This window comes from Megascapheus bottae, chromosome 14, assembly GCF_031878675.1.
Source record: "Megascapheus bottae isolate mThoBot1 chromosome 14, mThoBot2.hap1, whole genome shotgun sequence".
NCBI lineage: Eukaryota > Metazoa > Chordata > Mammalia > Rodentia > Geomyidae > Megascapheus > Megascapheus bottae.
This window is the reverse complement of record NC_143522.1, coordinates 32,783,948-32,856,036: the sequence shown is the minus strand read 5'-3', so window position 1 is coordinate 32,856,036 and position 72,089 is coordinate 32,783,948. Positions and strand designations below refer to the sequence as shown.

At 45.4% G+C, this 72,089-nt stretch overlaps 4 pseudogenes; all 4 read left to right on the top strand.

Moving 5' to 3' along the window:
* Window positions 1–15,210: 15,210 nt before the first annotated feature.
* On the top strand, window positions 15,211–15,791 carry LOC150055011 (immunoglobulin heavy variable 3-72 pseudogene; annotated as a pseudogene).
* A 10,308-nt stretch (window positions 15,792–26,099) lies between these two features.
* LOC150055010 (immunoglobulin heavy variable 3-74 pseudogene) lies at window positions 26,100–26,674 on the top strand (annotated as a pseudogene).
* Window positions 26,675–47,065: 20,391 nt separating this feature from the next.
* On the top strand, window positions 47,066–47,601 carry LOC150055009 (immunoglobulin heavy variable 3-66 pseudogene; annotated as a pseudogene).
* Window positions 47,602–54,317: 6,716 nt separating this feature from the next.
* On the top strand, window positions 54,318–54,868 carry LOC150055008 (immunoglobulin heavy variable 3-23 pseudogene; annotated as a pseudogene).
* Window positions 54,869–72,089: the final 17,221 nt, after the last annotated feature.

The following is a 72,089-nucleotide window of genomic DNA, read 5'->3' as shown; positions in this document are numbered from 1 at the left end:
GTGTCAGGTGTGGCTGCAGAGTCAGGATCAGGCAGGTGAACCCCTAGAAGATCCTGTTGGTCACATGCATGGGCTCTGGAGCTCCATCAGAACCAGGGAAGCCTCTGGCCTTGGCTTCACTGCCCCCCGAGAAGGGACTGCACTGGGCAGGAGGCTCGGGTTACCCTGAAGCCACAAAGTTCAGCCCAGACTTCAACATGGCAGCTCAGAGAGACAGCAAAGGCCCAGTTCTCCACTCAGCAGGGCTCTGAGACAGCAGAAGGCACTGAGCCATTGTCCATGTGGGGACACCTGGACTTCAGGACATCTGCAGGGCCCTGGCCAGCAGCAGGTGGCACAGGGGATGCACTGAGCTCAGGGCAGGGCCTGCTGCAGATGCCCAGGGCAGCCACGTGGCTTCCTGGACACATAACCAACCATCTCTCTAGGAAACACCTGTGAATTCTTTGTCCCTTCTAGCCTCTGACAACTGAGAGGACACGACGGTTTATGCCTTGTGTTTCCAGAGGGTGCCTGCCTGTCCCCAGAGCTGAAACCACCTGAGGAGCAGAAGATCCTCCTGTAGGTATGGGATGAGAGGGATTGGCGGAGACATTTGCAGTCAGGAAGGAGACCGGGTGGCTTCCCCGTGGGGACAGTGTATAGGATGAAGATTAGAGCCAGAAAGCAGTGCAGGACAGGTTTCCACAGACCTCCCCCTCACACCATGTTACCCCGCAGAACCTTTCTGTCCAGAAAATGTACATGCTTTGAAAACTCACTCACACAATCTGTGTGAGATGCCTCGTAGAAGAGCCAGGGGCCAGTGCAATATGACTGCAGCCCGAGGGCTCAGGAAGCTGAGGTGTGAGCACTGCAGTTTGAACCTAGATCAGGAAGGACAGCAATGAGAATCTTATCTAGATAATAACCAGAAGTCAGAAAGGAAGCATTTTCTCAGTAACAGAGCACTAGAGGTTAGCACCAAAGCTCAAGGACAGACCCCAGAACCTGGGTTAAACCCCAAGGGCTGTCAAGAGAAAAAGAAAGAAAACTTCATATGCATGAATTAAAATAGACTGAATTGACCCATTAGTGGGGTGGGGGTGAAGATAACAAGGAATGATAGATGAGTATGATGACGCATACTAGAGGATTATATGAAATTATTGTGACAAAACCTCCGTATAGCATAACTACTCACTAATGCACATCAATATCCCGAATCCCAAGCATCCCTCGAGGACAGACACCACATCTGGTAAATTAGCTACATGGTCCAATTACTACTGAAAAAAAATAATATATCCCTACAACTTTCTTCTCTTCTACTTCGTGATCAATGTTATTTTGAGGACACCAGCGGCTCAGGGGAAGCCATGATGCAGTCCTGGTCTTTGGAAAGGGGAAGAGCTTTCTCCCTCTCTATCACCCACCACCTCCTGCTGGGCTCTGCTCACTGCACATGCCTCAATTCCATCATGGCGCCTCTCAGGACACCAACCTCAGTGGACACACATGAGAGGGGGCTGAGGAGGGCTCCCATCCTCATCCAGGATTAAAATGATCCTGATTAACCTGAAGGGCCTCTCAGATCTCTTCCTGGCATGGACAGCACAGAGTCCTGTGAAGCACAGAGTGGACATTGCTAGCCAAGCGGAAATGGTGGATGCTCAGGCTGGAAATGACCTTCCTCATGCTGACCCTCAGGCTCTCACCTTCTCCTCCCATGACAGGTGGAAGGTCCTCTGTGGAGGCCCAGCTGTGCTGTGATTTGGGGCTGACCTGATCCAACCATCCGGGCTCATAGAGCTGGCATCGGTCAGGACACAGCGAACCCCTGAGAACACCTGGACCCTCTGTGCACGAGAGAAGGACACTTGTCATTCTGTGGGGATGAGATCTGGTGCATGACCCTAAAGCACCAGGACTTCCATGACTAGATGAGCCCAGCAGGGGGTTAAGGCAGAGCCATATGCAAATCTCCAGGGCCCACAGAGGAGAAAGCTGGGGCTCCTCTGACATATACAGCAAGGGCCTCTGCCATCTCTCTTACAGGGCCACCCAGTCCAAACGCCCCACACCATGGAGTGGACATGGAGGCTCCTTTTCCTGCTGGCAGCTGCCCCAGGTAAGGACCCTGAGGCAAGGGCTGCAGTGGACACTGAGGCCGCTTCTTGTCCTCTAACTTCCCCTCGTCCTCTCCACAGGTGCCCACGCTCAGATGCAGCTGGTGCAATCTGGAGCTGAAGAAGCCTGGAGAGGCTGTGAAGGTCTCCTGCCAGGGGTCTGGATACACCTTCACTAGCTATGCTATAAACTGGATCAAACAGGAGCCAAGAAGTGGCCTGCAGTGGATGGGATGGATCAACACTAACACTGGAAATCCAACATACGCTGAGGCCTTCAAAGGCCGATTTGTCTTCTCCCTGGAGGCCTCGGTCAGCACAGCGAATCTGCAGATCAGCAGCCTGAAGGCCGAGGACACGGCTGTGTATTACTGTGCAAGGCACAGTGTGGAAACCATGCCCAGAAGGTGATAAAAACCCTGAGGGAGAAGCCGGCTCTGCTGCCCTAGACAGGGAACTAGCTGCAGACAACAAGCTGTGCCTGTGGACTGCGAATGTAGTGTTGGGAAAGGGATGAAAGGGAGTTTTGCTCGTCTTCATAATATTTTCACAGTTGCTCTCCTAACAGACCACAGCTTATAGACATCTGGCTCCACGGCTACAGACCAAGAGGACCGCCGGCAGCTTGGTCTAAGGGCTTCGGCTCCACACAGAGTACAGGAAGGAGGAGAAAACACAGTGCTGGGAAATATCCCACCCAGAACCAACACTGGAGATGCCCGTCCCCCCTGCCCATGTGTGAAGGTGAATGAGCACACGTGTGATCCTGTGAACGCTTGTGTCTCTGTGTGAGCATCCATGCCTCACAACAGCACTGAATGTTGGCAGAAACACTCAAGGAAACGTCATCAGAAAAACTAGTTTTAATAAAATAAAATATAAGAAGAGCACCAGAGCATAGGAAATTCTAAACATGACTCTTTGGCACAAATCAATAGTTGATAAACGTTCCTATGTCTGACATTTCTCTCTGGGGCCCCAGATCAACAGGACCCACAGCCAGCCACACCTTCTCCTTGAGGATGTTTCCCGTTGTGATACTCAAGAGTCACTGTCTTCTATTTGGGTTGTTTTCCAGGTGAGGTAAATGCTGCCAGAAAATAGAAGCATCTTTCTATATGTTCATTTACGGTTTTGCTTTTGGCTTTCACACTTTGTCCTGATACAGTAGCACTGATGAGGAGAAGGAAGAATATGATTCTGATTTCCCCACATTTGTCTCTGGGCTGGGTACTTGGTGGGGGATTGGCAGGAGTCACAGGCAAGGGCTGTGCACAGACCAGGAAACTGATAGGACACAGATAGCCAGGAAATGATAGCATGAACTGAAAAACTGGAGAATATCAAAGTAACATCTGCCCAGGGAAGAGACAGACTTGACAATCTTTCTTAGTCATTCATCCAACAAGGGACGATTATCCAGAATGGTTAGAGAGATAATCTATTAAACACAAGAAATCCAATCAGCAAATTATCCAAGACTGTTAAGAGGCACATTTTAGTGAAGAAATATGAATGGATAAGGAATGTATGAGAATAATCCTCAATGTCTTAATGCTTAAAATTATGCAATTCAAAGCACTCTTACTACTTCCGTACCTTTATACTGATGTTTTGAAAGGTAGCATTCACTGCAACAGTGACAGAATCAGGATGCATTCATGGTGGAGAACTATCGAGCTATAAAGGAGAATGCAGCCATATCATTGTCAGGAAATCAAATGGAAATGGAGATCCCCATCATGGCAAGGAAACTATGACAGTGTCTGCATCAAAAGTGACTGGTTTCTTTCCCGTGTAGGACTCTGATGGGTCACATCTTTGCCAGCCTCCACACAAAGACCTGGAGTGGATGAGGAGCACGTGGTATCCAGGAGGCACTCAGCTCTGCAGACCTCTCGAAGCTGAGACTCCATTTCCATAGCTGTGCTAGCCAGGCCTCCAGCAGCTGAGTCCCAAGGACAGGGAGGACACAGATGCCTCCAGGGAGGAAACCACAGTGAGAGCCCACCCAGACCTTCGTGGAGAGACATTCAGCACCAGCAGGGGGCGATGCGGACACACGGAGTGCAGGGAAGTCCTGGGCACATGCAGAGGGAGGCAGGACAGTCTCCTTTCAGGAAGGAGACAGGAGTGCCCAGTCTCTGTTCTTCTACAAGTGATGCAATTCATAGCCAAAGCAATAAGGCAAGAGAACGACAACAAGAAGTACATTTAGCACAGATGATGTTTAAATGCCTTCATCATTGAAGACATTGCACTACAGAAAGACCATGAAGATCCCTCCTAAAATAGTTGCATGTGATAACTAATTTCAACAAAACTCTGCAGAGAAAATCCGCTTAGAAAATAACTCCTTCTCATGGACATATTACATACTGAGAGAGGGATCAGGAAAATAGCCATTGCCAAGATCCTCAGAAAATAAATATAATATCAGGGAAGAAAGATAACCACAGGGGTAAAGCCCTCCACAATGATAACTGTAAACACTGAGGAGAGGGATTAAAGAAGACACTCATATCAATCAAGGAAATGGAAGGACCGTCATTACGGGGATTGACAGAACAGACCGTGCGGAAATGGCTGTGTCACAAAAAGTGGTCGAAAGACACTTTAATCCTTATGAAAAGTCCAATGGCATTCTTTCCAGAATGTGGACGTAAAAGTGACAGAAGAATTCATATGGAAGCAGTGCCCGACAGTAGGAAAAAGCTCTGCAAAAATTAATTTCAGCAAAGTTGCCTGGTTAGAAAGCTTTGTTTTAAAACGTGGTTCTCACCTTCAAAAATAAGATTGGCAAAACTCTCTTGACATTAAAACTTCTGGAAAATGATAGGCCAATATTAATTTTGCGTGCTTTAAGATCTTTGAGTGTAAATGTGTTTGTGAATGGGTGTGAGTGAACATGTTCACGGTTAAATTGTCAGCATGCTCTGTAAAACAATGGATGAATTTATACTTGAAACACAAAGACAATTGGGTAAATGTAAGTCTAAATTTCAAGAAAATGATTAGGTTTGAATGGTTTCAATATCTGACAGGAAATCTGCATTTAAACTTTGTAAATATTTTATCCTGTTTAGCCCAGAGGCATTAGGGAATTTGGAATTTATTTCCTTGAATTAAAGCTTGGCGACAAGTGTCAGAAATTTAAATGTGAATTTGTTTAAGTAAGCTACATTGTTGTAGCCAAAGAAAAGGTTTGTGCACCTGTTAAATGTGTTATATGATCTCCAGGTTGGAGTAAAATTTCACTCATGATATGTAATCCTGGCAACCCCTTGGTAAAATAGGCTAAGCTTTGTAGGGTCCCTAGCTAAGTAGAGGCATTACCCCTGAGTCAGCTTGAAGAAGTTAAGGAAGATGGATCTTTGCCTGTCAACCCCCTTAAAATGAAGGGACTAGAGTCATTTTTGGAAAGACATATAGGATAAATTAGAGACATGGGAGACAGTAGTAACAGATGTGCAAGAGCAGAGACTGCACTTGTGGAGAATGATTACAGTTCAAGTCTTCTATGCCTGCCTAGAATATCCTAGCCTCATTTACTTTCAGATCCCCAGAGAAATGGAATTTGGCATCATACAAATTTATCTATAGATTTGTATTCAGCTTCATAGACAAATCATTGGATTTAAACAGGTGCCATGACTTGACGTTGGGATAATCCAGACCTCCAAAAAGCTGTTTGAACAGTCTCAGCACTATGTTCCTTCCTTTAACAATTTAAAAGGCTTGCTGATGACCTCTGTTGGTTCGGGAATTTGCCTACCTTGTGTGGTGGAGATCTTGCAAAACTCGTGACTAAACCTTGCAGATCAACTCCACAAAATCAGGCTCCAGATAAATGAGTTTCACCTCAGAGGAATCGCAGCCAGGGACAAGTACAGGGAATGCTGCTCTGACCAAGGTAAGACAGGGCCTTCAGCTTGATCTGAAGAAGTTCCCCATGACGGGCAAGGCAGAGTGAGCGATCCACCCAACCTAAGACAGGCAGATTTGCTTCTTTGAAAATAAAGATAGGGAAGATGTTGGGAGCCAAATGCAGGGTCAGACTGGCCCGTGAATCTGCATCACTGAGTAAGATAACCACACAAAGAAATGAGCTGTCATGAATGAACGAAATGCCTAACTTTGAGCTAAATTGTCGATATTGTGAATCAATTTTTGCTGAGACTTGATAACCATTGGGTACGAATGTGTTATTGCTTTATCACTCTTTGGTGAGACCTATAGTGAGAGTAAACAGGTGGACCTCCCCCAACTACCCACCTTTGTGCTGATAAGCTCCTGTACCCTATATTAGCTGAATGGACTTCCTCAATAAACGAGTTCCTGCCTGGACAGGTATTCCTGACACTTTGATGGTATTCCAGTGAGGGAGGACTGGGTGCAGGTGGTCAGTCGGCCCTCTCCTTTCTAGACTAGTCTGCTTGGAGCGTGGTCTCTATATCCTTCCTACAGGTCCGGAGAGAAAACAGCACTTAAAACCTGACATGGCAGATGTGGAGAAAGTTTTATAATTTTAATACAAAAAATTTGCTCATTTACAAGGAGATACCATTCATCTTGTACTTCATGTTTATTTTTAATGCAAAAATGTTGAGCAGAATGCTCACCAGGCACAATGGCAAAGTGATAGGACATGTTTATCCCCTCTGCACCCACACAAGTCTCAGAGTGAGATCCAGCCTCAGGCTCCTATGCAGATGCAGCTACAGTGAGAACCACAGCACAAGGTCAATGTGTCATTATCTACTAAAGGTGACCATTGTCAGCAAACTCCTGTGAAAGGCAGATTCACCATCTCCAGAGATGATTCCAAAAGCATTGCTTACCTGCAGATGAACAGCCTGAAAGTGGAGGACACAGCTGTGTATTACTGTGCAAGGCACCCGGTGAGGGAACTTCAGTGGGAGCCCAGACCACACGTCCCCTGCAGGGGCTCAGGATCCCAGGAGTCGTGGGCACACAGGAAGCCCAGGGCAGCCCAGGGCAGCAGGAAGCCCAGGGCAGCCCAGGGCAGCAGGCAGGGGTCAAGGCCGGGCCCCCTGTGTCGGGGCTGCATCTCTGCACAACAGTGCTTACCAGGTCACTAACCAGACTGACGATTCAGGCTTATCTGGGATGTTCCAGATGTTACAAGTCCCTGCATTCATCTGGTTTACTGTATAGTAGCTATGTAAAGGAGTTTCACCAGGGTAGTTCAGCTAGCATGTATCACACTTTACCAAGATCAATACCCCCATTATTCTCTTCCGTATTCTCCTTAGCCCCCTGTTCTCTGCAGCATTTGGGGAGCTGTCCTATGCCATCTTCAAACAAATATGCAACATATGTTCATATTATTTGCTCTTCAGTGTACTTTACCCACTCCTTCAACCCGGAATCCCTCAAATCATTGTAGTTTGGGAATGTGTCCAGTCAGAGGGAAGAGGCAAATGAAGAGGGCAGTGGTGTTCAATTTGGTCCCAATATTGGATACACAAGAGTAAACACAGAAAGATGAAACCTGCTGGGATTGTTTGAAGGAGGCCACAGGAATGAGTCAGAGGACAGAGGAGCTGCATTTGGTCAGGGGACATGGGATGCCATGCGTGGGAAATTATAATTTAGCGAACTCCAACAACCAATATATGTTAATCAAACAAAATATAAAAGTTCTGTTTTCGGTCATGGATTTTAACTTATAACAACCCTTGTCCCATGAGTAAAACCTATGCTCTCATTTGTTTTGACGGGGATGACTAACTTTGTTAGCAGAATCTCATCTGGAGGAAAGTAGAGTCCATGCTGATGTGTCCCCAAAACCCTAAGGCAGACATGCAGTGAACTTCCCTGATTATGACAGAGCTTGAAATCCATGTTGTGATCAAGATTAAAGTGCTGTCCCTGACCCATGGGTCAGAACTGGTCTCAACTTCCCGTCCCACCCCACTACAACTGCATCCATCATGGCCAGTATCTGACCCATGTGTATTTTTTAAACTAATGTAGTGTCTTACAACATGGCACTCCTTCCCACATGTCCCCTTTCTCTTTTCCAACTAGAAAACACAAACTGTGCCCCAGGGAGGGAAATCCAGGCCTCACGCTCGTGTCAGGCGCTCAGATGTGGTTCAGGCAGTGGTTCCTCGGGATCCTGGAGTAGACCGGAGGGAATCCTCAGTCCCTGTTTCTCAGAATCTTCTGCTGTCTGTGGAAGAACTGCAGAGAAGGGCAGCTGGCTGCAGGAATCTGGGGTAACACAGACCCTGTGACCTGGGGTGCAGAGATAGAACCCAGCCCCTACACACCAGCTGTCGTGGAGTCGCCTCTGACGCCTGTGACTCCCAGGACCCCTAGCGTTGGGTGGACTCTGATCACTCGTGCAGGTGGTGGACCCCCACCCGCCGAGAGTTGTGGGGGTAACAGGGTGACACGGACGTGTGTGGTTGGCACTGCACATCCTAACTCTGACATGTGCAGACATTATTCAAAATTTCTACAAAATTGAGAATAATGGTTTCAGTGATTTACTGAGGCAAAATGATTGTACATGGACCATATAACTATGCATATAATATATATTTCACAATAAATAAAGTTACATATATTACATATAATATAATGCGCATAGTATAATGCATATATATAATATGTATGTACAGTTTTCCATCGTGTCCTCAATCCTGGGCAATACTCTAAGGCAGAGTTTTCCTGCTGCAGGTAGAGACCAAAGTGGGCCTTGCTGAGACCTGAGAATTAGGAGTCTGTGGCTCAGGAAATGTGGGCAGTACCTTCTGTTCTCTCACTGCCCCTCCTGCGGGCTGGGACCACTCATTGCAAGGAGCTGTATCAGGGTCTTATTTCCCATTACTTCCCCCAGCTAAAGCTTCTTCCCTGGAGAGGCTACACAGAGAATCAACGCCCTCAGCACCTGAGGACAGGGTCAGGGTGACAGTACAAAGGGCCTGACCAGTGGATGAAAACATTTAAGAGGAGCTGCAAACCTGGTTAGAATGGAAATCTATTCCACATAGGCAAAGCCAGAAAATTGTGTATACATATTCACATTTTTTTCAGTGCTAGTTAATTATCAAGACTTCTGAAATCTGTCCTCTAAAGCTGTGAAGAATGCCGTGTCCTATCAGCCATCCAACACTGTGCCAGACCTGGCAAAAACACTAGCCCTGCAGTGCTTACATGGGGAGCAAGCTCAGTACCACAGGCCAAGACCTCAGCAACCGATCTGAGGACAGAGTTCCCTGGAACCATAGTCACAGAGCCACGCCCAGAGTACAAATTGTCGTGAATGCCATGCAAAGGCAGAGCCGTGACCAGTACTGGATATGGATGCTGTGTCAATGGTGTGTGTGCCTTCACACAAACTCATGAAGAGAACAGGGAACGGCTGTCACCCCACCACCGTTGTGTCTGTGGGAGCAGAAGACAGATTCCCATGGAGGCAACATTCCTGCCACAATCAATATGGTGCAGGCAAAGACAGAGTCGTGACCAAAGTTCCGGGTGAGTGTCGTGTGTGATGACCTCATGCAGGAACATGAAGAGACAAGGAACATTTTGTAGTTTCCATTCTTGCAAGAACAAAAACAATACAATTGAGCTACAACAGAGAACTGAAGTGGAGGAGCCGGGAGACAGGAGGCAGGGCAGGAACATGGCAAGCGGGTATGGTGCGTGAGCTGGTCTGGACCTAAATAGGGTCAAGTCAGGGGCCAGGGTCACAGGACCAGTAGATTTGGTAACTTGTTTCCCAAGCCCACACCCCTGCCCCCAGGGCTACTGACAGGTGTGGCAGCTGGGAGGCAAGATCAGACCTGAGATGGTGCAGGCCAGACCCCACCCCCACTCCATTAGAGTGGAAACAAGTGTGTCATAGGAAACACAACCAAAGACAAACCTAGAGCCCAATCAAATAATGGTCAAAAGGCCTACCCGTATTGGCAGGTCCTGAGAAGATGCTCCGTATCACTCAAATCCAACCACAGTGAAGCACCAGCTCATCTAAGCTGGGGTGACTGACCTCCAAAACCCTGAAGAATGCGAATGCTGGGGCCATGTGCAGTGGGCGCGGCTTCTCTTGGAGACAACTCACACCCTGAAGACTTGAGCTGCTTTGCGGGCATTTTCTGTAGCATTATTCTCATTGGGAAGGGCCTGGAATTAAGGCAAAGGTTAAACAAGAGAATTATAAATGAAGAAAGAGTGATAGGTGTGGACAATGAAATTGTATCCACACCCAGAAAGGAAGAAAGACTGCCATTTGTGATGGACCTGCAGGAAGTTAGGATACAGGAAATGATAACAGAAAGACAGCGTCACATTACTCAAATAGAGTCTAAAAGAAAGAGACTGCAGAGAAGAGAAAACGAAGCAGTAGTTTCTAGAGAACGAGGAAGGATGGAAGAAAGACAGAACAGAGAGAGAGTTGGAAGTTGGGCACAAAATTGTGAGCAGAAAAGGAATCAGTTCCTGTGTTCCACTGCACAGGAGGGCTGTAATTAAGAACAATGTGTCACCATGTCAATATTACTCAGCATGGTATTTAATTCTCTCATCCAATGAAATATGCTTTATGAGATGGTGGGTAGGTCATCATTCAGCCATGTCTCTCTTACACGCGCACACTGAATCTTCTCATTTACTGCACTGACAGACATAATCAGGATGTGTGAGTACAGTGTCGAGTTATCATCATGGTAATGGCACAGGGTTCTAACTCAATGAGATGAAGGGGAGGCTGTTCAAATTCTGAAGTTTCTATGTCACATTGATCTCAGGACACACCCTGGCTTGCTCTCAAAAATTGCATCCCCACAAGGAAATGAATGAAAACCTGAAAGGCCCCTTTTTACTTAATTATTAGAAGAGTTACAGTTATATTTGCCAGATAGAAGGTGCATTACTTCACAAACATTTATACCCCTTCTCATGGTTCTGTCCTCATTTCCCTCCCCACCCCCTTTTTTTTCAATTTCTCAGTCTTGGATTTCTCATCATGAATTCAAGTTCCAAGCAGTTAACTGGAGGTAATAGTCTCAAGGACTTTCCTGCCTGGGTAGCTCTTCACCATTCATCACCTGCCCTCACCTGTGATGGCTGTCATCTTGACCTATGATCATTAAAATGACACAAAGTATCACTTTGGAAGCAAACATGTCTCTGCAGTGATGACCAGTGTTGGATCCTGAAGACATCAGGGGACCTGGTGGTTCCATGAGACTCAGGGCAAAGATTCCAGGATCCACAGAGCTGGATTCATTCTCTAATCAGGAGGGAGAAGTCCTGGCATGGTGACTCGAGTCTGGAACCCTAGCTAACTCTGGAGACCTGACTGGACAAAACATTAATGAGATCCCCAGCTCAGTCAATACTGTGGACGTGGTGACCATTCCCTGAGACTCCAGCTCTGTAGGAGACAAGTGTGCAATCAGTGTGTGCAACCTGTCCAGGGAAAATGACAAGACACTACTAGAAAAATACCTAACACCTCTACCCATGGCCTGTAGAACACTGCATCGTGAGCTTTGCTTGACCTAACAGAATTATTCCCAGCAATTCATTCTCTCAGTGATTCTTGATATTACATCCTCTTTCTCTCTTTTTGCAACAACCAACTATAATTTGGGTTCCCAAATCTATAACAAAAGAGGGTCAGCCATTCACCTAGATCTCAACCTACAGAAACCTGGGAAAAGTTGGTGGGACTCCGAAGTCCCCACTGACCAGGACGTTTTGCTGTTGTCCTGGGGAAATGGAAATGGACACAAGAAGTCTGGGTCAGGACTGGTCTGACAAACTACCCTGTGCTTGTGGAACTGGACTTGCTGTGCTCGTCTGTCCTGGGGTTACTTCTAGCAGTGACAGACATGGGATTCCTGAGGACTGAGCCTCTGGGCTTGGTGACCAGGTCCCTGTGCTCATTCATGGACACTGTCACTGTGCAAGGGAATCGTGGGGCAGGAGGGGCTGTCCCAGAGGACCCTCAAGCCATGCAGCTGTCCTCCTAGATCCTGATCCCTCCCATGATACCAAACAATCCTGTTCATTTCTCCATGAAGTCCTGATCAGAAAAGACCTCGTCTCATGTTCTGAACAAGAACTTGTTGTGAACTGTACAGATTTTAGGAAGATGACTTCCAGAATTTGAGATTTCCCCATAGGCAATTTTTGTGAATATGGAGTCAAATCATTCCTCTCACGAGGACAATACATTCCTGTGTCCATGCAGAGACAGATATGAATGAGAAATCTCCAGGTCAGGAGGCTCTGGATCCCATAGCACAAGCTGAGCACTGGAGATGAGACTTCTGTGTTAATCATTGTAAAATAATGAAGAAAAAAATGGAAGGTTTTTACAAAAAAGGGAATCACTAATATCTTAGAATATAAGCCTAATTATACTCGTAAATATTTACCAATGAATACTTGTCCCCAATAGGGTAGATTACTCTGCTGGCATGTATCTGTGGTGATGAGCAAGTGTATTAGGTAACTGGTAACTGAATAAATGAGGGGACATGCACTGAACCTTGTGTGAGGCTCTATGACTTCTACCGACCAGCAGGTCAGGTGTGTTTACTCCACAGAGTCCAGGGATGGCCCCCAATCTGCACCATGGTTATGTGGACAGGGGAGGATCTTCTCAGGACAAGCGTGCACACTTCTATGTTGTGATAATTTGGAGTCCTGAGAAGATTTTCCAAAATGTCTTCACAATGGGGCATTTTTTCCACATCTACGGATGCAAACTCCATTACTAAATGTACATGCATTTAGGTTGGCAGCATTTCAAAAGTATTTGTTATTATTATAAATGTCTCGCACAGAGGACTTACAAGTGCATGAGTTAGATGAAGACTACATTTGTTTTTGGACTATGTGAACCCTTCCCTGGCTCTCTCCCAGTTTCTCCCTCCCGACCCCACCCATAAGTGGCACATGTCATTGTCAACACCATGTCCAGTGAGGACACTGCGGCATGGCTTCCCCTCTGCCGTCCACTTCTGTACAGCACCATGCTTCACTGTGTGCAGTCACTGTGAACCATTGTCTAGTGAAGCTAATTCTCAGAATGCACCTCACAGGCAGCCACCATGCTGGTGGAGAGATGGCATTTCTGGGGTCCTGGCGCTGTGCTGGTGGACAGGGGAGGATGTTTTCTGAGGTTTGAGACTGGAACAGCGCCAAGCTGTGGAAGAAGTGACATCGATTGTGGCTTCTGAATATCTGAGCCTTGTCTTGAGGCTGCTGTAGGATCAGTCATGGAGGACGGGCCCTGTGCTGAGGAGAAGATGTTTCTGTAGCCATGGATGACATGATCTGTCAGCAGTGTGTTCACACACAGTGAGATCAAAGGAGGAATTCTCAGGAAAGGAACCCAAAGTCACAAGGAGCATGTGCTCTATCATATAAAATAGTGTTTATCAAATGACCTCCAGGAACTGGAAATGAAAGGTTGTCCCCTCGTTGTTATTTCTTTTCATTTCTTCTTGTTGTACTTCTTTGTTTCACAGCCCCTGAATGTATAATGGGGAAATAGAAATGGATGGTGAAATAGTAAACAAACAGCAAAGTTTTCACTATGTTGAAAATTAATTATTGTTCTGTGGGGGACAGGTAAGGAAAATGGGAGAGAGCTATGCAAGGGGTGACATTGTCTAAAAAGAAAAGGACTCGTCACCTGACTTGTGCCATTCTCACCCCTCTGAACATACATTTTGTAATAACAATTTGAAGAGTGTTACAGAAACCTGTTGGATGATAGCAAAATATTAAAAGTAGAGCAAGTGATAAGCCGCCTGTCTCCACATTGAGCTCACATTCCAAGCCAAAGGGAGACTGGAGTTGGACTTGGAGACAGAGAAATTCACAGGTTCACGGTCAGCCAGAGTACAGAGAGGCTTTGTGCGATTGCCTTGTTCAGAATTTTTCAGTCTAGAAACCATTTTTCATAGTTTGTTGTCAGGTACTTTGGGGTGTTTTCTCAAAGTGATTATAAAGGGTCAAAAATAAAGTAGAACACACCAAGTGAGTATAATTAGGAATACACATACACATGTGATCTTGTAGTTCTGTGTCCACAAATTTCACCAGGTGACTTGTTTCCCAATCATCTGCTAACTGAAGCTCAAGAGCTCTGTGGAGGGAGGACAGGAAGAGGTAAAAGCAGAAGACAGATTACAGACCCTGAAGGAAACAGGTCAGGAAGAAATGTGTTCACTGCTTGGCTGTGCTGGGGGAGGGGAAGCTTTCCTATGTGTTCACACATACCAAGTTAACACCAAATGATGAAGACTTTATGTACATGTTGACACTCAGACTAGTGATTACAAATACACAGTACAGATGCTAATGCTAGAGATATTAAAAATATGTAAATGAGAAAAAATAAGAACGACCCCTAAAGCTTGATAAATGCTGTGATCAACCAAAATCACCTGCTTGACCCATGAGTCTCCTAGAGTCTTGTCAGAATGAAGTCGAGTGCAACACAGCCTCTCATGGTCTCAGCACAGGAAGGAGGCTCTGCATCCTCTCCAGATGACCACCATTCTCCTGGAACCACACCAGGACCTCAACTTGATGTGTGCAGGACCAGGATCAGGGCAGAATTTAACACCATGGGAAATCCAGCTGGTGTGGAGAAGCTTTCATAATTGTATTACATTTTTCTACATGTACAAGGAGATAGCTATAACGTTATATTTCAAGTGTTGTATAAATTCATAAATGTTGAGCAGAATGCTCACTAGGCACAATGGCACAGTGAGAGGACATGTTTATCCCCTCTGCACCCACACAAGTCTCAAAGTTCTCCACTCCTGCCTCAGGCTCCCATGGAGATGCAGCTACAGTGAGAACCACAGCACAAGGTCAAGGTGTCATGATTGACTGAAGGTGACCATGGTCACCAAACTCCCCCAGCACAGTCACCTCTGCTCTGGAGCTCCATCTCTGAGACTCCTGCCCCACAGCTGGCTTTATAGCAGAGGCCATGCAAATGGGACGTCCCTCTGCTCATGAAAACCAGCCAGCCCTGCCCTGAAGCTCTGTGAGCTGGAGTCCATCCAGTGACTGACACACACCACTCACCATGGAGCTGGGCCTGCGCTGGGTTTTCCTGGTGGCTGTGTTCAAAGGTGACTGATGGGGAAGCAGAGACCCTGAGTGTGTGAGTGGAGCTGGTGGAGGAAGAGTGGTGAGTGTGAGCATGCCTGACCAGGATTGTCTGTGTTTGCAGGTGTCCAGTGTGAGGTGCAGCTGGTGGAGTCTGGGGGAGGCTTGGTGCAGCCTGGGGGGTCCCTGAGACTCTCCTGTGCAGCCTCCGGATTCACCTTCAGTGGTTACTACATGAACTGGATCCGCCAGGCTCCAGAGAAAGGCCTGGAGTGGGTGGGAGTCATTAGAAACAAAGCTAATGATAACACAGCAGAATATGCTGCCTCCGTGAAGGGCCGCTTCACCATCTCTAGAGACGACGGCAAGAGCACACTTTACCTGCAGATGAGCAGCCTGAGAGTGGAGGACACAGCCATCTATTACTGTGCTACAGACACAGTGCAGGAAGTGCAGTGCAGGCCCAGACACAAACCTCCCTGCAGGGGCGCTTGGGACCAGCAGGGGGCGCTCAGCACAGCTTGTAGCCAGGTCAGCCTGGGAGCAGAGCAGAGCTGAGCCAGGCCTGGGCTCCTGGTGTCTGTGCTGCCTCTGGGCCCAGCAGTGGTCTCAGGATTCCTCCTTCATTTATCACCTGCATCTCCTGTGATGGCTCTCATCTTTAATTATGACTATTAAAAATGACAGAGAGGGGCCATGAGTTTGGCCTAGTGGTAGAGTGCTTGCCTAGCATGCAGTAAGACCTAGGTTCGATTCCTTGGTACCACATACATAGCAAAAACCAGAAGTGGTGCTCAGGCTCAAGTGTTAGAGATCTAACCTTGAGAAAGTCCAAGGACAGTGCTCAAACCCTGAGCTTAAGCCCGGACTGGCAAAAAAAAAAAAATGGCAGAGAGTATCACTTTACAAGCAACATGTCTCTGCAGTGGTCACCAGTGTTGAATCTTGAAGAAATCAGGGGACCTGTTGATTCCATGAGACTCAAGGCAAAGATTCCAGGATTCACAGAATTGGAGTTCATTCTATGAACAACAGGGAAAAGTCCTGGCCTGGTGACTCAAGCCTGTGATCAAGATACCTGTGGAGGCACAATCTTAATGAGAGCCCCATCTCAGTCAACAATCTGGATGTGGTGACCACTTTTTTGTGAAAACTGGTGAATAGGTAGCAAGTGTAAAATCACTCTATGGATCCTGTCCTGGGCAAAAACACAACATACTTCTGGAAAAGTAAGTGAAATCAGAAACAGTGACAGAAAGGCTCCAGTGGCAGGTGTGGGTCTAACAAATTGGATCCTGAGGATGAAAAAGTACAGAGAGAGAGAGAGAGAAGAGGAGAGGAGAGGAGAGAGAGGAGAGAGAGTGCAGATCACTCACCTTCATGTTGGCTCTTCCATGTGCTGTAGCTCTGAGCACAGAGATTTAGAATTTACCTAACGGGATTTCTGTCACAAAGTCATTCTCTTACTTAATGACTCTTATTAACACAACCTGATTTTACTTTGCCTATGAACCAAATGTAAGTTGGGATTCTCAAGTTATGAAACACAGGGCTCAGCCATAGACTAACAGCTCAGCCTACTGCGTCCTGTGAGATGTCGTGTCTAGGCCACATGGAGTGTACATAGACCTGGCCTTGCTGTGCTCGTCTATCCAGAAGTTTCCTCCACCACTGACAGATGTGGGAGTCCTGTGGACGGAGCCTCTGGGCATGGTGACCAGGTCCCTGTGCTTATTCATGGACACTGTCACTGTGAAAGGGAATCGAGGGTCAGGACGGGCTGTCCCAGGGGACCCTCAAGCCATCCAGCTGTCCTCCTAGGTCCATACCCCTCCCATGATACCAAACAATCCTGTTCATTTCTCCATGAAATTCGGATCAGAAAAGACTTCATTTCATGTCCTGAACAAGAACTTGTGTGTGAACTGTACAGACTTCAGGAAGGTGACTTCCAGACTGTAAGGAGTTTCCTATGGACAAGTTTTCTGGGTAATGGCACAAATCATTCACTCATCAGGAGATAACTGTTCCTGTGTCCATGTGGATAAAGATCATAAAGGACGATTTGTATCATAAATGTGTTGGGAGCCAGAGTGGAATCAAACTGTACCTTGATTTGCATCAGACAATTGCTTTATTGTCTTATTGTTTTCTGGCCTTATTCTGTTTAAATGACCTGAGATTTACCATATGAATGTAACACCTGGAAGTTCCCTGGTTTCAAGAAGGGATATAAGCCTTGAGTTGAAAATAAACGCTGCTGCAGTCTTCACCTGGGCTGCAGACCTCCCGGACCCCATGTGTTTGTCTCTCTTTTATTTTTTCCAGTCCCTGCCCCCTATTTCAGGAACCCCGGCATAAATGTACAAATCATAAAGGGCAATCCGGATCTCTGGAATGATGTCCTTGCCTCCAAACCATTGTGAACTATGAGTATGCTGCATAACATCAGGTCTGTTATACAGAGTAAATGAAGGATTAATAAATGTGTATATAACTGTGTCACAGTTAGAAGACTTTCCCTGTCCACCATCACATTCTATGATCTTGAGAGGATCTGGTTCTCAGGAGCAGTGGGGTCACTGCTTGCTTGCTATTTTATGGTGATGACTGCACAGCTGTGTATGAATTTAAATACCAACCTAGGGTCACAGCGAAACAGATGAAGAAATATATGGTTCAATGTTGGGGTACTTCTCAGATGTCTAGGCGGGGGATAAGATGGCGACAGAGTCCACGTATAATCCTGGGGACACAGACTCCAGAGACCAGACTCTCGGTTCAGGTCTAACCTTATTTTACAAAACGTGCTCACTAAATACAGATCGAGCGGTGGCTGCCACGTCACCAAATAGGGACATCCCTGAATGTGACCTTCAGCCAATGGTGCCCTGTGACACACCCCACTTGCATCAACCAGGAGGGTCCAGGCACCCTCTGGCTCTAGACTGCTTGCATCACTGAGTCTGTACAAGCTGAAGCACAGGTGGCAAGCAGCAGGGTTCCTGCAGGTACCCCACAGTTCCCCCTTTTTCTTTATTTATGGACACTCATAATGGAATGTAGGATGGGCCCTAAATGGTGGGCAAAGACATCAGCTAGACTCAACCAACTTAGCTAAGGAAAACATGGGTCCTGCTGCTGTGGAAATGAGCTTGGTGGGCCAAAGAGGACTAGGGCTAGGTGGGTTCCAGATGGGATTGGGGTAAACGGGAATCACAGCCCCCATATCCTCCCCAGCATGCTTGGAGGAAAGATAATTGTTCATCTAGCAGAGTAGTCATCCAGGGCGTTTTTTTCTGGATAGGTCGGTGTCCTGGGATGTACAGGTGAGGTCAGGAATGTGGAGGCAGGATTCAGGTCAGCTGGCTGTGGCTGGCGGTGGTGTTGCTGAGAGGCCATTTCATGGTGACAGGCACTTGTAGATTGCCTACTCCTGAAACTTGAGAGTTAGCAGTTATGCAAAGAAGGGGAATCATGTGCTGTCCAAGACAGTGGAAGGGTTTGGGGCCTATCACAGAGGTGGCCAGGTGGGGGGGCCTGGTGCTCTCTGGCTCCTGACTGCTTGCAGCCACGTACACACACTGAGTATGTACATGATTAAGGGCAGATGGCAAAGAGCAGGGTTCCCCCACAGACTGGAGGGAATGCTTAGTCTCTGTATCTCAGAATCTTCTGTTGTCTGTGGAACTGCAGAGAAGGGCAGCTGGCCGCAGGAGCTGGGGTAACACAGACCCTGTGACCTGGAGTGCAGAGATAGAACCCAGCCCCTCCACACCAGGTATCATGGAGCTGTCGCTGACGCCTGTGACTCCCAGGACCCCTAGCGTTGGGTGGGCTGTGATCACTTGTGCAGGTGGTGGAGCCCCACCTGCCGAGAATTGTGTGGATAACGGGATGATGCAGGTGCATGTGGTTGGCACTGCACATCCTTACGCTGACATTTCCAGACACTATTCAATATTTCTACAAAATCCAGAATAATTGTTTCAGTGATTTACTGAGACAAAATGATTGTACATGCAGCATATAACTAAGCATATAATGTATATTTCCCAATATATAAATTTACATATATTGAAAGTGTGAAATCTGTCCTCTAAAGCTGTGAAGAATGCCGTCTCCAGTCAGCCATCCAACACTGCACCAGACCTGGCAAAGCACCAGCCCCGCAGCGCTTACGCATGGAGGGAGCTCAGTACCACAGGCCAAGACCTCAGCAACCGATCTGAGGACAGAGTTCCCTGGAACCATAGTCACAGAGCCAGTCTCAGAGTACAAATTGTCGTGAATGCCATGCAAAGGCAGAGCCGTGACCAGTACTGGATATGGATGCTGTGTCAATGGTGTGTGTGCCTTCACACAAACTCATGAAGAGAACAGGGACCGGCTGTCGTCCCCACCACCATTGTGTCTGTGGGAGCAGAAGACAGATTCCCATGGAGGCAACATTCCTGCCACAATCAATATGGTGCAGGCAAAGGCAGAGACGTGACCAAAGTTCCGGGTGAGTGTTGTGTGTGATGACCTCATGCAGGAACATGAAGAGACGAGGAACATTTTGTAGTTTCCATTCTTGCAAGAACAAAAACAATACAATTGAGCTACAACAGAGAACTGAAGTGGAGGAGCCGGGAGACAGGAGGCAGGGCAGGAACATGGCAAGCAGGTATGGTGCGTGAGCTGGTCTGGACCTAAATAGGGTCAAGTCAGGGGCCAGGGTCATAAGGACCGGCAGATTGGTAACTTGTTTCCCAAGCCCACACCCCTGCCCCCAGGGCTTCTGACAAGTGTGGCAGCTGGGAGGCAGGGACTTGCCCTCACCCTGTCATGGGGACAAGGTGCCAGACCCAAGATGGAGCCAGCCAGACCCCACCCCCACTCCATTAGAGTGGAAACAAGTGTCTCATAGGAAACACAACCAAAGACAAACCTAGAGCCCAATCAAATAATGGTCAAAAGGCCTACCCGTATTGGCAGATCCTGAGAAGATGCTCCGTATCACACAAATCCAACCACAGTGAAGCACCAGGTCACCTAAGCTGGGGTGACTGACCTCTAAAACCCTGAAGAATGCGAATGCTGGGGCCATGTGCAGTGGGCGCGGCTTCTCTTGGAGACAACTCACACCCTGAAGACTTGAGCTGCTTTGCGGGCATTTTCTGTAGCATTATTCTCGTTGGGAAGGGCCTGGAATTAAGGTAAAGGTTAAACAAGAGAATTATAAATGAAGAAAGAGTGATAGGTGTGGACAATGAAATTGTATCCACACACAGAAAGGAAGAAAGACTGCCATTTATGATGGACCTGCAGGAAGTTAGGATACAGGAAATGATAACAGAAAGACAGCGTCACGTTACTCAAATACAGAGTCTAAAAGAAAGAGACTGCAGAGAAGAGAAAACGAAGCAGTAGTTTCTAGAGAATGAGGAAGGATGGAAGAAGACAGAACAGAGAGAGAGAGTTGGAAGTTGGGCACAAAATTGTGAGCAGAAAAGGAATCAGTTCCTGGGTTCCACTACACAAGAGAGCTGTAATTAAGAACAATGTGTCACCATTTCAATATTGCACAGCATGGTATTTAATTCTCTCATCCAATGAAATATGCGTTATGAGATGGTGGGTAGGTCATCGCTCAGCCATGTCTCTCTTACACACGCACAGTGAATCTTCTCATTTACTGCACTGACAGACATAATCAGGATGTGTGAGTACAGTGTCGAGTTATCATCATGGTAATGGCACAGGGTTCTAACTCAATGAGATGAAGGGGATGCTGTTCAAATTCTGAAGTTACTACGTCACACTGATCTCAGGACACACCCTGGCTTGCTCTCAAAAATTGCATCCCCACAAGGAAATGAATGAAAAACCTGAAAGGCCCCTTTTTACTGTTAGACTCCCGACTCAGCGGGATGTCTTCCAGACGGAGCCCCCTTCCCAAGGAACAGCGAGACCACGCAGTCGGATGCAATCAGCAAGAGGTTTATTCAGGAACACGAGTACCCGGGGCAACAAGGTCTCCTAGGAGACTTGCGCACCTAGGCTGGGGAGAGGGGGATATTTATGGGTGGCTGAAGCAGGTTACAGAAGCAGAAGCATAGTTACAGGGTAATGATTGATTAATGATTGATTATAATCACATTAGGTAAGACTCAGCTAGGGGTTTATTGAATTTTCACTTGGTTAAACAGGCAGTTGACTGCATGTCTTGTTTCTGGCCATATTATTGTTTTATTCCTGGAATTTCCTCCTCTTATTCAGGTTCATAAGGTATACAGTTTCACTGACTCGAACCAACTCAAACTGCACATCCTGTTGGCTGTTTTTCAGCCCATTGTATAAACTGCAGCTACTTGCACTATTCCAAAGGCCATTCTTCTATTCTCTTAAGATTTTGGATTTCTTAAGTAAAATGTTTGTGTTGTGTGGTTACTATTGGTTACTATTACATTATGGAGAGATTTCATATTTCTCAACATTATGGGGAAATTTCATATTTCTCATTACTTAATTATTAGAAGAGTTACAATTATATTTGCCAGATAGAAGGTGCATTACTTCACAAACATTTATACCCCTTCTCATGTTTTTGTCCTCATTTCCCTCCCCACCCCCTTTTTTTCAATTTCTCAGTCTTGGATTTCTCATCATGAATTCAAGATCCAAGCAGTTAACTGGAGGTAATAGTCTCAAGGACTTTCCTGCCTGGGTAGCTCTTCACCATTCATCACCTGCCCTCACCTGTGATGGCTGTCATCTTGACCTATGATCATTAAAATGACACAAAGTATCATTTTGGAAGCAATCATGTCTCTGCAGTGATGACCAGTGTTGGATCCTGAAGACATCAGGGCACCTGGTGATTCCATGAGACTCAGGGCAAAGATTCCAGGATCCACAGAGCTGGATTCATTCTCTGATCAGGAGGGAGAAGTCCTGGCATGGTGACTCGAGTCTGGAATCCTAGCTAACTCTGGAGACCTGACTGGACAAAACCTTAATGAGATCCCCATCTCAGTCAATACTGTGGACGTGGTGACCATACCCTGAGACTCCAGCTCTGTAGGAGACAAGTGTGCAATCAGTTTGTGGAACCTGTCTAGGAAAAATGACAACACACTACTGGAAAAATACCTAACAGGGGGTGTGGGGGGGAGGGTAATGGGTACCAAGACATGTGAAAGGTATCAATGTATGTGAATTAATGCACCTTTATCATGTAACCCTTTTACTAATTACAATAAAAAAAAAGAAAATAATACCTAACACCTCTACCCATGGCCTGTAGAACACTGCATCGTGATCTTTGTTTGACCTAACAGAATTATTCCCAGCAATTCATTCTCTCAGTGATTCTTGATATTACATCCTCTTTCTCTCTTTTTGCAACAACCAACTATAATTTGGGTTCCCAAATCTATAACAAAAGTGGGTCAGCCATTCACCTAGATCTCAACCTACAGAAACCTGGGAAAAGTTGGTGGGACTCCGAAGTCCCCACTGACCAGGACGTTTTGCTGTTGTCCAGGGGGAAATGGAAATGGACACAAGAAGTCTGGGTCAGGACTGGTCTGACAAACTACCCTGTGCTTGTGGAACTGGACTTGCTGTGCTCGTCTGTCCTGGGGTTACTTCTAGCAGTGACAGACATGGGATTCCTGAGGATGGAGCCTCTGGGCTTGGTGACCAGATCCCTGTGCTCATTCATGGACACTGTCACTGTGCAAGGGAATCGTGGGGCAGGAGGGGCTGTCCCAGAGGACCCTCAAGCCATGCAGCTGTCCTCCTAGATCCTGATCCCTCCCATGATACCAAACAATCCTGTTCATTTCTCCATGAAGTCCTGATCAGAAAAGACCTCGTCTCATGTTCTGAACAAGAACTTGTTGTGAACTGTACAGATTTTAAGAAGATGACTTCCAGAATTTGAGATTTCCCCATAGGCAATTTTTGTGAATATGGAGTCAAATCATTCGTCTCATGAGGACAATCCATTCCTGTGTCCATGCAGAGACAGATATGAATGAGAAATCTCCAGGTCAGGAGGCTCTGGATCCCATAGCACAAGCTGAGCACTGGAGATGAGACTTCTGTGTTAATCATTGTAAAACAATGAAGAAAAGAATGGAAGGTTTTCACAAAAAAGGGAATCATTAATATCTCAGAATATAAGCCTAATTATACTTGTAAATATTTACCAATGAATACTTGTCCACAATAGGGTAGATTACTCTGCTGGCATGTATCTGTGGTGATGAGCAAGTGTATTAGTTAACTGGTAGCTGAATAAATTAAGGAACATGCACTGAACCTTGTGTAGGGCTCTGCTGACTTCTACCGACCAGCAGGTCAGGTGTGTTTACTCCACAGAGTCCAGGGATGGCCCCAATCTGCACCATGGTTATGAGAACAGGGGAGGATCTTCTCAGGACAAGTGTAAACACTTCTGATGTTGTGATAGTTTGGAGTCTTGACAAGATTTTTCCAAAATTTCTTCAGAATGGGGCATTTTTTCCACATCTACGGATGCAAACTTCATTAATAAATGTACATGTATTTAGATTGGCAGCATTTCAAAAGTATTTGTTACTATTTTAAATGTCTCGCACAGAGGACTTATAAGTGCATGAGTTAGATGAAGAATACATTTGTTTTGACAATATGAACCCTTCCCTGGCTCTCTCCCAGTTTCTCCCTCCCATCCCCACCCATAAGTGGCACATGTCATTGTCAACACTGTGTCCAGTGAGGACACTGCAGCATGGCTTCCCCTCTGCCGTCCACTTCTGTACAGCACCATGCTTCACTGTGTGCAGTCACTGTGAAACATTGTCTAATGAAGCTAATTCTCACAGTGCACCTCACAGGCACCCGCCATGCTGGTGGAGAGATGGTGTTTCTGGGGTTCTGAGACTTGGACAGCGCTGTGCTGGTGGACAGGGGAGGACGTTTTCTGAACTTTTGAGAGTGGGACAGCGCCATGCTGTGGAAGAAGTGACATCGATTGTGGGTTCTGAATGTCTGAGCCTTGTCTTGAGGCTGCTGTAGGATCAGTCATGGAGGACGGGCCCTGTGCTGAGGAGAAGATGTGTTCTGTAGCCATGGATGACATGATCTGCCAGCAGTGTGTTCACACACAGTGAGACCAAAGGAGGAATTCTCAGGAAAGGAACCAAAGTCACAAGGAGCATGTGCTCTATTATATAAAATAGTGTTTATCAAATGACCTCCAGGAAATGCAAAAGAAAGGTTGTCCCCTCGTTGTTATTTCTTTTCTTTTCTTCTTCTTGTACTTCTTTGTTTAACAGCCCCTGAATATGTAATGGGGAAACAGATATGGATGGTGAAAGGGTAAACAAACACAGCAAAGTTTTCACTATGTTGAAAAATTAACTATTGTTCTGTGGGGGACAGGTAAGGAAAGTGGGACAGAGCTATGCAAGGGGTGACATTGTCTAAAAAGAAAAGTACTGGTGACCTGACTTGTGCCATTCTCACCCCTCTGAACATACATTTTAAGTAACAATTAGAAGAGTATTACAGAAACCTGTTGAATGATAGCAAAATATTAAATGTAGAGCAAGTGATAAGCTGCCTGTCTCCACATTGAGTTCACACTCCAAGCCAAAGGGAGACTGGAGTTGGACTTGGAGAAAGAGAAATTCACAGGTTCATGGTCAGCCAGAGTACCGAAAGGCTTTGTGCCATTGCCTTGTTCAGAATTTTTCAGTCTAGAAACCATTTTTCATAGTTTGTTGTCAGGTACTTTGGGGTGTTTTCTCAAAGCAATTATAACGGGTCAAAAATAAAGTAAGATCACATACACATGTGATCTTGTAGTTCTGTGTCCACAAATTTCACCAGGTGACTTGTTTCCCAGTCATCTGCTAACTGAAGCTCAAGAGCTCTGTGGAGGGAGGACAGGAAGAGGTAAAAGCAGAAGACAGATAACAGAGCCTGACAGGAAACAGGTCAGGAAGAAATGTGTTCACTGCTTGGCTGTGCTGGGGGAGGGGAAGCTTTCCTGTGTGTTCACACATACCAAGTTAACACCAAATTATGAAGACTTTATGTACATGTTGACACTCAGACTAGTGGTTACAAATACACAGTATAGAAGTTATTGCTAGAGATATTAAAAATATATAAATGAGAAAAAATAAGGACGCGACCTATAGCTTGATAAAAGCTGTAATCCACCAAAATCACCTGCTTGACCCATGTGTCTCTTGGTGTCTTGTCAGATTGAAGTCAAGTGCAGCAGAGCCTCACATGGTCTCAGCACAGGAAGGAGGCTCTGCATCCTCTCCAGATGACCACCATTCTCCTGGATCCACACCAGGACCTCAACTTGATGTGTGCAGGACCAGAATCAGGGCAGAATTTAACAGCCTGGGAAATCAAGCAGATGTGGAGAAGCTTTCATAACTGTTATATATTTTGCTCATTTACTAGCAGATACCATTCATCTTGTCCTACATTTTTTTTTCAGTTCATAAATGTTAAGCAGAATGCTCACCAGGCTCAATGGCACAGTGAGAGGACATGTTTATCCCCTCTGTACCCACACAAGTCTCAAAGTTCTCCACTCCTGCCTCAGGCTCCCATGGAGATGCAGCTACAGTGAAAACCACAGCACAAGGTCAAGGTGTCATGATTGACTGAAGGTGACCATGGTCACCAAACTCCCCCAGCACAGTCACCTCTGCTCTGGAGCTCCATCTCTGAGACTCCTGCCCCACAGCTGGCTTTATAGCAGAGGCCATGCAAATGGGACGTCCCTCTGCTCATGAAAACCAGCCAGCCCTGCCCTGAAGCTCTGTGAGCTGGAGTCCATCCAGTGACTGACACACACCACTCACCATGGAGCTGGGCCTGCACTGGGTTTTCCTGGTGGCTGTGTTCAAAGGTGATTGATGGGGAAGCAGAGACCCTGAGTGTGTGAGTGGAGCTGGTGGAGGAAGAGTGGTGAGTGTGAGCATGCCTGACCAGGATTGTCTGTGTTTGCAGGTGTCCAGTGTGAGGTGCAGCTGGTGGAGTCTGGGGGAGGCTTGGTGCAGCCTGGGGGGTCCCTGAAACTCTCCTGTGCAGCCTCCGGATTCACCTTTAGTGGTTATACTATGCACTGGCTCCGCCAGGCTCCAGGAAAGAGACCTGAATGGCTCTCATACATCAGTGGTGATAGTCGTAGCACAAACTACGCAGACTCCGTGAAGGGCCGCTTCACCACCTCCAGGGACAACGGCAAGAGCACACTTTACCTGCAGATGAGCAGCCTGAGAGTGGAGGACACAGCCATCTATTTCTGTGCTAGAGACACAGTGCAGGAAGTGCAGTGCAGGCCCAGACACAAACCTCCCTGCAGGGGCGCTCGGGACCAGCAGGGGGCGCTCGGCACAGCTTGTAGCCAGGTCAGCCTGGGAGCAGAGCAGAGCTGAGCCAGGCCTGGGCTCCTGGTGTCTGTGCTGCCTCTGGGCCCAGCAGTGGTCACAGGATTCCTCCCTCACTTATCACCTGCATCTCCTGTGATGGCTCTCATCTTGACTGGTGACTATTAAAAATGACACAGTGTCACTTGGGAAGCAATCATGTCTCTGCAGTGGTCAGCAGTGTTGGATCCTGAGGACATCAGGGGACCTGGTGATTCCATGAGACTCAGGGCAAAGATTCCAGGATTCACAGACCTGGAGTTCTTTTCCATAACAAGAGGGAAAAGTCCTGGCCTGGTGATCAAGGTGCTTTTGGAGGCATAATCTTTTGAGAGTCCCATCTCACTCAATAATGTGGATGTGCTGACCACTGCCTGTGATTTCAGCTGCATAAAAAGTAAGTTTAAAACAATTTGGTACTTGCTCAGGGGAAAACAAACAAAAATCAGAAAAATACCCACATCAGAAAACATGAAGGAATGACTAAAATGACAAGTGTATACCAGAACAAATGAGACCAGGCCATCCTGAATAAAACATGAACAGAGAGAAAGAGGGGAGAGAGAGAGAGAGAGAGAGAGAGAGAGAGAGAGAGAGAGAGAGAGAGAGAGAGAGAGAGAGAGAGAGAAGGAGGGAGGTGTTAAGGAGCTCACTGAACATTCCAGGTGTTCAATCTACCCCCTGCTGGTAGAACAGTGCACTGTGATTTTCATTTGAACTAAGAGAATTATTGTCATGATTTTATTGTCCTACTCAGTGATTCTTGTTTTCATAAGCTCCTTTCTCTTTCTTCAACAGCCAAGCTATAAGAAAATGAGTCCACCATTCACCTAGAGCTCAGCCTACACTACCCTAGGAAAAGATTGTGGAACTCCTCAGTCCACAGTGAACAGGACTTTTTGCTGTCGTCCAGTGACCCTAGGAGTCTGGGGCAGGACTGGCCTGACAACCTACCCTGTGCTTGTGGAACGGGTCTTGCTGTGCTTCTCTGTCCTGGCGTTTCTCCCACAAGTGACAGATGCAGGAGTCCTGTGGATGGAGGCTCTCTCTGGCTTTGTGAGCAGAGTCCCTGTGCTCATTCATGGACACTGTCACTGTACAAGGGAATCGTGGGGCAGGAGGGGCTGTCCAGGGAACCCTCAATCTGTCCAGCTGTCCTCCTACTTCCTGACCCCTCCCATGATACCAAATAATCCTTGTTCATTTCTCCATGAAGTCCTGATCAGAAAAGACCTCGTCTCATGTTTTCAATAAGAACTTGTGTGTGAACTACACAGACTTTAGGAAGATGAGTTCCAGTGTTTGAAATTTTCAACAGACAATTTTTGTGAATATGGCGTCAAATCAATCCTCTCACCAGGACACATCCATTCCTGAGTCCATGCAGAGAGGATATGACCGCATCTGAAGGAGAAAACTCCAGGTCAGGAGGCTCTGGATCCCATAGCACAAGCTGAGCACTGTAGATGAGATGAACAAGTGTATTAGTAAAGTAATAACTACATAAATGAGGGGACATGCACTGAACCTTGTGTGAGGCTCTATGACTTCTACCGGCCAGCAGGTCAGGTGTGTTTACTCCACAGAGTCCAGGGATGGCCCCCACTCTGCACCAGGGTTATGTGGACAGGGGAGGACAAGCGTGAACACTTCTATGCTGTGATAATTTGGAGTATTGATAAGATTTTTCCAAAATTTCTTCAGAATGGGGCATTTTTTCCCACATCTACAGATACAAACTTCATTACTAAATGTACATGTAGTTAGATTGGCAGCATTTCCAAAAGTATTTGTTGCTATTAAAAATGTGATGCAAACGGGAGTTACAAGTGCACAAGATGGATATACAATACATTACTTTCTGGACAATGTGAACCCTTCCCTGGCTCTCTCCCAGTTTCTCCCTCCCATCCCCACCCATAAGTGGCACATGTCATTGTCAACACCATGTCCAGTGAGGACACTGCAGCATAGCTTCCTCTCTGCCGTCCACTTCTGTACAGCACCATGCTTCAGTGTGTGCAGTCACTGTGAACCATTGTCTAATGAAGCTAATTCTCAGAGTGCACCTCACAGGTACCCCGCTATGCTGCTGGAGAGATGGCATTTCTGGGGATCTGAGACTTGGACAGCACTGTGCTGGTGGACAGGGGAGGACGTTTTCTGAGGTTGGAGAGTAGGACAGCGCCAAGCTGTGGAAGAAGTGAGATCGATTATGGCTTCTGAATGTCTGAGCCTTGTCTTGAGGCTGCTGTAGGATCAGTCATGGAGGACGGGCCCTGTGCTGAGGAGAAGATGTGTTCTGTAGCCATGGATGACGTGATCTGCCAGCAGTGTGTTCACACACAGTGAGACCAAAGGAGGAATTCTCAGGAAAGGAACCAAAGTCACAAGGACCATGTGCTCTACCGTATAAAATAGTGGTTATCAAATGCACTCCAGGAACTGGAAACAAGATGGTTTCCCTCATTCTTGTTTTATTTTATTTTATTTTCCATGTACTAATTTGTTTATCTGCTTTTGGATGAATAATGGGAGCTATATAAATGCTTGGTGAAAGAGTGAACAAACACAGCAGTGGTCTTCACTGGACTCTATGTAGAAAATTGTCTACACAAGGTGTGTGGGGATAGGAAAGCAGAATAAGAGAGAGCTGTGCAAGGGGTGACAAACCCACCTCCCTACCTTGTCTTACTCAAACATCTGGTTGCTGTAAATTTGTCGTCTTTGCCTTTAAAAGCCCTGTAAAAATTTTTTTACAGAGTTTTATTGCGCGCCTAGCATGGAGAATCCTACTGACAGGTCAGGGCCGTCTCTAAGATGTGAGTGAGTGAGCGACCCCGCCTAATCTTTTTTTTTTCTTTTTTTTTATTGTAATTAGTAAAAGGGTTACATGATATTTGCCAGATAGAAGGTGCATTAATTCACATACATTGATACCCTTTCACATGTCTTGGTACCCATTTCCCTCCCCCCCCACACTCCCCACCCGTCTTGGTTTTCCCCCCTTTCCTATCAAATTTCAAATATCCAAATACAAATAAATTCAATATATCAGATAACAAAGTGAAATACTATAACAATATGAGATAACCAAGGGATAGCAAAGGATTTGAGAGACAACATAGTACATTAAGGACAACAATCATTCATTATATGGCTTTTGTTTCAATATCCTGGAGATCCTTTCAATTAGCTTCACATTATATGGCCTTATGTATCAAGATTTTGCTCTATTGCAGATCTCTGCTATTAGAGCCCAAGGTTTCTACTGATTATGACGAATGAGGGAAACCATTGAGCCTAAGTTCCCTTGAGTCTGGCTTACTTCACTTAATATGATTTTTTCTAAGTCTTTCCATTTCCTAACAAATGGGGCGATGTCATTCTTTCTGACAGCAGCATAGAATTCCATTGTGTACAAATACCACAACTTGTTGATCCACTCATTAACTGAGGGACATCTAGGTTGGTTCCATATCTTTGCTATGGTGAATAGTGCTGCAATGAACATTTTTGTACTAGTGGATTTAGTATGTCCTTGTTTCTGGATGGTTGGGTAAATGCCAAGTAGTGGAATTGCTGGGTCATAGGGAAGTTCTATGTTTAGCCTTTTGAGGCACTGCCACACTGCTTTCCAAGTGGTTGAACGAGTTTGCACTCCCACCAACAGTGTAGTAGTGATCCCTCCTGGCCACATCCCCTCCAGCATCTGTTGTCATTCGTTTTCCTGATCCTGGCCATTCTAACTGGAGTGAGGTGGAATTTTAGAGTTGTTTTGATTTGCATTTCTTTTATGACCAGTGATGTTGAGCATTTCTTCATGTGTCTATAGGCCATTTTTGTTTCATCTTCAGAGAAGACTCTCTTTAAGTCTTTGGCCCATTTTTTAATGGGATGGTTGTTACTTTGGAGGTTAGTTTTGGAGTGATTCAATTTTTTGAGTTGTTGATATATTTTAGATATGAAAGCCCTGTAAAATTTTATCTCGGGACTTCCTCCTAAGCTTCGCTGTGTTGGGGTGTAAGACGAGGCCTGAGCTGCAGCCTGCCTGAATAAAGCCTTCCTTGTGCATTTCCTAAGGTCTGAATCTCTGTGGTCTTCTTGGTGGTCATCTGGCAACTTGGGCATTACAGTTGGGGGCTCATCCGGGACACCCCCAGAAACCACCGAGACCCCTGAGAACCTCGAGACCCCAGACTCCAAAGGTAAGGAAACAGCGCTGTTCATTTGTCTCGTCCTGTCATCTGTCTGTTCCTTTCACTCTCGCCTTGAGGACAGCCGCTCCCAATCGTGTTTCTCAAAGGGATTACTGAAGCGAATGTGCTTGTACGGCAACCCTGCAGGGACTGGGAGAGCGTCCCAGACCCTCCACTCGCAGAAGGGGGCCCCTGGAGCCCTTCGCAGCACTCGTAAGGCGTAAGTCCGTCTGGTTTTTGACCGGCACTGACCAGGAAGGTCTCCTAACCAAGACTCAACTGGCCCACCTTGATTTTGGGTCTGCTCCTTCTGTTTCTTCAGGAAGTCAGCAGACCAACTTGGGAGATCTGCATCTAGTCACTCTTTTAAGACTCAGGCCTGTGTGAATTGTATTTTCTGTTTTGTTAGAATTGTCTTACCCCTTGTCATTTTGTGGACTGAACGACTGACAAGACTGATAGCCATGGGCAATGTCCCATCCAGCCGCCTGGACTTGACTCTAGCTCACTGGAAGGAGGTTAAGGAAACGAAAAACTCTTGCCTTCCTGGAAGCAGTTTTTGGAGGTAGGATGGCTTTGGCCAGCTGGCTGCCAGAGAAGGGAAGTCTCCACGGGAGTGGCAAGCCCTGAGAGTTTTCAGGGCCCTGAGGTGTCTTCCTCATTCTGACTGCTGCCAGGCATGCCATCAAAATTTGGGGGTACTTAAAGCTATCTGCTTCTGTCTTTTTTTGTTAGGTGTTTTTTGTCTTGTCCGTTTTTTTATTTTTTTTTTTCAAAATTGGTAGCAGTCCTAAATATGGATCCTTGTGATTTTTGAACATATCTGGGTCTCAGGCCCGGTATGGCTTCTCCCTCGTGGTTGCAGTTGTAACAAGCCCTGGAAAAATAAATTTCAGCTAAATGGCCTTGTCAGAAAGCTTAGTTTTTAAAACTTGGTTGCCGGGGCCAGGAGTTTGGCCTAGTGGTAGAGTGTTTGCCTAGCATGCATAAAGACCCGGGTTCGATTCCTCCATACCCCACAAACATAGCAAAAAAAAGCCGGAAGTGGCGCTGAGGCTCAAGTGGTAGAGCTCTAGCCTTAAGAAAGTCCAAGCGACAGTGCTCAAGCCCTGAGCCCAAGCCCAGGACTGGCAAAAAAAAAAAAAAAAAAAAAAAAACTTGGTTGCCACCTGAAAGAGTAAAATTGGAAAAAAAAATCTCTTGACACTTAAACTTCCAGAAAATATACGGCTGATATTAATTTTAGGCGCTTTAAGATCTTTGAATATGAATGTGTGTGAATGGGTGAGACTGAACATGTTCAAGATTAAATTGTCAGTGTGCTGTGTAAAACAATGGAAAAATTTATATTTGAAACACAAAGAGAGTTGGGTAAATCTAACTCTAAACTTCAAGACAATTATTAGTTTTGAATGTTTCCAATGTCTCAAAGGATTATTCCTTGTTTTAAAGAGGAACTACTTAAAAAAAAAAACAAAGGATCTTTCTAAAGATTCTGAAAACTGCATTTAAAAAAATCTGGTATTGTAATGCACAGGGCTGTTTCCATGGTAAACATTGTCTCTTCTTTAGCCCAGAGGCAAGAGGGAATTTGGAATTTACTTCTTTGACTTAAAATTGGGAGATAAGTATCAAAATTTAAATGTGAATTTGCTTATCAGTGTCAGAAACTGCCTGTCTTTTAAAACTGTTTAGGTAATCAAATGCCAAGAGAAAGGACTGGAAAACTTAGGATAGTCCTGTGTGACCATCTTTGGGGGTGAGAGGTGATCTGGCAAAGGTGCAGCTCTGGGTTCCCATGGTGGAAAAAGCCGTGAGGGAGGGTCGACACATGCTGAAAGATAGCTGGCACAAAGGCTGTTCATCTGAACCTGGTCAGATGGGCAGAGTGGACCATCTTCATCCTTGAAAACTGACACTGAAAATCTGAAGATAAAGTATGGGTGATATGATTAGTATTCCTTCAATTGCCCCCTAAAATGTATTAATTTGGGGAAAGGGTTTTAAAAGGAATGTTTAAAGGTTTACTTCCTTATGATTTGGTTTCATGCTACTGGATTACAACTCGATATATTTTAGAAAAATAAGGAAACTAAATCTGGACTTTTGGTGCACTGAGGTTGTTTGTAGTTCTTGCATTAGGAAAACTTATTTGAGTTTAAAATGTTGTTGGAGTTCTAGGCAGTAACCTAAAGTGCAGAGAAAAAAAAATGCCTCTTCTAAAAGGAGGCCTGGAGGCAAAGGGAGTGCCTTGAGCCCTTACAGGTTTTTCAAATGCAAATAAAGGCTAAAGTGTTAACTGTTTAAGAAAACTTCAGTAAAATTTTAAAGAAAATTACAAATGGGTTTCTGAATAAAATTTGAAATTGCAGTTGTCCTAAATGCTTGTTTCAAGAAAGAAAAAAAAAAGGAAAATTAGGACTACCAAGATGATTGATTGTTTAATTGCTATTTCAGCTTGCTCTTGTATGTTTCTTTATAGCAATTTCCAGCAGGCCCATGTACAGGGACAGCAATCCTTATTCAGATGTGATTTTGGCCCTTACCAAGTCCAGGTAAGATCATGCTTAGAGACTATTTTTGAGATGACCACCTTGTTGCTTCTAATTGGAGTAAAGTGGCCTTTTGTAGGACTTGTTGATCTAAAAGCTGTAGTTCTGATCAGACCCAGGCAAAGCAAATCCCTGTGAGACTGTGGTGTGTCATCTAGCAGCAGAGGGCTAGTGAGGCAGAGTTGCATTGGAGCTCAAAGTGGCAGAGTGCTAGCCTTGAGCTGGAGAGCTGAGGGACAGCACTCAGACCCTGAGTTCAAGTAAAGCAACCAACCAAGTAGAATGCCAATGGGACATTAATCCCTCTATGGAAAGACACTACTGGGACAAAAGAAATGAAGCATCCAGATGTTTATGGTGTCAGATCCTAGAGTCACTTGTGCTTGGCCATTCAAAATTAATCAGAGGCAGGAGGTCATAGAATAGTTTGTAAGCATGCCTTACTAATGTCCATGTCCATTTACTCCATAACTGGGCAGGAACTTGTCAGTCATCTGTAATAGTGGGTAGTTTACAATCCTGAACCCTGGGTTTGCTCAAAGCTCTAACTGAGCAACGTCTGATTTGACACCAGCCACAGAATTCAGGAAAGAAGTTTGTGGACCTGAGGCTGTGTCCCTATTGATCTGTTCAGGCTTACACTGATAACTGAAGCCTTGTTAGGGTCACAGAGATTAAGATCCCCAGATAATGAAGAAAATGCCTTTGCAGATGGGTGCTAAGTAACCTACGTTGTTGTAGCCAAAGAAAAGGTTTATGCAGTTGTTAAATGTTTTGTATGATCTCCCATTTGGAGTAAAATATTGCTCCTGATATATAATCTTGGCAACCTCTTGGTAAAATAGGCTAAGCTTTTAGGGTCCCAGGCTAGGTATAGAGACAACGTCCCTGAGTCACCTTGAAGAAGTTACAGAAGATGGATCTTTGCCCATTAACCCCCTTTAAGGTGAAGGGATCAGAGTCATTTGTGGAACATAAGATAGAATAAATTAGATGTTGGGAGCCAGAGTGGAATCAAACTGTACCTTGACTTGCATCAGATGATGGCTATATTGTCTTATTGCTTTCTGGCCCTATTCTATGTAAATGACCTGAGAATTACCATATGAATGTAACACCTGGAGGTTCCCTGGGAGAGGAGGAGGGAAGAAGGGGGAGTGGAAAATAAACGCGGCAGTCTCGGCAGTCTTTTGCCTGGACTGCGGACATCCCGGACCCGGTGTGTCTGTCTCTCTTCTTTTTCTTCCTAGTCCTTGTCCCCTATTTCAAGAACCCCAATCTGCGAACCCTGGTTTGTTGCCGGTTGGCCCCGGCATCTGGCGCCCGAACAGGAACCCTGAAAATCTGGGACGAAGGTGAAGGACCCCTCCCTGTGGTGAGTAACACATCGTAGGACTATTAAGAGAGTATAGTCAGGAGTAAAAATTATGGGTCAAGCTAATAGCCATGGGTTATTTCTACCGATCTTAACAGGCCTATTTGAAGCCCACGGAACGTGGCTGGAAGAGGGGGTGCTTCAGAGCTTCCTACAGTTTCTCAAGGAGGCATGCCCGAGGTCTATAGAGGAGGAATTCCAAAAAGCCTGGCAGCGGATAGGAAAAAGAATTCAAGATTATTATGATGTATATGGCCCCGAAAAGACCCCAGTAGAGGCTACTACTGTATGGAATTTAGTAAGTAAATACATAGATCCTCTACATGAAGATGCTGAACTTAATCTTGAATTAAGGGAACTTTATGAGTTAAAGGACCCTTCTGAAGAACCTGAGGCTGAGCCATATGCCGCAGCCCAAGAGAGTCTAAGTGAGATCTTGCAAAGGGAACAACAACCAGTAGATATTGGGTATCAGAATTCAGGTCTGAATACCAAGGAGGAAAGTTATGATGAGTCATTGGAGGGCCGGGTGGCTACGATAGAGAAGAAGTTAGAAGAAATGCTACATCTTCTATCGAAAATGGGGACAGAGCAGAGAGCCCCCCCAGAAGTAGGAAAGAAATACGACCCTCAGGCCACTATGGTGTCTGATTCTAAACCTTACCCCTCACACCCACCGCCTCCGGCTGCAGCCTTACGGCCGCAATCCCTTTCTCAACCTTTAGGCAAGCCTAAAGGCCCTAGCAACAAGTCCCTTTTAACAGGCACTACAACCAGGCACAGTGCATCGCAATTAAACCTGACTCAGGCTGCTAGAGAGAGGGAAGGTATTTCAGGGCCTCGATGCTTCCCTAGTTTAGTTGATCATGATGAACAAGTATACCATCAACCTGTTCCTGTTAAACTATTACAGGATTTAAAAAATGCCTGCTCCCAATATGGGCCAACTGCCCCTTTTACTCAAGTAATATTGGAGGCCGCGTGTGCTGGTATTGCATGCCCAAATGACTGGAAGCGGCTTGCCAGAGCATGCCTTAGTGCAGGAGAGTACTTATTATGGGAGACAGAGTTCACTGCACAGTGTCGGGCTAAAATTGAAACAAATAGGTCTAAGAACCTGCCTTACACTGTTGATCAGTTGTTAGGAGAGGGAACCTATAAAAACACCGAAGATCAATTGAGTTATGCAAAGGAGGCCTATTTACAAATAAATGCTGCGGCGAGAGAGGCTTGGAAAAAGTTACGCAATTCCAATCGTACAAAAAATCTAGTAGAAGTTAAACAGGGACCGAATGAACCTTATCTAGAATTTTTGTCTCGATTAATGGAGACTGCAGACTGCCTAGTACAAGATGAGAATGCAAGGGAGAGTATAGTTAGACACATAGCCTATGAAAATGCCAACGCCGCCTGTCAGGCGGCTATCAGACCCCATAGGACTAAGGGAGGAATCACGGACTTTATTTCACTGTGTGCTGATATTGGACCCTCCCATGTACAAGGCCTTACTTTAGCCGCTGCTCCTCAAGGAAAGACTGTTAGTGAGTCTCTAAAATATAGAGGTCAGCGGCATTCTCGGGATGCTAGACCCCCAGGGCGTTGCTTTTCTTGTGCACAAATAGGACATTGGATGACGCAATGCCCACGCCAGGCCAGGCAAAAGAGAGAAAAATCACCTGGCACATGTCCACGCTGTGGTAAAGGGAAGCACTGGGCTAAAGATTGCAAGTCAGCAACAAATCGCAATGGCCGCCCGTATTTGGGAAACTGGAGAAGGGGCCAGCCCCTGGCTCCGCAAAACCATGGGGCAGTCCCTCCCTCTTCTCGGCCACAAGTGCATCTTCTAACAACCCCCCAAGATCAGTCTCCGGCCTCCTCCGTGCCACCCCAGGAAGTGCAGGATTGGACCTCTGTTCGTCCACCTGCTCAGTATTGACCCCAGAGATGGGGACACAAGCTCTCCCCACGGGGGTCTTTGGCCCCCTTCCCCCGGGAGTGGCTGGATTGCTGTTAGGGCGAAGTAGCTCAGCCCTTAAAGGGATACAGATTACACCTGGCAAAATTGACCAGGATTTTACTGGAGAAATCAAAGTTATGGCCTCTGCCCCGAAACACGTGGTATCGATCCCAGCCGGTCAAAAATTAGCACAATTAATACTTGTGCCTTTACCTCCCGGGGAGACTGCTATTTCCCCATGTGGACAGAGAGGATTTAGATCTTCTGATATCTATTGGGTACAAAGCATAAAACAAGAGAGGCCTGAGATGACTATATTTATACAAGAAAAGCCCTTTAAAGGAATATTAGACACTGGAGCAGATGTGTCTGTGATATCTAAAAAACATTGGCCAGCCCAATGGCCCCTGACAACCTCTATGACTTCCCTACAGGGGGTTGGGCAAGCAACTGACCCACAGCAGAGCAGTGCGATCCTTGTTTGGAGAGATGAGGAAGGGCACTCTGGTCATTTTCAGCCATTTGTCTTGGATCATCTGCCAATTAATTTATGGGGTCGTGATATCATGGAAAAAATGGGAGTGTATATGTTTAGTCCTAGTGCTGCGGTCACTAAGCAGTTACTTGATCAAGGCCTCCTCCCCTTTAGGGGACTAGGCCGAGCAGCACAGGGGGAGCTAGAGCCACTCCAACCCCAGTCTCACCCTACGAGACAAGGATTGGGGTATCCCTTGACGGGAGCTGTCGTTTGCCCTCCCCCTCATGCTGATCCCATAAATTGGCTCTCTGAACAACCAGTATGGGTTGAACAGTGGCCTCTTTCTCTAGAAAAGATCATTGCAGCTCAGCAGCTGGTACAGGAACAGCTGGACTTGGGACATGTGGCCCCTTCTAACTCTCCATGGAATTCTCCAATTTTTGTTATAAAGAAAAAGTCAGGTAAATGGAGGCTGTTACAGGATTTGAGAAAGGTTAACGCGACAATGGAACTGATGGGGGCCCTACAGCCTGGCTTGCCTTCACCCATGGCAATCCCAAAGGATACTTATAAGATTATTATAGATTTGAAGGATTGTTTCTATACTATACCCCTGGCGCCTCAAGACTGTAAGCGCTTTGCCTTCAGCGTCCCCTCTGTTAATTTTAAAGAACCCATGAAGCGATATCACTGGCTTGAGCTCACACAGGGCATGGCAAATAGCCCAACTTTATGTCAAAGTTTTGTAGCTAGAGCCATTTCTTACACTCGTGAAAAATTTTCTTCTGTTTATATTGTTCATTATATGGATGACATCTTGTTGGCTTGTTCTGACCCTATCGTCGTACGACAAGCCTTTGGACAACTAAAGCAAGATCTGAGCCTCTTTGGCCTTATAATAGCAGCTGAAAAGGTTCAGGAACACCCCCCTTTTACATATCTAGGCCATATATTAGGCCCACACTATTTTAAAAGCCAAAAAATACCATTAAAAACTTCCCACTTAAGAACTCTTCATGATTTTCAGCAATTCTTAGGAGATATAAATTGGCTTCGGCCTTATCTAAAGCTCTCCACAGGAGAGTTAAAACCCCTTTTTGATCTCTTAAAAGGAGATACCAACCCTACATCCTTGCATGAATTAAATCCTGACGCCAGGAGGGCCATCCAAATTGTAGAAAAGGCAATTTCCCAGCAACAAGTGACCTATTGTGACTATTCTAAACCATGGGGAGTTTATATTTTAGCTACTTCTCACTCCCCAACTGCTGTATTGTGGCAGGATGGCCCACTTTTATGGCTTTATCTACCATCAACACCCGGCAAAGTGCTGACCCTCTACTACGAATTGGTAGCTAATCTGATACATATGTGCCGAGTGGATTCCCGTAAATATTTAGGTCAGGAACCTCATTTTATCTGTGTCCCATATAATCTACAACAACAAGATTGGCTATTCGCCCATTGCGATTCTTGGGCCATTGCTTGGGCCAATTATACGGGGAAAATTTTGCATCACTACCCGTCTAACAAACTTCTCCAATTTGCTGCGTGTCATACGTTTCTATTTCCTTCCATAGTACAGGCCTCGCCTTTATCTTCTGCTGCTTTGGTATTTACAGATGGATCCTCTAATGGAAAGGCTGCTTTGACCATTAATGGGAAAACTCAATCTTGGGTTACGGGTTTTTCCTCCGCCCAAGAGGTGGAATTAGAGGCTGTTTTACAAGCACTCGTCCTGTTACAAGACGAGCCCTTTAACTTATACTCAGACAGTCAATATGTAATTCGTGCTCTTCAAGTCATAGAAACTGTTCCCTTTATTGGAACTACTAACTCCAATATTCAGACCCAATTTCGCCAAGTACAAACTTTGCTTTGTTCTCGCAACCACCCCTGTTTTTTTGGCTTTGTTCGAGCTCACACTAATCTTCCTGGCCCTTTAAGTGAGGGCAATGCAGTTACTGACTCCGCCACCAGAGTTTACTTAACTCAGGTTGAACTTGCTAAGCAGTCACATGCCATCCATCATCAAAACAGTCGAGCCTTGCGCCGACAGTTCAAATTATCTAGAGAAGCGGCACGTCAAATAGTTAAGACTTGCTCCAACTGTGTCCCTTTTTCACCAGCCCCCCATTTAGGCATAAATCCACGAGGACTGCTTTCTAATCACATTTGGCAGATGGATGTCACACATGTTCCATCATTTGGCCGATTAAAATATGTTCATGTTACTGTAGATACTTATTCTAATTTTATCTTGGCCACCCCCCTTGCTGGGGAAGCCACTAAACATTGTATCTCTCACTGCATTCGATGCTTTGCTGAGATGGGGATTCCCTCGCAAATAAAAACAGATAATGGCCCTGGCTATGCAAGCCGAGCATTTCAATCCTTCTGCCATTCCTATAATATCACTCATATTACAGGCATTCCTTACAATCCTCAAGGTCAAGGCATTGTGGAGAGAGCTAATGGATTATTAAAACATCAAATTGCTAAAATACAGAAAGGAGAGTCGTATCCCGCTACCCCTGTGAATATACTCAATCATGCTTTATTTGTTTTAAATTTTTTGAATTTGGATTCAAATAATTTATCTGCTGCTCAGCGATTCTGGGAAAAAAGAGCGCAGCGTCCTTTTGCCTTAGTAAAATGGAAGGATCCCCTAACTGGTGCTTGGCATGGACCCGATCCTGTTCTAACCTGGGGTCGAGGGCATGTATGTGTTTTTTCACAAGGAGAAAATGACGCCCGCTGGCTGCCTGAACGCTGCGTTCGGATCGTGGAGAGTGACAGTGGCCATCCAAGCAGCGACTCACTGGGCCTACACCCCCAACCCTCCAGTGGTGCATCCTGCGACGTGGGAAGGATCTGAGTTATTTGTGCATGTCAATCGGGACTGCTACTGATCCACTTGTTCCACACATTCATATGAGCTGTGTTTCTCCTCCTTTTACTATTATGTAGGGACCTTTTAACATATTTGTTGACTCTACACAATTTAATATGTGACATTATTTTGTCTTTACCAGCCCTCTTCTTAATAACCTTTTTTGTAAAAGATGCCCAGGTGAAAAGCAAAGGCCTCCAGAGGTAAGCAGAAGTCGGCCGACCCCCTTGTATGTCTGCGTTTTATTTTATTTTATTTTATTTTATTTTATTTTTGTTTGTTTGTTTGAAAAGGTGCACTGTGGGCCTAAAACAGAGGCCTGGGTGGTCAAGGGACGCCTTGATCCCCCCTCCCCTTCTGAGTTTCTTGTCGATAACAAGGCATACCTGAGAGTCCCACCAGCAAGACATGTCTAAATCTAAAAATAACTGTTTGGTGAAAACATTCATTTGAGCTCATGTTTTTTGTGTTAAGTGTATCTGATTGAGTCCAATTTTCTTGTTATATGTCAATGTCTGATTATTTAAAAGTCTCCGTTTCTCTGTCTTGTTCGTGTTACATATTTTTCCTTGTCCAGTTTTGTCTTTAAAAATTGGTACCATTTCTAAGTATGGATCCTTATGGTTTTTTTGTGCATACTCAAGCACACATCCTTGTTATTTATTTGAACATTTCTGGGCCTAGCATGGCCGCTCCCCCATGTCTGCAGTTGTAACAAGCCCTGGAAAAATAAATTCCAGCTAAGTTGCCTTGCAAAAAGTTTTGTTTTGAACCTGGTTCTCATCTATAAGAGTAAAATTGGCAAAACTCTCTTGACACAAACTTCCGGAAAACGAACGGCCAATATTAATTTTGCGCACTTTATGATCTTTGAGTATGAGTGTGTGTGAATGAGTGAGTGAACATGTTCAAGGTTAAATTGTCAGCATGCTGTATAAAACAATGGTTGAACTCATTTGAAACAAAGGCAATTGGGTAAATCTAAGTCTAAACTTCAAGAAAATTATTATGCTTGAATGTTTCCTATGTCTTAAAAGTATTATTGCATTGTTTTAAAGAAAAACTGGTAAAAAGTATTTTTCTAAAGATCCTGAAATCTGCATTTTAAAAAATCTGGTATTGCAATACATACAGCTGTTTACATTGTAAACATTGTATCCTGTTCAGCACAGAGGTGTTAGGGAATTTGGGATTTATTACTTTAAGATAAAGTTTGGAAACATGTATTAGAAATTTAAATGTAAAATTGTTCATTAACGTCAGAAATTTTGCCTGTCCTTTTTTGCAAACTGACACTAGAAATCTGATGGTAAAATGTGGATAATGTGATTAGTATTTTAAAGGAATGTTTAAAGGTTTATCTCCATGCTATTGGGTGTATTTTAAAAAAGGAGAGGAAACTAAGTCCAGACTTAGACTTTTGGTGCACTGATGTCTATAGTTCTTGAATTAGGGAAAAACTGTTATTTGAGTTTAAACTGTTGTTGGAGTTCTAGACAGTAATCTAAACTGCAAAAGAGCCCTTTTTTCTAAAAGGCAAGAGGAGTGCCTTGAGCCTTAGAGGGCCTGGAGGCAAAGGGAATTCCTTTAGCCTTAAAGGTTTTTCAAATGCAAATAAAGACCAAAGTGTTAAGAGTTTAGGTTAAAAAGTGTAAAAGTTTTAAAGAAAATTAGAAACCATTTCTGAACAAAATTTAAAAGTAAAGTTGTCCTAAAGCTTTGTTTCAAAAAAAGAAACAAGGAAAATTAGGACTATCAAAATGGTTGCTTAATTGCTATTTCAGCTTACTCTTCTAAATTACTTTATAGCAATCTCCAGAAGGCCCATGGAGAAGGACAGCAGATCCTCATTCAGATGTAAGTTTGGCCCTCACCAAGTTCCAGGTAAGATCATGCTTAGAGACTATTTCTGTATTGACCACCTTGTTGCTTCTAATTGGAGTAAAGTGGCCTTTTGTAGGACTCATTGATCTGAAAGCCACAGTTTTGAGCCTGCCCGGGCAAAGCAAAGTCCCTGTGAGACTGTGGTGTCTAATCTGCCAGCAGGATGCTGGGACAGAGTTGCTTTGGAGCTCGAAGTGGCAGAGTGCTAGCTCTGAGCTGAAAAGCTGGGGGGAAGCACTCAAGCACCAAGCTCGGGACTCACAGTGGCAGGGTGCTAGCCTTGAGCTGGAGAGCTGAGAGACAGCGCCCAGACCCTGAGTTCAAATCCAGCAATCAACAAAGTGAAATGCCAATGGGATGTTTATCCCTGTGTGGAGAGACACTACTGGGACAGGAAAGCCTCTGCTTGGATGGCAGAGATGGTGTCAGATCTTAGAGTCACTTGTGCTTGGCCATTCAAATTAATCAGAGCCGGGAGGTCATAGAATAGTTTGTAAGCATGCCTTACTAATGCCCGTGCCTTTCATAACTGGGCAGGAACTTGTCAATCTTCTGTGATAGCGGGTAGTTTAAAGTCCTAATTGAGTAAAATTTTTATTTTTTATTTTTGACACCAGCCACAAATTCAGGAAAAGTTTGTGGATCTGAGGCTTGTGTCTCTATTAATCTGTTTAGATCTGACAACTGAAGCATTGTTAAGGTTGCAGAAATTTAGTTCCCCAGACAATCAAGAAAAAGCCTTTGCAAATGGGTGCTAGGTAGGCTGCGCTGTTGTGGCCAAGGATGGTTTGTGCAGTTGTTGAATGTCAAGTATGATTTCTAGTTTGGAGTAGATTGTTGTTCCTGGTGTCTAATCCTTGCAACCCCTTGATAAAACAGGCTGGGCTTCTTAAGGTCCCTGGTCAAGCATGGAGACGGCGCCCCTGAGTCAGCTTGAAGAAGTCACGGAAGTTGAATCTCCGCCCATCAAATCCCCATGGGACCAAGGGACCAAAGTCATTTTTGGAAAATGTGACAGGATAAATTAGGGGTATAGAAAAGAGTAAAAATTGCACTTGTGTTTCTTTTAAAATAAAAAACGGGGGACATGTTGGGAGCCAGAGTGGAATCAAACTGTACCTTGACTTGCATCAGATGATGGCTATATTGTCTTATTGCTTTCTGGCCCTATTCTATGTAAACGACCTGAGAATTACCATATGAATGTAACACCTGGAGGTTCCCTGGGAGAGGAGGAGGGAAGAAGGGGGAGTGGAAAATAAACGCGGCAGTCTCGACAGTCTTTTGCCTGGACTGCGGACATCCCGGACCCGGTGTGTCTGTCTCTCTTCTTTTTCTTCCTAGTCCTTGTCCCCTATTTCAGGAACCCCAATCTGCGAACCCTGGTTTGCTGCCGGTTGCCCCGGCAGTTAGAGGCATGGGAAAGAGTAGTAGCAACTGTGCGAGAGTTGAAATTGCACTTGTGGGAAATGGCTACAGGTTCAAGTCTTCTATACCTGTCTAGGGAATCCCAGCCTTGTTTAAAGGAAATCTGGTTACTAAAAGTTGTTACCCTGTTATTATTTTGGAATCTCAACCCTCTACTGTCCTCAAAACCAATGGGATGCCAGCCTGCAAAAATGAGTGTGCTCAGGTAAAGCAACCAGGAATCATTGGAAGAATTCACCAAAGTCAGGCCTTAGGTTAGGCTCCTTTAACCAGTCTGTGAAGACATTTGCAGGAGACCCAGCTGAAGGTGTGACATGCCATTAGAGCTGCAGAGAGATGAGGCTGCTGCTACACATCCTGTCCTGACTGATTCCACCACCACCTACAACTGCATCCTCAGAGGACTGGAACTAAACCCTTGGTGATGGGACATTCTATCTGTGTTCAAAGTCCCTTAGGTTTTTGCAATCATTATGGTGACTCTGGATGGGTGAAGGGAATTTTCCATCCAGTACTGAACAGCCTAGAGGTGAGAGGTGCAAATGTAAATGAGGACTATAGTCAATGAAAAATAGAAAGGTTAGTAAAAATTCTGGGAGAGCAGTTGAGAAAAGAAAATAATGGTTTCTTATGGATAAGAAAGGATCTGGAAAGAATTGTCTTAAATAATTGTTGTACAATTATTTAAGGGAGAACGACAAATACTAGAGTTCCTGTATGTAGTAGATGGTATGAGCATATCTTAAGAATGGAGATTACAAGTAGAATTGGTATGCAACTGAGTTAGCCATGCTGCACGCTGGGTCAGGATTGGTACAGTGATGTGGAACTATCCTTTCTGCCCACCTCAGGGATTGTTAAGCATGATTCCCAGTTGTGAGGGCTTTCTTGGGTGCAGAACCGGGAGGTCACGCTATATGCTCCCCAATCCAAAGAATGCTGTCTGCCTGAGTCTGATAACAATTGTTGGTGCCCCAACCCATGTGTTATGTCATCCTAGAATATGGTCTGTTTGGAAGAAAGTTCCACGGTTTTCTGAGAAGATGCATACTACATGTTTGTTAGATAAAATAGTCCATAAATGTCTTTAAGGTAGCTTTGCATGTACTATCATTAAAATAGTCCATAAATGTCTTTAAGGTAGCTTTGCATGTACTATCATTTAATTCTTTGTTGCTTTTCTTCCAGAAAGATCTATGTCATGGTGAGTATTGAAGACTCCTCCTACTGTGTTCAGGTCTGTGTATCCAGTAGTACTTACTTGACATCGTTGGATATCTTGATGTATAAATCTTCAGATAGGTTAGATTTTCTTGATACAAATGTCTTTTATTGATATGAAATGACCTTCTTTGTTAATTCTGACTATTTTTAGCTTGAGGGTGGGAAGAGAGAGAGAAAGAGAAAGAGAGAGAGAGAGAAAAAGAGAGGGGAGGGCACTAAAGTTCGTGAGACTCTTATCTCCTGTTAACCTCTAGAATCATGGAAGTGGTGCTGTGGCTGAAGAGGTTGGTAGCCTTGAGCTGAAGAACTAAGGGGCAGAGGCCAATCCCAGATTTCACATTCCATGAACTACCAAAAATCATAAAAATAATGAGTGAAAGAAAGACAGAGGGAAGGGCAGAAAATACATAAGAAAGATAGGAAAGAAAGATAGACAATAAGAAGAGAAGAAACAGAATAAGGAAGGAAAGAAGAAAGGAAGGGAAAGAGAATGAGAATGAGAGAAAGAGAGAAGGCATGAAAGAAAGGAAGAGAGAAAGAAAGAATGAAGAGGGAGAGAGAGAGAGAGAGAGAGAGAGAGAGAGAGAGAGAGAGAGAGAGAGAGAGAGGGGGGGGGGGAAGGAAGGAAGGGAGGGCATAAAGTGGCAGAAAGAAAGTAGGAAGACAGATAGAAAAACAGAAAGACAGAGAAAAGGTATCAAAGAAAGAAGTCCAGGGACAGGTGGATCATGACTATAATCCTAGTGACTCATGGGGCTAGGATCAATGGATCATGGTTCAAAGCCAACTCAGGGCACTGAAATATGTGTGACGCTTATTTCCAATTAACCACCAGAAACCCGTAAGTGGGCCTGTGGCTTGAGTGGTTCAGCAGTAGTCTTGAGCTAAAGAACTCAGGGGCAGAGAATGCCCAGGCCCAGAGTTCAAGCCTGATAACCAACAAAGAAGAAAAAAAAGGAAAAGAAAAACAAAAAAAAGGAGAAAGGAACGAAAGATTGAAGGAAGGAAGGAAAGAGAAGACTGAGGAAGAAAGAAATTCACAGGAGAGATGGGAAGCAGAGAGGGAAGGAAGGAATGGAGGGAGGGAAGGAAAAAGAAGCAAGGTAGGAAAGAAGGAATAAAGGAAGGAAGGAAAGAGGAAGGAAGGAAAGAAGAAAGGAAGGAAGGAAATCAATCTTACTAGCACATAACTGTGACACCCTGTATCAAGTTTATTAAAAATTAAAATTAGGCCAGATACAATGTCTCACGACTGTAATCCTAGCTACTCAGGAGGCTGAGACTGAAGATCAAGGTTCAAAGCCAGCCCAGGCACGAAAGTCCATGAGTCTCATCGCCAATTAATCTCTAAAAACCTGAAGAGGGGCTGTGTATCAAGGGGTAGGTGGTAGCCTTGAGCTGAAGAGGTCAGGGACAATGCCCAGGTAGGGAGCTCAAGCCTGTGACATACAAAAAAAATTAAAATTAGTTTTGATGAGGTAACAGAGTTCAAACTGAGCTCCTGCCAGAAATCAGCCCTGAGGAAGCAAATCCACAACTGGGCACATGGGGAACACAGAGTTTGGCACAAGGAGAAGCATGGAGAAAGGACTGTGTTCACACAGGAGAGCAAAACCAACTAAATACTTCACATTTCTTGTTTCTTAGATTCTGTGTATTTACACCTCACACTGGAACAAGGTTAAATGTTGAGTGAAGTCAAAAGAACAGACCAGAGCAATTATGAATATTTTGTTTTATGACATGTATGATTATGAGGACATCTGGTTCTCTTGTTGTTTTGTCAGAATGAAGTCAAGTGCACCAGAGCCTCACATGGTCTCAGCACAGGAAGGAGGCTCTGCATCCTCTCCAGATGACCACCATTCTCCTGGATCCACAACAGGATCTGATGACCTCGACTTGATGTGTGCAGGACCAGGATCTGGGGAGAATTTAACACCATGGGAAATCCAGCAAGTGTGGAGAAGCAAGTGTATTGCATTTTGCTCATTTACAAGTAGAAACCATTCATCTTGTACTTCATGTTTATTTTTCTATTCATAAATGCTGAGCAGAATGCTCACCAGGCACAATGGCACAGTGAGAGGACATGTTTATCCCCTCTGCACCCACACAAGTCTCAAAGTTCTCCACTCCTGCCTCAGGCTCCCATGGAGATGCAGCTACGGTGAGAACCACAGCACAAGGTCAAGGTGTCATGATTGACTGAAGGTGACCATGGTCACCAAACTCCCCCAGCACAGTCACCTCTGCTCTGGAGCTCAACCTCTGAGACTCCTGCCCCACAGCTGGCTTTATAGCAGAGGCCATGCAAATGGGACGTCCCTCTGCTCATGAAAACCAGCCAGCCCTGCCCTGGAGCTCTGTGAGCTGGAGTCCATCCAGTGACTGACACACACCACTCACCATGGAGCTGGGCCTGCGCTGGGTTTTCCTGGTGGCTGTGTTCAAAGGTGATTGATGGGGAAGCAGAGACCCTGAGTGTGTGAGTGGAGCTGGTGGAGGAACAGTGGTGAGTGTGAGCATGCCTGACCAGGATTGTCTGTGTTTGCAGGTGTCCAGTGTGAGGTGCAGCTGGTGGAGTCTGGGGGAGGCTTGGTGCAGCCTGGGGGTTCCCTGAGACTCTCCTGTGCAGCCTCTGGATTCAATATTGGAAGTTACTACATGAGCTGGATCCGCCAGGCTCCAGGGAAGGGGCTGGAGTGGATTTCATCCATCTGGAGTAGTAGCACAAACTACGCAGACTCCGTGAAGGGCCGCTTCACCACCTCCACAGACAACGGCAAGAGCACAGTTTACCTGCAGATGAGCAGCCTGACAGTGGAGGACACAGCCATCTATTACTGTGTTAGAGACACAGTGCAGGAAGTGCAGTGCAGGCCCAGACACAAACCTCCCTGCAGGGGCGCTCGGGACCAGCAGGGGGCGCTCGGCACACACTGATTCTTGGTCAGCCTGGGAGCAGAGCAGAACATTCAGGGCTGACCCCTCTCTGCCAGCTCTGCCTCCCCACATGACCTGAAGTCTTTCCAGACAGCTCTCTAGCATGTGTCCCTTACTATTTGTCCCTCTCTGCAAATGTAGATTTCCAGGTCTTTCATTTCTATGTATTAGTTTTAGTTTATGATGAATTCTTGAATGGACATGACACAGCACAACAGCTGGGCAGGTGTCAAGTTGTTGAGGTCACTAAGGTCAACTCTGAGGTTAAGGACCTTCTCAGTCATCTCATCTGAGACTCCTGAGGAGACAGAGGACACCGTGGGTAGATGAGTCATAGAAACTCGGGTTGAAGACAGCAGGGATGTTTGCCAAAGCCAAGGACTCCATGCCACTGGGGAATTCAAATCCCACCATTCCTCACACAGAGCACAGGAGTCCAGCCTGGCTTTGATCCCATGGTCTCCTTTTCCTTGTTGATGACACATGAGGGAGGCCATTGATCAGGACTGGGAGCCTGCACTGAGACGCCCAGTCGTGCCAAAGCTCAGTGTGGACACCTGCAGAGGCTCAGGACCAGCTCACCCAGGAACATGGTGTCTCTCTCTCTCTCTCTCTCTCTCTCTCTGTCTCTCTCTCTCTCTCTGTCTCTCTCTCTCTCTCTCTCTCTGTCTCTCTCTCTCTCTCTGTCTCTCTCTCTGTCTCTCTCTCTCTCTCTCTCTCTCTCTCTCTCTCTCTCTCTCTCTCTCTCTCTCTCTCTCTCTCTCTCTCTCTCTCTCTGTCTCTCTCTTCCCTTCTACAAAGACTGTATATGACGGGGAGTATGGTTTGGAATCACATCAACAGCTTTGAATGGATTCTCTTGATTCCAGCACTGCTAACATTTCCTCAGTCATCTCTGGGTTGCCCACACCTCTCTGTTGCACTCAATCCACATGCAGCTGTGGTCTGTATTCAGTCTGTAAACCTGAGGCCCTGGACTGGTCTGGAGGTCAGTGTGGCAGTGGTCATGGTTCCTGCATGCCCTAGGGGGAACTGACTGGCCTGCCCCAGTCTCCACTCTGTGACCTTCTCAGTGTCCTCTCTGTAGCCCTCCCGGATCCTCAGGGGTTTTCTGTAGCTAAGGGGACCGTGGATGTGGATACAAACTGTCATCACATGGATCTCCCTGCATGGCCCTGGTTGTCAGGAACACGTCCACCGGTGACTTAGGAACAGCTGAGGACACCACACCCCGGGCCTCGCTGAGCTCTGGAGAAGGCACGGGTGGGCTGCCTGCTCCCGGACCTGGCCATGGGAAAGAGCTCTAGAGTCCCAGCCGGCCTGGAGCAGATGCGGCCTCTGCCATGGAAGCCATGTAGTCTATGCTGTTCTGACTCCACCTCATCAACGTTTACACAGGGGAATTGGTGAGGAATTTAATACCATCCACACAGCTCATTCCCAACATTAGACGAGTGCTGGACTCAAAAGAGAGGAGACCATGGCCCACTCCAGATCCTACAGGAAACTTCCCAGGTGCTTACCATGTGTACTTGGACATGCAGTGGTTTCTGAGTGTGGGGAAGTGTGTGCATGTGTGTGGGGAGGTGAGTGCCTGTGTCTGCACTTGAACTCAGGCCTGAGTCCTGTCCCTGCAGTTTCTCCTGACACTCTACCACTGGATCTACAGCTCCATTGGAGACTTTCTCCTGGTCCACTTAAAGGAGAGACCATGGAATTTCCACTCCAGATAGATTTCAGCTCACTCCTCAGATCTCAGCGCCCTGATGCACAAAGATTTCAGGAGTGAGCCTCTGACATCCAGCTAAGAATCTCATCCTTATTATCATTGACACTACTAAAGTATTTCTTTTTTTCTTTTTTTCATACATTTTTGTAGTAATTAATAGAAGGGTTACATTATATTCATCACATAGAAGGTGCATTACTTCACTAACATAGATACCCTTTCTCATATCTTGGTCCTAATTTCCCGCCCCCACCCACAACCCTCATCTTGTTTCCCCCCTCCCCATTTTATTTCAAATTACCAAATAAATATATATACAATATATACGATAACTAGGTTAAATACTCTAACCATATGAGATAACCAAGGAATAGCAAAAGAGATGAGCGGTAACATAGTGCATTAAGGACAACAATCACTCATTATATGGCATTTGTTTCTATATCCTGGAGGTCCTTACATTCCACATCATACTATATGGCCTTACATATCTAGGTTTTGTTCTATTGTAAATCTCTGCTATGAGAACCAAAGCTTTCTACTGGTTATTACACATGAGGGAAACCATTGAGACTATGTTCCTTTGAATCTGGCTTACTTCACTTAATATGATATTTTCTAAGTCTTTCCATTTCCTTACAAATTGTGTGATGTCGTACTTTCAGATAGCAGCATAGAATTCCATTGTGTATAAATACCACATCTTGTTGATCCACTCATCAACTGAGGGGCATTTGGGTTGGTTCCATATATTTGCTGTGGTAAATAGTGCTGCCATGAACATCATTGTGCTAGTGGATTTAGTATGTCCTCTTTCTGGACGAGTGGGTAAAGTCAAGTATTGGAATTGCTGGTCATAGGGGAGCTCTATGCTTAGTGTTTTGAGGACCTCCATACTGCTTTCTATAGTGGTTGAATGAGTTTGCACTCCCACCAACAACACTGCTAAAATACTTCTTAATGTCTAAATTTCTCCAAATTTGTATCCCTTTTTTTGGGTGTATGTGTGCAATCCTGGGGCTTGAACTCACGGCTGGACTCTGTCCTTGGACAACTTGTGCTCAAGGATAACACTGCCATTTGTGGCTCAGCACCACTTCTGACCTATATTGTGTACATGGTACCAAGGAATCGAACCCTGGGCTTCATGTATGCTAGGTGAGCACTAGGCCACACTCCTGGCCATGGAATCCTTTTAATGGAATTATGTTGAGAACAAATCTTTAAGCACAGGATGGAAACTGATGGATGGAAGGCAAAAGCAAGTTACTGAGTGGATTCGACTGAAACAATTGCTTGTCAGTGACTTCTGTGTCTCTCGGCCCCAGCTCTGCCCTCCAGGTGTTTCTGAGATTGGCCAGTGAATCTGTGTTACTGGAGATTGACAAATCTTCTCTCCTGGACTCATCAGAAGGAAGACTGGATTTTCACATGTTCTTGAAACACAGGCCAGGGCCGAGTGGGGCTGTCTACTCATAAATAGACGGGACCTGGCAGTGAGGTCGGAATTCTTCCATTGCTGGTGGAGAGATGGTTTTTCTGGGGTTCTGAGACTTGGACAGCCAACGCTATGCTGGTGGAGAGGTGATGAGGTTTTCTGAGGTTTTTTAAATATATTTTTATTGTAATTAATAAAAGGGTTACATGATATTTGCCAGATAGAAGGTGCATTAATTCACATACATTGATACCCTTTCACATGTCTTGGTCCCCATTACCCTCCCATCTTGGTTTCCCCCTTCCCAATCCAATTTCAAATAAATCCAATATATCAGATAACGAAGTGAGATACTGTAACAATATGAGATAACCAAGGGACTGCAAAGGAGATGAGGGATAACATAGTACATTAAGGACAACAATCATTCATCATATGGCTTTTGTTTCAATATCCTGGAGGTCTTTTCAATTAGCTTCATACTATATGGCCTTATGTATCAAGGTTTTGCTCTATTGCAGATATCTGCTAGTAGAGCCCAGGTTTCTACTGATTATGACAAATGAGGAAAACCATTGAACTTAAGTTCCTTTGAGTCTGGCTTACTTCACTTAATATGATTTTTTTCTAAGCCTTTCCATTTCCTAACAAATGGGGCAACGTCATTTTTTCTGACAGCAGCATAGAATTCCATTGTGTACAAATACCAGAACTTGTTGATCCACTCATCAACTGAGGGACATCTAGGTTGGTTCCATATCTTTGTTATGGTGAATAATGCTGCAATGAACATTGTTGTGCTAGTGGATTTAGTATGCCCTAGATTCTGGATGGTTGGGTAAATGCCAAGTAGTGGAATGGCTGGGTCATAGGGGAGCTCTATGTTTAGCCTTTTGAGGCACTGCCACACTGCTTTCCATAGTGGTTGAACGAGTTTGCACTCCCACCAACAGTGTAATAGTGATCCCTCCTGGCCACATCCCCTCCAGCATCTGTTGTTATTAGATTTCTTGATCCTGGCCATTCTAACTGGAGTGAGGTGGAATCTTAGAGTTGTTTTGATTTGCATTTCTTTTATGACCAGAGATGTTGAGCATTTCTTCATGTGTCTATAGGCCATTTTTGTTTCTTCTTCAGAGAAGACTCTAAGTCTTTGGCCCATTTTTTTAATGGGATGGTTGTTACTTTGGAGATTAGTTTTGGAGTGATTCAATTTTTTGAGCTGTTGATATATTTTAGATATGAGGCCTTTGTCCATTCTATGGTTGGTGAAGATCTTCTCCCACTCTGTAGGCTTCCTAATTAATTTACTAGCTATGTCCTTTGCCATACAAAAGCTCTGCAGTTTAATGCAGTCTCACTTATCCAGCCTTTCTCTTATTTGCTGTGATTCTTGGTCCTTATTAAGAAAGTTTCGACCTGTGCCAAGGAGGCCTAGTGTATCTCCTATTCCTTCCTGTAAAGTTTTCAGTGTGTCAGCTTTTACCTCCAGGTCTTTGATCCATTTGGAGTTAATTCTAGTGCAGGGTGACAAAGAAGGATCCAACTTTCATTTTCTGCAGGTGCTTAACCAGTTCTGCCAGCACAACTTGTTAAAGAGGCCGTTTTTCTTCCATTCTATTTTTTTGGCTCTCTTGTCAAAGATTGGGTGGCTATAGGTCTGTGGTTTAATATCTGGGTCCTCAGTTCTATTCCATTGGTCTTCAGGCCTGTTCTTGTGCCAGTACCAAGCTGTTTTGATAATTATAGCCCTGTAATAGAGTCTAAAGTTTGGAATTAAAATTCCTCCGGCGCTGTTCTTTCTGCTAAGAAGTGTTTTTGCTATATGTGGTCTTTTATTATTCCATATGAAATTTTGGATTGCCTCTTCAACTTCTTTAAAGAATGACATTGGGATATTGAGGGTATTGTGTTGAATTTGTAGATAGCCCTTGGCAAGACTGTCATTTTCAGAACGTTGATTCTTCCAATCCAGGAGCATGGGAGGTTTTGGAATCCAAAAAAACTATAGAAAGAATCAACAAAACAAGGAGTTGGTTCTTTGAAAGAATTAACAAAATTGACAAACCCTTAGCAAATCTTACCAAAAAAAGAAGAGGGCATACCGAAATAAACAAAATCGCAGAAGAAAATGGTAATATCACGACAGAAATTACCAAGATCCAGAATATCATGAGGGAATACTTTTCTGAGGTTTTGAGAGTGGGACAGCGCCATGCTGTGGAAGAAGTGACATCGATTGTGGCTTCTGAATGTCTGAGCCTTGTCTTGAGGCTGCTGTAGGATCAGTCATGGAGGACGGGCCCTGTGCTGAGGAGAAGATGTGTTCTGTAGCCATGGATGACATGATCTGCCAGCAGTGTGTTCACACACTGTGAGACAAAAGGAGGGATTCTCAGGAAAGGAACCAAAGTCACAAGGAGCATGTGCTCTATCATATAAAATAGTGTTTATCAAATAAAATCAGACACACTAAGTGATTTTAATTAGGAATACACACAAACATGTAATCTTGTACTTCTGTGCCCATAAATTTCACCAGTTGACTTATTTTCCAGTCATCTGCTAACTGAAGGTCATAGTCTCTGTGGAGGAAGGACAGGAAGAAGAAAAAAAACAGAGGAAGAATTACAGAGTGTGACAAGAAACAGGTCAGGAAGAAATGTGTTCACTGCTTGGCTCTGCTGGGGAGGGGAGCTTCCTAATGCTCCATATTTACCAAATCACTTTCTACCGAGGAAGACTTCATTGTACATATTGCATTTAGAGAAGTTATTCCAAATGCACAATACATATGACTTTAGTACAAATAATAAATACCCATTAATGAGAAAATCTAGAAAGACACCTATACTGTGATGAATGATGCGATCCACCATAAATCAACTGTGTGAACCCTGACTCTCTTGGTGTCGTGTGAGAATGAAGTCAAGTACAGCAGAGCCTCACATGGTCTCAGCACAGGAAGGAGGCTCTGCATCCTTTCCAGATGACCACCATTCTCCTGGACCACACCAGGACCTATGACCTTGACTTGATGTGTGTAGGACCAGGATTAGGGGAGAATTGAGCAGTATGTATAATCCAGAGGATGTGGAGAAGCTTTCATAATGGCATTACATTTTGCTCATTTACAAGGAGATACCATTCATCTTGTCTGACATTTTTTTGTTTTCAGTTCATAAATGTTAAGCAGAATGCTCACCAGGCACAATGGCACAGTGAGAGGACACGTTTATCCCCTCTGCACCCACACAAGTCTCAAAGTTCTCCACTCCTGCCTCAGGCTCCCATGGAGATGCAGCTACACTGAGAACGACAGCACAAGGTCAAGGTGTCATGATTGACTGAAGGTGACCATGGTCACCAAACTCCCCCAGCACAGTCACCTCTGCTCTGGAGCTCCATCTCTGAGACTCCTGCCCCACAGCTGGCTTTATAGCAGAGGCCATGCAAATGGGACGTCCCTCTGCTCATGAAAACCAGCCAGCCCTGCCCTGAAGCTCTGTGAGCTGGAGTCCATCCAGTGACTGACACACACCACTCACCATGGAGCTGGGCCTGCGCTGGGTTTTCCTGGTGGCTATGTTCAAAGGTGATTGATGGGGAAGCAGAGACCCTGGGTGTGTGAGTGGAGCTGGTGGAGGAAGAGTGGTGAGTGTGAGCATGCCTGACCAGGATTGTCTGTGTTTGCAGGTGTCCAGTGTGAGGTGCAGCTGGTGGAGTCTGGGGGAGGCTTGGTACAACCTGGGGGGTCCCTGAGAATCTCCTGTGCAGCCTCTGGATTCACCTTCAGTGATTACTACATGAACTGGATCCGACAGTCTCCAGAGAAAGGCCTGGAATGGGTTGCAGAAATTAATCCAGATGGTGGTAGCACCTGGTATGCAGAGTCTGTGAGGGGCCGCTTCACCATCTCCAGAGACAACAATAAAAACACCCTGCATCTGCAAATGAACAGCCTGAGAACAGAGGACTCCGCCCTGTATTACTGTGTAAGAGACACAGTGAGAGGAGCTGAGTGGCAGCCCAGACACAAACTTCTAAGCAGGGCTCAGGGCCAGCAGGGGGCGCTGGGCCCTGATCAGCTGCAGGGGTGAGGAGGAGATGTCTCCTGGTGCCTGGCTCCTCCACATCTCCCCAGCTTCCCAGGACCCACCACATCTGTGTCTCCACTCACCTGGGCTGTCACTGAACACACAGTGCTCTGCTTCCCTCCTCATGGAAACACTGCACTCCTGACCACAGGAGTCAAGCACCCGGCTCACAATTAAGGGCTGAGGTGACTCTGCCTGGTCTCCATAGTCTGGTCCTGAGGAGGCTCAGGGGTCCCTGGTGAGTTCTTTCCTCACATTTAGGACAGGCTCTCAGAGGTTTCCCAGATGAGGACAGACTGAACTCTGGCTGTGAAAAGCTGGGTTGGGTTGATCCCTGACTCAGGGATGCTCACATCCTGAGAGGCCCCAGGCTCCCCTCCTCCTCCTCTGGATAGGCCCATCAGACCCAGGCCTGGTCCAGCTGTCTTCTTGCAGCAGATTCATTTTCTCACTGGACAATACTAATTTTCACACCTCCCTTTCCTGTTTGTTCAATGAGAAAATGCTGCTTCTTATGTAGTGCACCCCACCACACCACCTGACAGCTCGTCTTGAGGAGGAGATGTGGCTTGTCCTCCTGTAGAAAGTAGGAACGGACTGCTCGGGCTTCACTGTCCATGCCCTGCCCTCATCCTCCTGCAAGGATGAACCAGGAAATGAAAATGGACATGTGATAAGAATGACAGAACACAATGCTAAGTGGAGATAGGGCTGATTGGCTCTGCACAGACTGTCATGGCGTCACCCACTCCTCCCATCACGGAGGAGGCAGGAAGATGGGCTGATGGATGGTGAGGTCTATGACAGTGTCCAGGGGTCCGTGAGTCGTGACCTTGAGAATGCCTCAGGTTGAGTCACCTACAAAAGAGTCCTGGTGCAGGAAGGTCACTTCCCAGGTGGGCCTCTGTCCCTGAGCCCCAGGTCCTCTGTCCTCCCTCCCTGTGGTTCTCTGCCGTCCTCTCCTTCCTTCTCTCAAGGTTCAAATTACTATGGAGATCCTTCCTCACCCCGTCATGAGAGGAAAAGTAACGTGTTTCTGGGTAGGCACATTGGCATGTAAATCACCTGGCCTCAGCAGTTTTGCCTGCATTACCAAACCCCAATCTACCACTTCACTCTCAAGATCTCTTGTAAATCAAGCAAATGCTCAACTCATGGAGGATTTTCTTTTTTTTTTTTAGCTGGGTCCTAGGGCTTGAACTCTGGGCCTAGGCCTTGTCCCTGAGCTCCTCTGCTCAAGGCTAGTGCTCTCCACTTGAGCCACAGCACCACTTCTGGTTTACCGATGGCTCATTGGAGATTAGAGTCGTGAAGACCTTCAGGCCTGGGCTGGCTTTGAACTGTATAGCTAGGTTTACAGGCATGAGCCCCTGGCACCAAGTAAATTTTCCTTCTTCACTGACTCTCATGTCTTTTTGAAGACACTGCTGATCTCATTTCCAGCCAGAAACTGTTAATGGGAGCTGTGTGAGCGTCTTCCGTCCTGTAAAGGCCCTGCAGATCAGATGGGTTTTGACCCCGGGGTGTGGGATGGTGGATCCACACCAAAGGTGATGCTGACAGAGACAGGAGGGGCAGCTGTGACCACTGCACCTTAGAGATGGTGGCCTGGTTTTGTGGTTTGTAAAGATGCTTCCTTCTGAGTGGCTGTAGTTCAACTGTTCATTTGTTTATATTCATGAAAGGAACTTAAAATTAAAATATTCTGTGATGAAAATTACAACACAAAATTTCAGTACACATATACACATTGTGAGGCCAGTGCAAAAATAAAGCTAATTATCATGAATTAAATATAATAAACTCAAGAACATATGTAGTTCATCATCTTAAATGGTTATATCATGTACCTAAAAATAGATACAGAGAAGGGGGAGGAAGATGGCGCCTAGACAATAAGGACACTGCCTAGCTCTCTCTCACAAAAAGAGAGAACCAGGGAGTCCCATGAATCAATTACTTTAAGAAATATACAACAACAAACTCAAGAAGCAACGGAAAAGAACCCAAACTGGAAAAGAAGTCCAGATAAAGCTCACATCCAACTTTCTCAAAGATTTCGGATCGTGAGGACCCCTCCCCCCACTGTGCCAAGCCAAGAAAAGCGGCAGCGCTGGAGGGGGCGGTGGAGGGAGGCGGACCGGGCAGCACCGGCCAGGCAACCGGGTCAGCGAGCCATAGAAGCAGCGGAACCCAGACGCAGAACCAGAACAGCAAGCAACGGAACCCAGACGCGGAATACAAGCGGCGGCAGAGATCCTAGGGGAGTGAAGGATAATCCAACACCGTGCAGCACCCACATATGAGTACTGCAGTGGGCCCCCAAACACAGAGCGGGTGCCAAGCCATAGAACTTAACTCAGACCCCTCCACCCCTCCTGAGAAGAGCAGGAACAGGGGGGCAAGGAACTTAGAATCCTCTCCCTTCCCTCAACAGCCCCCTCCCCCAGACCAATGACTAGAGATTGACAGGCGGGAGGCGCTAAGACCCAGCACCCCACCAAGGGAGGCGGAGGTGTCCCAGTCCCCACCAGCCCACCAGGTTCCTCTCCCAGGCCTTTCACTGGAGACTGACAGGTGGGCTACGCCAAGACCCAGCACCCCACCAGGGGAGGCAGGGGTGTCCCAGCTCCCACCTGTCCACCTGGCTCCTCTCCCAGGCCACTGGGTCTGGAGAGCGGGGAGCACAGTGTCCCTGCCTTACAACAGCAGGTGGGGTGTACGGGACAATAGGAGCCAGCATCTGACCCCCTCAAATCTTGAGCCGGGCATTCTCCAGCTGGGAATCCTAAGCCAGACAGCACCGAGGGCCCCCCCCACAGTCACAGACTCTCTGACAAAGCAGCAGGGAACTGAAGGGCCGACCAGCAGCCAAGCTCGCCTTCTGAGAATCAGAAAGGCTTGGCTCCGCCCTTGGAGCGCACGTCCTCAGCTGGGCCCCGCCCCTGGGAACAGAGCAGACAGCCGCAGGTCCTGCTGAGAGCCCCTAGAAACCCCCAAACTCCAGACCCTTGGCCGGGGGTTGCCCCTAGAAGCAGCACAGGAAAACCAACCATCAGCCCAGCACGCTGAGACAGAAGCTCTCAAATCCATCCCACGACCCACTGTGAGGCCACTGGCTGGGCTGAGAGCTAGTCCTACAGCAGCACACAGCCTCTGGGAATCAACCGAACACCTACAAAAACGGCAAACTCTGACATAGTCAGCAGAGGAATCAATTTGGCTGAGAACCACAGGTATTCACATACTCCCAGAACCACGGTCCCAATCCAAGCAAAGACCGCTACCTACTGACTACAGAGCGAACTACAACAACAGTTCTCGATGCCCAGGAGAGCTCAAAGAAGAATCATGACATACATAAATAATCAAAGTCCCACGCAAAGCCCAAAAGACAACAAGAGCGAAGGGACGAGAGAGATGTCACCATCCCAAGAAATGACACCTGAAGAGACACGAAACATGACCCTACTCAAGGAGATGATTGTGAACATGACTAAAGAGATTAAAACAGAATTACAAAAACAATTCCAGGAACATAAGCAGGAAATCTCCAAAGAGCTCCTCGAATTCAAAAGAGAAATGGAAGAACAGATTAATACCCTCAGAGCAGACATGATCAGCTCAGCATCCACACTTCAAGCAAAAATGGAGGCATTAAGCAGCAGATTGACGGAGACGGAGAATAGAACATCAGAAACGGAAGACAAAACACAGAGCTGGAACAGAGAATCGCCACCTTGGAAAAATCAGTCAGAATCTACCAGAGAGAGCTCCAGGAACTGGCAGATGCAGCAAAGAAGTCTAATCTTCGTAAAATAGGGATAGAGAAGGGGGCCAAATTCCAGGACAAAGGTATGCAACCTTTATTCACCAAAATCATAGCAGAAAACTTCCCCAACTTCAAAAGGGAAAATACTCACATTATTGAAGGTTTCAGGACCCCAAGCAGGCAAGATCCTAGAAGGAACTCACCTAGACACATCATACTAAAGACATTAGACCCGAATACCAAGGAATTGATCTTAAATGCTGCAAAAACAAAGAAGGAGCTATATTATAATGGGAAGAACATTCGAATTACAACAGATCTCTCCACACAAGCCCTAAATGCAAGAAAAGGTTGGAAAAACATCATTGATGTCCTGAAGACCAACAACTGCCAACCCAGACTGATATATCCAGCAAAGCTAACATTTACATTTGAGGGAGAAACAAGAATATCTCACTCCAAAGAGAAGCTTTATGAATACGTGCACACTAAACCAGCATTACAAAGAATACTAATTAACCAAGAACAAATTGTAGAACATCAAGAACCCGCATCAAGAAGCAAACATCTATAATTCACTAAACACAAAAGGGGAAAAAAGAGAAAGAAACTTAGAAGAAAAATAAATAACAACAATGGACACTGACCACTTCTCCATAATCTCCCTAAACGTGAACGGGCTGAACAATCCACTCAAAAGACACAGAGCAGCAGACTGGAATAAGAAACACCACCCATCCATATGTTGCCTCCAAGAGACACACCTCACTGCCAAAGACAGAAACAAATTCCAAGTGAAAGTCTGGAAATGAATTTTCCACTCCAATGCACCATGCAAAAAAGCAGGAGTAGCAATCTTAATCTCCGATAAAATTAACTTCTCAGGAAAATCAGTACACAAAGATAGAGATGGCCATTATATATTAGTAAAGGGTACAATCCATGCCCATAATATTACAGTTATAAACATCTACGCCCCCAACACGGGAGCACCCAAATTCGTCAAACAAACTCTTTTAGAACTGCAGAACAAGATAGACTCAAACACAATCATTGTTGGTGACCTCAACACTCCACTCTCAACAAATGACAGGTCAACTCAACAAAAGTTAAGCAAAGACACCATTGACTTAAATGACACCATAGCCCAGCTGGGCTTAACAGATATACACAGAGTCTTCCACCCAACGGCGAAACTTCTTACATTTTTCTCAGCAGCACATGGAACACACTCCAAAATAGATCATATAACAGTTCATACAGAAAACTTAAGCAGATACAAGAAGTCTGATATAATCCCATGCATCCTATCAGACCACAGTGGAGTCAGACTAATTCTGAACAATGCAGTCAAAGTCAAAAAACATTCAATCACATGGAAACTGAACAACACACTTCTGAATAACCCCTGGGTAACAGATCAGATAGAAATGAAATTTAAAACTTCCTTGAATGTAATGACAATCAAGAAACATCACAAAGAAAGTTATGGGACACAGCAAAGGCAGTTCTAAGAGGCAAATTTATCGCACTACGAGTGCATATTAAAAAGACAGAGGAAGAGCACATAAATAACCTTAAAAAAAACTGAAACACCTAGAGGAGCAAGAAAAAGTTAATTCTAAAACAGCTAAAAGGACAGAAATAACAAAAATAAAATCAGAAATTTCAGAGATTGAATTAAGATCTACTATACACAAAATTGATAAATCAAAAAGTTGGTTCTTTGAAAGAGTCAACAAAATTGACAGACCCTTGGCAAGATTAATCAAAAAAAGGAAAGGGGAGACTCAAATAAACAAGATTAGAGACCCCACGGGAACAATCACAACGGATTCCCAAGAAATCCAGTCCATAATGAATAGGTACTACCGGGGCCTATATTCAAAGAAACAAGAAAATCTAGTAGAAATGGATGATTTCTTAAATAAATATAGGCTACCCACACTGAACAACGATGAGGTAAACAAATTGAACAGACCAATTTCTTACAACGAAATTGCGGAAGCAATCAGGGAAATGCCAACCAAAAAAAGCCCAGGTCCAGATGGTTTCACTGCGGAATTCTACAAGACATTTAAAGATGAAATAACACCTATTCTCTTGAAACTCTTCCGAGAAATAGAAACAGAAGGAGCAATACCAAACTCATTTTATGAAGCTAATATTATTCTTTCCCCAAACCAGGGAAAGACCCAACAAAGAAAGAAAACTACAGACCTATCTCTCTAATGAACACAGATGCAAAACTCCTCAATAAAATATTAGCTAACAGAATCCAGAAACAAATTTAAAAAGTCATACACTATGATCAAGTGGGCTTCATCCCACAAATGCAAGGCTGGTTTAACATTTGCAAATCAATCAATGTAATACATCATATCAATAGCGCTAAAGATAAGAATCATATGATAATTTCTCTGGACGCAGAGAAGGCATTTGACAAAATACAACATCCGTTCATGTTGAAAGCACTAGAAAAAATAGGAATAAGAGGTACATTCCTCAAAATAGTGAAAGCCATATATGAAAAACGTACAGCCAGTATTATACTAAATGGAGAAAGACTGGAACCATTCACCTTAAAATCAGGAACTAGACAGGGATGCCCACTCTCTCCACTTCTCTTCAATATAGTGCTGGAACCCTTAGCCAGAGCAATAAGACAAGAAAAGGACATCAAAGGGAAAGAAGAAATTAAACTATCCTTATTCGCAGATGACATGATCCTCTACTTGAGTGACCCAACAAACTCCACTCCCAAACTACTAGAATTAATAAACCACTTTAGCAAAGTGGCAGGATACAAAATCAACCTTCAGAAGTCAGTAGCCTTCTTGTACACTAACAATACACAAACAGAAGGCCAAATCAAGAAAATGATCCCATTCGCAATAGCCCCCAAAAGAATAAAATACTTAGGAATATACTTAACCAAAGAAGTAAAGGAATTATTCAATGAAATTTATAAAAGCCTAATGAAAGAAATTAAAGAGGACACTAGGAAATGGAAAGACATCCCATGCTCATGGCTAGGGAGAATCAACATAGTGAAAATGGCTATACTGCCAAAACTGATACACAAATTCAATGCAATCCCCATCAAAATCCCAAAGACATTCTTTATGGAAATTGAAGATATTATCCAAAGATTCATATGGAACAAGAAAAGACCTAGAATAGCCAAAACAATTCTAGGCAAAAAGAGCAATGCTGGTGGTATTACAATACCAGACTTCAAACTCTACTATAGAGCCATAGTAACAAAAACTGCTTGGTACTGGCACAAAAACAGACCAGAAGATCAGTGGAACAGAATAGAAGACCCAGAAATAGAACCATATACCTATAGGCAACTTGCATTTGACAAAGGAGCCAAAGATATACAATGGAACAAACACAGTCTATTCAATTATTGGTGCTAGCAAAACTGGGCAGCCACATGCAGAAAACTAAAAATTGACCCTAGCCTTTCGCCATGCACAAGCATTAACTCAAAGTGGATCAAAGACCTCAATGTCAGACCGGAAACCGTGAAATTGCTACATGATAATGTAGGAGAGACACTGGAACTCATAGGCACAGGTAACAGATTCCTGAACAGAATCCCAGGGTCACAACAGATTGGAGAGAGACTCGATAAATGGGACTACCTAAAAATAAAAAGTTTCTGTACAGATAAAAACATAGTTGCAAAAGTAGAGAGACAGCCAACCAACTGGGAAAAGATATTCACTAACAATATATCTGACAAATGCTTAATATCCAGTATCTACAGGGAACTCAAGAAACTAATCCCCCCAAATCCCAATAAACCATTCACTAAATGGGCAAGGGAACTAAAGAGAGACCTATCAGAAGAAGAGATTAAAATGGCAGAAAAACATATGAGAAAATGTTCATCATCTATGGTCATAAAGGAAATGCAAATAAAAACAACCTTAAGATACCACCTTACCCCAACAAGAATGGCCAAGATTTTGAACTCAGACAATGACAGTTGCTGGTGAGGTTGTGGAGAAAAAGGAACCCTACTGCACTGCTGGTGGGTTTGTAAACTAGTTCAGCTACTCTGGAAAGCAGTGTGGAGGTTCCTTAAAGAACTGAAAATAGACCTTCCCTATGATCCCGCCATACCACTGCTGGGCACCTATCCTGAACAGCATGACCCAGGATATTATAAAGACACCTGCTCAGCTATGTTCATCTCTGCACTATTCACAATAGCCAGGCGATGGAAACAACCCAGATGCCCTACTGCAGATGAATGGATACAGAAAATGTGGTATATATACACAATGGAATTCTACATAGCCAACAGACAAGATAAAATAATGGCATTCGCAGGGAAGTGGATGAATCTAGAGCAAATCATGCTGAGTGAGACAAGTCAAGACCTAAGGAACAAAAGGCGCATGGTATCCTTAATATGCAGTTATTAAATCCAAAGTGTACAAGAGAGAGGATCAATAACTGAATACCCAAAGCAATGGACATGGTAATGGAAATACAAACATAACTATATAGACAAAAAAACCTATGACTCTATAATCATAATGTTTTATTTCATAAACTGATATGTTTCTATGACATACAAACCGTTAGCCTAATTTTGATTAAGTTCTAAAGACTAAGTCCCAAAGAATGTAATTAGAGATTTCCTCCTTGAACAATTGTTTGTTAAACTTGTCATTTAAAATATGATATAAACATAAGCCATATAATTAATCATTGTTGTTCTGAAGGTACTATGTTATCTCTCATCATGTCTACTGTCCCTTGGTTATCTCATATTGTTACACTATCTCACTTTGTTATCTGATATATCGGATATAATTGTATTTGGTTATCTGAAATTGGATAGGGAATGGGGGAAAACAAGATGAGGGGTGGGGGAGGGGGAAGGGAAATGGGGACCATGACATGTGAAAGGGTATCAATGTGTGGGAATTAAGGCACCATTTATCTGGCAAATATCATGAAATCCTTCTATTAATTACAATAAAAATATATTAAAAAATAGGTACAGACAAGGAGTATATATATGTGTGTATATATAGACACACATTATGTACCCTCCCTACACAGTGAACTCTCATGGCTACTTCCACAGTGGGTGTCAGATCACCTGAGATTTGCTGACTTGGAAAATAGACGCACACAAGTCGTTGTGATCTACACAATCTGAAAGCACACTGCTTGTCTGGAAGTTTATCTTCGCATTAATGTGAAGACATTTCATTGGCACAAGTGTTCAGAGACTCTTGAGCAGGCCCTCTTGATCTCCCTTGGGGCAGGAGGCTGTGGGTGACCCGGGGTGAGTGGAGGGGATCATGGACCGGCTCAAGCAGAAGTGTCCACCTGTGTGGGAGAGTGGGGACGGTGATCAGCCTGAGTTCTCAACGCTAGGGAAGGCAGGTCAGGCTCGGGATGGGAAACAAGTCTTCTGTACCAATAGGATGATGGCTTTGTCCTGCTTAGGAACCCAGGAGTTGGCTCAGGAGCTGCCTTCCTCAGACCCCTGAGGAGTCCAGGAGGAGGCTGTGGCTCTGTGGAGATGCATCACAGGGGAAGAGCGGAACAGGAGGACGGCAGGACGCAGGAACCAGATTGCATGGTTTTCTGGATGAACCCTCATGTCTTTAATGTGGAAGCTGCAAGGAAGTAGTCAGGGATGTTAACATGACTAACATGGCTGTGTTGAATTCCATCTGAAAATTCAGTGGAGAGCAGGCGCACTCCAGGTCCACAGCTCAACTCTGCATTTGACGAAATTTATTATTTAAGCATGGTACATGGCGATGAAGAAAGGTAGTTATGTACGGTGAACTCCATCACTGCTCAGATATCACAGTCATTCTAACTGATGAGAGCAGTATTGTGTGGTGTGGTGTTTAGTCTTTTGTTAGACTAGAGTTCTCACTTTATGGTTCTTGTGTCTGTTGGGCTGGCACCATGCCGCTAGAGACTCATCTCTAGTTCTGCTATTGCCTGGTTATGATGGAGATGACATCTAGCAAAAATGTCTTAGCTCTGCTCAAACTAATTGTCCAGAGTGAAGCTGCATGAGTAGATCACTAAGATTACACACATGGTCCATTACTCTAGACTGTTGGGGGCCGAGTAACGCCATGTCTAATAACTTTCTGCTGAGGCTTGTAGTAGGGATAAAACACGTGGACCTCTTTGTCCTGTCCAACTTGTATACTGATAGGCTCCTTCACCCAATATAAGGAGGAGGGACTTAGAGAATAGAGAGAGGGATCTTCCTGCCTTGATGAAGCTGTGTGGCATGTCTGTTCGTGCTCCGGGGAAGGAAGGCTGAGTGCGGAAGGACAGTGGGTCTCTCCTCTCGTGGCTTGGCCTAGGCAGGGTGTGTTTTTACCCATCCTTCCTACTAGTGGTGAGGGACTAGGGATGAAGGACCCCGACATACTGGCGCCCAACGTGGGGCAGAAAAGGGGTATGAAAGTGCACGAGAGTGCTTAAAAAAGAAAAACTAAAAACTTCTCCCAAAGCTAAGGCTAAAGAAAAGACTGAAAAACCAGAGAAACCTGAAAAAACCCACAAAGAAATCAACCCAAAAAGAAGCTGGAGCTGTGTCAAAGCGGACAGGCAAGCACAGCAGAAGCAGCTAGGTGTTTTAATAGTAAATGATTGTAACAGAGTATTCCCAGATCACCTCCAAAGCGCAGGTCACTTCGGGCATGGTAGGGAGGAACCTCGCGGGAGTCTCTGGCCAGAGCAGTGTAAGGGCGAGGATATTTTAGAATAGAACCGAATGGGTTCACACTGGAACAACCGCGAATGTGTGAGTGAAAGGAGTTTTGATTTTTTTTTTTAAAAAGAGCGGGAATGATGGGTTCATATGTTTCTAAGAACCAAATGGTTAGAATTACAAATGATTTACTTAAAGCTAATGGTAGTGCAGTAAAAGAAGCCACAGTTGAGGCTTATGTGGATATGATAGCAAAGTAAGTCCTTGGTTTTAAAGGAAGGGCTTCTTAATGTGCCACAATGGGATCTACATAAATTAGATTTGGAGAAAGCACTGAAACAGGGAGACCTCCCCCGAGGAACATTTCCTATGTGACAACTTACTCAGGAGTGCTTACTTTCACCCAAAGAAACAGCTTAAGAACAAGTGAGAAGAAGCCCAGAGACGCTTGGAAAATACTTGAGAGAGAAAGAATTAAGTGGTAGTGATTTAGAAAGCCTGTGCTCGGGTTCAGAATAGTTGAAAACAGGCTAAAGCTTTTTTGGGTCCCTGGCAAAATATAGAGACAACACCACTGAGTCAGCTTGAAGAAGTTACAGAAAATGGATCTTCGCCCATAACCCCCCTAAAATGAAGGGACCAGAGTCATTTTTGAACAGTAGTTTAAAGCAAAAAGGGGGAGATTGGAAGACTCTCCAGGATAAACTTGCTATAGCTCTTTTTACTTTAAACCTTGTAACTCTTGATGCTGAAGGACGTTCTGCAGGAGATGGACATTTTAATCCTCCTAGAGGTCATAAACCTTTAGTATTGTGGAAAGATATTCTCTCTGGAAACTGGAAAGGACCAGACCCTGTCCTCATGTGGGGGCGAGGAAGAGTTTGTGTTTTTCCACAGGATGCTGACAGTCCCATTTGGGTGCCAGAGAGACTGATAGGTGACATGGTGGAGACTCCTCGGAAGCAGGTTGGTCAAGATGAAGACTCTTCTACGAGTGCAGTTCCCCGAGTGGATCCATGAGGCAGTGACGACCCTATCAACGTCGCCTTGAGGATCACGATCACGCTGCTGGGACCTGCACAGTCTTGGCCACTTCCTCTCACCAATACTTCTTCAGTATTTCCAGTTCTTCCATTGCTTTGCTATGATACAGTTTGCTTGGGTGATAGTCTTTGTTTTTCTATTGGTTTCAATCTCTATTAGTAATGTTGTTTTCTTAGTTAATGTTGGAATGCTTCCGTGATTTCTCTGGCTATTGTAGTCAGAGCCCCTCAGTATATACCAGTGCCTGTACAGGCAGAGGAGAATGCTTTCCAGCTCATCAGTAAAAGAGACTTTGGTATTTTCCTGACCGTGGTGGTGGCCATTGCCACATCTGTAGCTGCCGTTACTGCCACGAGGATTGCCCTTGCCACTGCAGTGTCTACAGAGAATGCTTTGAATACTGCGCTGTAGATCTCAGAAGCCATTGATCAGCATGTGAGGACTGGAATTGTTAAGCTTGATCAATGAATTGATTTATTGTAAGAACAATTGAATATTCTGGAGCAGGTGATGAGCACCTTTTGTGTAGCTGCTTGTTCCAGATTTTGCTTGATGGAACTCCATATAACATTTTCAGTTGAGCGACTAATCTGTCTAATGTTTAGTTTGACAACTTGATGATTTCTCTATGTACACAAATAATTATTGTTAATCAGATACATGTTGAACTTTCGGTAACTGGTTATCTTTACTAGAGACTATTTTAGGACTTGATCAAAGATGGGCAGGATTGATCAGTTTGGATTTGTTTTTATGCGCTATAATTGTAATATGTCTACTATTGCTTGCCTAAAATAATACAAAGTCAACGCCAAAAATGAATGCTAATGTGACAGGCGTTTGCTCCCATGGAAGTAGGTGCATCCCCTCAAGTCTGGTTTGCTTAAATGGACGGCTGGTAGTCAAAGACAGGAAAGTTCCAGCTATTAGCCTAAGACAGGAGCAAAGTAAAAAGGACTTGGTGAGCCCATGTCGGGTAAGAAGACTAATGAGCTTGGAGACACCTAAGACAGGCACAGCCGATCTAAAACGGTGGTAGCCCCACATATCCTAAGTTTTGTCTTTTTTAAGATAAAAACAGGGGACTAGATGTCTTGTTTTTAAAGTAATTTATATCACTGATAAAAATCTATAGCATTTTCCAGAGGTTTTGGCACCTCTGTTCCTTGGAAAATATCTTTTGACATTGTCAACACATTTAAATTTTCTTTTCTTTCGATGAAGTTAGCTTCTTTTGAAATCTGCATATATTTATAACCAGATATATGACCTGTAAATTCTGACTCTGAATCTATGTCCTGTCCTTTCACTTTGTTCATTCTCCTCTCGTCTGTGCAGAGCTCATGAGTTAATGCACACTTGCTAGTGCATTCTGCATTCTTTTTCAAGCTTTGAAGATTCTGGAATGGAGGTTATTGCCTCAGATACCATCACGAACCTTTTCCCTGTTTTTTCTTTACCAGTTTTAAAGATTCAACTCTTATATGAAAATCCCTGATATAGTTGGAGTTTATTTTATAATATGATGAGACTAGAGTCCAAATATCATTCACTCGAATCCAGGAGAGGAGAGAGAGCTTATGATAAGAGATGTTCAAAGACACTGTTACAAAGGGGAAAGTGACAAACCCTGGAAAACTGGAACTGAAGCTGGTCGTGGACCTGGAACTAAACATAGTGACTGGCATGGGTGTGTGATGTGTGAGATGAACGTTATTCTTGTCCCCAGGAGACCAGTCCAGGTACAGCTGCAGGAATCTGGACCTGGCCTGGTGAAGCCCCACAGACCCTGTCCATCTCCTCCTCTGCCTTTGTCTCTACAGCCAGCTATGCTGTGAACTGAGTCCCACAACCTCCAGAAATGGTCCAGAGTGGCTTGGTGGGATCTGCAGTGGAGGAAGCACAGAGTGAATATAATCCAGCCCTTGAATCCTGGAAGACGAGGAGATTCTGGGCCTGAGCAGCTGGGACATGAGGACACAGCCCTGTGAGACTGGGAGTGAAATTCAGGGATGCAGAGGCCAAGGCTGGGGTGCTCAGATCCAGCAGGGGGCGCCCGGAACCCGCCCAGCACAGGGCTCCCAGGCTGGGAGCTGGGCAGGGCCTGGACTTCACTCTCTGGGGTGCAGACCCCTGCCCCTTCTCCTGCACAGCAGGGATGCAGAGGCCTTTCCTGTCTCCACATCCCATGGTCTTTCTCTTCATAAGTCAAGCTTGGCTGCCCTTTCCTATCCCAGTGCAGGCTCCCCACAGCAACAGTGAAGGCTAGGATTTCAATTAGTCTTCCTTCATAACGACACTAAATATCACACTTAAAAGCATGGAGCTGCAGGTGTGAGCCCTCCCCACCCTCCCTCTATTCCCAGGCCTCTCTGCCCTTCTTGGTCCACTCAGCTCCAGCCCTGGCATCACTTCACTTTGTGTGTGGTAGTCAGGCCCTGGGCATGGGTCTAGACTAGAATGGCTGCTCTTGCCATAGACACAGAATGGAGACTCAGGCAGGCACTGCACAGACTTTGACACCTGGTCATCAGCTCTGTCTGTGTGGTCTGATGAGTGGGACGCAGCCTTTACAGAGGCCAGCACTGCCTCCATCTGGAAGAGAGCTACTCACATGCTGACATCCCCAAGACACACTGATACGGGGAAGACATGGCCTGGGTGACCTGCTGTGTGTCTATCTGATTGAATGTAATTATTAAAATCACAGATGCACAGAATCTCATCACCATTGCCTACCAAATACTAAATATTGAAGATGAACACTCATCACGAGTGAACGTCGGGTTTCTATAAATTACTGCATTGAAGATATGTGTTCATGCCTGTCCTGCTAGGTATTCAGGATGGTGACATATAGAGGATGGTTGTTTAATGACAGCCAAACTCAACAGTTAGTGAGTTTTCATCCCCGCATCCCCAGCCAGAAGCCATGCTGGAGTGTGAGGTGCAATCTCTCTTCAGCAGAGCACACAGTGTGGAGTGCAGGATTCAAGAAGCTCCTGACTCAGGACAAGGAGGTGGATGTGCAGGGATTGTTCTGTGCAGATGAGTCAGAGCCAGGGTGCAGAGCCTGAGTCACTGATCTCAGCATTCTCCACTGTGACACGTCATGGAGGGGGAGCAGGCATCTTTGTGTAGGAAGGGATGAGATCACACAGGTGTTGCCTGGCTCCACTGTGGGGTAAGGATGGCAATGCAGTAATGGTGACAACATGGGACCCTATTGTTCTGGGATTGAAAACTCACACGTGCAAACCTGCTGGCCCCACAACGTTTGCCACTTCAAAGTGGAAATGGCGTGAGGTGTCCACATTGCTGACCTCACACTGTGGATGGAGCTGGACTCTGCTTCTCCATGACTTACCGGATATCAACCCAGTCCCTCCATCCCAAGGAGAAGCCTCCACAAGCAGCCTGGACTGCATCCCAACATTTACACAGTTCCCAGAGTCTGTATAGGATCTGGTATTTGATCCAGCACCTGGCAACCCATTGTGCAGACCCCACCTCTGAGCCCTGCGTCAGCTCTGGGCTGTGAGGACAGCACCTGGCCCCTCTGTGGGTCCAAAAAGAACCTTCCATGCTTAAGTGGGCAGTGCTGGCTGCAGGGACCTGGAGCCTCCAGAGAGGGACTGAGCTGATCATGCATGGAACTCACGGGATTCCCAGATGCTGGGGAACAGAAAACCTCAGTGCAGGCCCTGCCCAGGGCAGGGGCTGTGTCATCACATTTACCTGTGTTCTTCTGACTAGAGCAGTCACTGCTCAGAAGGGTTGGTGTGGATCCTGCAGAGAAGAGATGCAGGATGGGGATGGACCTGCAGTCTAGACTTGAGCCCACACCCATCCTATGAAGGGCTGACAGGAGCAGGCCTGAGCCCCACTGCCTGCACACACAGTGGTCTGCTGTGATCTGCATGAGGAAGGATGAAGCCTAAAGGAGGCAAGAGTGACCTCTCCACATCCTCAGCCCCACTGGCTTCTTACAATCCCTGCCTTACTGCAGAGAAGAATCCTTGTGCAGGCATTGCTTGTTTGGGGTTTCTGTGCAGAAAGAACAGCCTAGTTATTGAGGACAATTCACTGCTCCAAGAGAGGAGCTGAGTCCATGCAGGGCAGAGCCATTGGCTTGGGCTGGGGATTCCTGAGGAAATGCCCTGTGAGCAGAGACAGGGCCTCCCTGCAGGGCAGGTGGACTCCAGGACTCAGGACCCACCCAGCTCAGCTGCAGAGCTGGACCTGGTACAGAGGCCTGGGCTGAGTGTGAGGCAGGGCTGGCTGTGCTCAGAGGGAGGTGAGGATATTGAGCAGATCAACCACAAACACTGGGAAAACTTGAGGACCTGTGGACAAATACTGAAAGAATCCACACATTCATTACATTATCCCAGCTTATTTGAGAAAGGTTTGGGGAGTATTTCTTCACAAATTTTGGATATTTTTTCCTTATTCAGCATACCCTATTATGGCCTCTGATTGTGTTTCATTCACTTCCCTTTTATTTTTGATATATTGCCTAAGGAATAATTAGTTTGCTGTCTTTTCAAAGGAACTTTGATTTTGTTTCTTTGAATGCCATGAGCACTAGACAAAGTTCTGTTTTGTGAACATGGGAATGAGATGCCACCATATTTAAAGCACTCATTCCTGAGAGAGGCTGGGAAACCCTGAGTTCTTCACCAATCAGCTCCCCTGGCTCCCATCTCCAGTGTGTTCACAGCAGGCAGCCCATGAGAGGGCATGCCACAGTCCCTCTTCCTTCTCACCTGCTTCCAGCCTTGAGCTGACTATGTGAACCTGCCTCATGAATGTGCAAATAAGCAGCCTCTGAGGTGGGCAATATAGACAGGGCTCTTTCCCTCCGCAGCCTGCAGCCAGCTCTCCTGTCAAGCTCACCAGAGCCCAGAGCCCAGCATGGACCTGAGCTGGAGCTTCTTCTTCTTGCTGGCAGCAGCTACAGGTGAGCCGCTGTCCAGGACCAGGCCTCGGAGGGTCCAGACCCTAACTAGAGATTTCACGTCCTCCCTCTCTTCTCCAGGTGTCCACTCCCAGGTCCAGCTGGAGCAGCCTGGGTCTGAAGTGAGGAGGCCTGGAGACTCACCCAAGTTGTCCTGCAGGACGTCTGGATTCACCTTTACACACTACTATATGCACTGGGTGAAGCAGAAGTCAGGACAGGGCCTTGAGTGGATTGGATGGATTTACCCTGAATATGGTGAAACTAAATACGCTCAGAAGTTCCCGGGCAAGGTCACCTTGACTGCAGACCCCTCCTCCAGCACAGCCCACATGGAGCTGAGCAGGCTGACAGCCGAGGACTAGGCCGTGTATTACTGTGTGAGACACAGTGTGCACACCCACATTCTGAGTGTGTCACAAACCCTGAGGGAAGACAGCTGCCCCAGGGCTGTGAGGAGAAGGTGATTCCCCTGAGTGCCTGCTTACAACATGGAGATGATTAACAGAACCAAGGCTGCAGACCTGAGTCCCTCAGTGTGTGGGAAAAGTTCTGTGCCTGTCCCCATTCTCAGGAAATGCAGATATTAAGGGGAGTTTACAGTTAGTAAACTAGTGAAATCATTACCCAGTTAATACTCATGTGACCATGTTGTCCAATCAACTGCTCCTATGTCTTCAGTGTCTTTAGCATAAAAGCTTCCTGGAGCTTCAAACCTTATATAAACCTA